General features: G+C 41.1%; 5 protein-coding genes and 1 long non-coding RNA gene across 11 annotated transcripts; 4 read left to right on the forward strand and 2 right to left on the reverse strand.

Annotated features, from left to right (window-relative positions):
* Positions 1 to 5,300: 5,300 nt before the first annotated feature.
* Positions 5,301 to 22,356, forward strand: abcb4 (ATP-binding cassette, sub-family B (MDR/TAP), member 4). 2 transcript variants are annotated; one of them, XM_085292121.1, is made up of 28 exons: positions 5,301 to 5,572; positions 6,492 to 6,559; positions 6,708 to 6,786; positions 7,181 to 7,319; positions 7,417 to 7,453; positions 7,554 to 7,745; positions 7,970 to 8,141; positions 8,231 to 8,355; positions 8,506 to 8,677; positions 8,792 to 8,905; positions 9,996 to 10,106; positions 10,197 to 10,322; positions 10,680 to 10,883; positions 10,966 to 11,136; positions 11,434 to 11,595; positions 11,691 to 11,867; positions 12,370 to 12,516; positions 12,602 to 12,706; positions 13,006 to 13,083; positions 13,236 to 13,319; positions 13,389 to 13,592; positions 13,697 to 13,797; positions 13,882 to 14,022; positions 15,556 to 15,712; positions 15,783 to 15,980; positions 18,577 to 18,783; positions 20,980 to 21,126; positions 21,409 to 22,356. In XM_085292121.1, exons 2-28 carry the CDS (start codon positions 6,501 to 6,503, stop codon positions 21,613 to 21,615), a joined length of 3,816 nt encoding a protein of 1,271 aa, XP_085148247.1. In that variant the 5' UTR covers positions 5,301 to 5,572; positions 6,492 to 6,500; the 3' UTR covers positions 21,616 to 22,356. The 2 variants fall into 2 exon arrangements, with proteins under 2 accessions (XP_085148247.1, XP_085148248.1); XM_085292122.1 differs by having other exon boundaries at positions 5,301 to 5,568.
* A 1,027-nt stretch (positions 22,357 to 23,383) lies between these two features.
* Positions 23,384 to 40,008, reverse strand: crot (carnitine O-octanoyltransferase). Of its 2 annotated transcripts, none has more exons than XM_085292123.1 (17): positions 39,860 to 40,008; positions 38,925 to 39,050; positions 31,561 to 31,685; positions 31,271 to 31,452; positions 31,048 to 31,172; positions 30,826 to 30,934; positions 28,213 to 28,306; positions 27,967 to 28,092; positions 27,752 to 27,853; positions 27,538 to 27,621; positions 27,342 to 27,449; positions 25,800 to 25,930; positions 25,591 to 25,714; positions 25,425 to 25,503; positions 24,268 to 24,361; positions 23,932 to 24,051; positions 23,384 to 23,641 (listed from the first exon to the last, which is right to left on the reverse strand). In XM_085292123.1, the coding sequence occupies exons 2-17, from the start codon at positions 39,037 to 39,039 to the stop codon at positions 23,521 to 23,523; spliced, it is 1,839 nt and encodes a 612-aa protein (XP_085148249.1). In that variant the 5' UTR covers positions 39,040 to 39,050; positions 39,860 to 40,008; the 3' UTR covers positions 23,384 to 23,520. The 2 variants fall into 2 exon arrangements, with proteins under 2 accessions (XP_085148249.1, XP_085148250.1); XM_085292124.1 differs by having other exon boundaries at positions 39,816 to 40,008.
* Positions 40,009 to 41,253: 1,245 nt separating this feature from the next.
* Positions 41,254 to 45,398, reverse strand: acbd7 (acyl-CoA binding domain containing 7). Its single transcript, XM_085292126.1, has 4 exons — positions 45,242 to 45,398; positions 44,344 to 44,461; positions 44,186 to 44,248; positions 41,254 to 41,673 (listed from the first exon to the last, which is right to left on the reverse strand). The coding sequence occupies exons 1-4, from the start codon at positions 45,251 to 45,253 to the stop codon at positions 41,600 to 41,602; spliced, it is 267 nt and encodes an 88-aa protein (XP_085148252.1). The 5' UTR covers positions 45,254 to 45,398; the 3' UTR covers positions 41,254 to 41,599.
* A 728-nt stretch (positions 45,399 to 46,126) lies between these two features.
* LOC146564377 (ribonuclease P protein subunit p38-like) lies at positions 46,127 to 49,827 on the forward strand. 3 transcript variants are annotated; one of them, XM_085292127.1, is made up of 2 exons: positions 46,127 to 46,247; positions 46,988 to 49,825. In XM_085292127.1, exon 2 carries the CDS (start codon positions 47,001 to 47,003, stop codon positions 47,808 to 47,810), a length of 810 nt encoding a protein of 269 aa, XP_085148253.1. In that variant the 5' UTR covers positions 46,127 to 46,247; positions 46,988 to 47,000; the 3' UTR covers positions 47,811 to 49,825. The 3 variants fall into 3 exon arrangements, with proteins under 3 accessions (XP_085148253.1, XP_085148254.1, XP_085148255.1); XM_085292128.1 differs by having other exon boundaries at positions 46,217 to 46,339; positions 46,988 to 49,827; XM_085292129.1 differs by lacking the exon at positions 46,127 to 46,247 and adding an exon at positions 46,542 to 46,910 and having other exon boundaries at positions 46,988 to 49,827.
* Positions 49,828 to 51,671: 1,844 nt separating this feature from the next.
* Positions 51,672 to 55,774, forward strand: LOC146564378 (uncharacterized). Its single transcript, XR_014894426.1, has 4 exons — positions 51,672 to 51,896; positions 52,890 to 53,008; positions 53,091 to 53,272; positions 55,641 to 55,774. It is a non-coding gene; the product is annotated as an uncharacterized LOC146564378 (long non-coding RNA).
* A 375-nt stretch (positions 55,775 to 56,149) lies between these two features.
* On the forward strand, positions 56,150 to 59,234 carry LOC146564379 (uncharacterized). Of its 2 annotated transcripts, XR_014894425.1 has the most exons (4): positions 56,150 to 56,864; positions 58,334 to 58,489; positions 58,896 to 58,991; positions 59,095 to 59,226. XR_014894425.1 is itself a non-coding variant. In XM_085292130.1 (3 exons), the coding sequence occupies exons 1-3, from the start codon at positions 56,349 to 56,351 to the stop codon at positions 58,917 to 58,919; spliced, it is 696 nt and encodes a 231-aa protein (XP_085148256.1). In that variant the 5' UTR covers positions 56,150 to 56,348; the 3' UTR covers positions 58,920 to 59,234. The 2 variants fall into 2 exon arrangements, 1 of the variants encoding a protein (XP_085148256.1); XM_085292130.1 differs by having other exon boundaries at positions 58,896 to 59,234.
* Positions 59,235 to 61,161: the final 1,927 nt, after the last annotated feature.

Genomic DNA, 61,161 nt, shown 5'->3' on the forward strand with positions numbered 1-61,161 from the left:
TGATCTCTTTCACTTGCATCGAAGGGGGGAGGGCGCCCTCTAGTGGTTTTGAATGAAAACAGCAGACTCTTCCTTTTCACCAAAATCCCATCCATGCGCTCTTCTTCGTTTTTCTCCACTTTTTCGTTTTATTCCACTTTCTAAATAGTAGAGTTGAAGAAATGAGTTGTAAAAAGGGTAAATAAAGACCACAGATGCATGATGGGTTAGTCCTTTGGGTCTGGACCTCTCACACTGGACCTCTCAAGACCTGCTTACAATGACACTCTCCATACCAAGGGTTTTTGGATGCGCTTTGTTTAAGGGGGTTTTAGCATTCGCACTTCACAGAGAAACATTTTACATTTCACTTACAACACTAAATGACGGTTCAGATAAAGGACAAAGCCCCTATAATCAGTAAACCAGTTGGTCGGGACCTTTTGGACTGGTCACACAGCTCAGCAGCTGGCTGCCTTTGACATACTTCAAATATCACGGAGTTCTTTCCTTTTAAATCTAAAGTGTGTTCGTGTGTGTTTGTCTACATATTGAGTACTTTAGGGCTCACATACTTGGACAAAACAACCTGCATTCCTGTAAAGTAGTAATATTATTCATTTACATACACAGGAATAGCTGTGATATGATATAATGCTCTATAACAATCAGTCATTGAGCCTTTCTCTGGTGTCTTTATGCACCTTAGTTTGGGGGATCTCTTTTGGTTCTTTTTTTGAGGGACAGATTTTTGTGTGATTTATTTTAAGCTGGTTTTTTTTTTTTTTTGGGGGGGGGGGGGGGGGGTTAAATCACTGGTGTCTTAGTGAATGACAAAACTTATCTGGACAGTAGATGCTGCTGCTTTCTCATAAGCCTACCATAAAGCATGTTTTTAAGAATACTTTTACTTTCCATACTTTTAAGAAAATCCTAAACAGTAAAACTGCCTTTTAAAACACTTTAAAACAACTCAATAGGCTTTCTCATTGATCGTGCTTATTAACATTCTGTTTGATTGTGGAAAAGTTCAGTTTAACTAAGCTTTTTGCTATGTATGACTTGTGAACCATTTATTTTTTAGGATCCCTGAGCTAATTGCCATCATAATATGATGAGTAATTGCAATGAGTAAACATCAGGAACAATATTTCATGGACTTCCAAACAAGTCCACTTATAGGTTGTCAGCTTAATTTGCCTCAGGAAGTAAAGGTGCTGTGGATAAACCAATGTGAACCTTTATTCAGGTTGATGTCACAGTCAAAAGAGCAAGGTCCACGAGAGAACAAAACAAAACACTTAGTGAACTGGACATCTGTGTGCTTAATAAACTGGCAAATTACAGCAGGATTTTCCTATCCTCGGTCAGAAGGCACAGGTGACTTATATGATGAAAGAGAGGGTCCACAGCAATGAGAATTAGGGTTCCTTTAATCCAAAACATCTCCAGAAGTGAATTCGTGTGAGTATATCACAGGGGTTTTATACACTTAGACAAGGAAAACACACAAAAAAACTCAAGACAGGCACTGAGGGATACACAGGAAACACACGAAGATAATCAGGGTAGTTGACACAGCAGGGTAACAAGACACACCTGAAATTAACAAGGTGAGGACACAGGCAAAACTAAGGAGAAAACAGAGGCTAACATAGAAAAATAGACACACACAGAAACAAAGACTGGACTCAGCTGCAGCTTTACAGATTTTATCCTAAAAGTGTAGCGAGTATTGAATGAGTAGATAAGACCTTATTTGTCTGGTCCTCATGCAGGTGATCCAGAGAGGCAGCTGGCAGGCAGACAGGATTCCAGGAAGGAAGTCAAGCTTTTCCACATCTTTACGAACCTTGCTTTGGTCACAGGTTACAGTCATGCTGGAACAGGGAGGGGCCATCCCCAAACTGTTGCCACAAAGTTGGAAGCATGAAATTGTCCAAAATGTGTTGGTATGCTGAAGCATTAAGTTCCTTTCACTGGAACAAAGGGACCAAACAGAACTCATGGAAACTGCCAAACCCATCCATCAGACTGCCAGATGCAGAAGCATGAACACATCTCCACTGCTCTTGAGTCCAGTGGCGGTATGCTCTACTTCACTCAACATTTTGCATTGCGCTTAGTGATGTAAGGGTTGGATGCAGCTCCTCGGCCTTGGAAACCCATTCCTGAAGCTCTCTACACACTGTTCTTGAGTTAACCTGAAAGCCACGTGAGCTTTGGAGGTCTGTAGCAACAGACCTCTGTCCCCTGTGCACCTCAGCATCCTCTGACCCTGCACTGTGATTTTATGTGGTCTACCATTTCCTTAGCTGAGTTGCTGCCATTCCCAATCACTTCCACTTTGTTATAATACCACTAACAGTTGACTGTGGAATATTTAGTAGTGTGGAAATTTCATGCCAGGTCTTGTTGCACAGGTGACATCCTATCACGGCACCATGCTGGAATTCACTGAGCACCTGAAAGCAACCCACTCTTCCACAGATTGTTGTAGAAGTCTGCATGTCTCGGTGCTTGATTTTATACACCTGTGACCTTGGAAGTGAACCGAACGGATTTGCAAGTGAATACTTTTGGCAATATAGTGTAGCATTAGCTGAGGCCTGATAGGACTATGAAAGGGAAATAACTTCTATGACCTCACTCTCTTATTCCACGTGAAATAGAATTTGCCTACCAAGCATCATTTCAGTTCCTCAGTTACACAAGCGATACTTTTTTCTCTGGTTGTGAGATTAAAATGTGAATAAAACTTGGTGAGCAGGGGTTTAACAAATACGTCATCAGTGTCTTTGTGGTTTTAGCTTCAGACCATTAACCTCTGCAAAGCAAGCATCTGCACTTTTTAAACATGTGAACTGAAACTCTGATGAACCACAAACCTGATAATTGTCACGCTATCAAGAAAGAGCAGATTGTGCCTTAAAAGGATACAATGTGACACTGTTGTAAACATGACTCTCATGCCTCATGCCTGCACTGCTGCTAAGATAAATGCATTCTCCATCTCTGATGTAAAATTTTACTGATGCGATTACAAATTAAACATTGGTAAAACCACAAGTTTGAGTTTACCATTGTTTAGTTTATTGTTCACAATAAATTATATTCCTTTGGTATGTTTTGTATTTTCTTGGGGAAGTGTGGGGGAGGAGACACCATGCTGCGAAATCTTTGTCTTTATGGCGCTTTATCTGTGAGTCACACAAAGTCAAAGTTTAACAGGAAATGAAATCATGGATGTGATGTGAGTGTAAACAAATAAACTAACATTTTAGACCTTTTAAGGCTAACGTGGTGAAGATTTTAATCGCTCGCGTGTCTCTTGTGAAATTATACCGTGACTTACCAGTCCTGAATACTGAACTCTGACACATACTGACTTTATATAACCACAATATAAAATGAGAAATGATAAGCTGCACAAATAAAGGCAAAATTCACACATGAAATGATAACTAAGAATTAGACTAGAGTATTATTATCCTGAAATAATTCCATGCCACTGAGAGAGAATTTCTGTGTTTCTGTGTTTTATCAGGAAAATAAATGATCAGAGTCCAAGGAGCATTTTATTACAGTATCTAGTGTAACTTTAACTACTGGGGGGAACTTGTCCTGACTTGTCTCAGGTTCACAAGATAAAGCAGGTGGTTAATCAGAACAGCTTTAATTCTTCATGACAGAGATTCAACGAGGTGCCGGAAACATTCCTCAGAGATTTCAATCCATATCAACATGACAGCATCATACAGCTGCTTCAGATTTGTTGGCTGAGCATTCATCATGAGAATCTGCGGTTTAGTTGCTACTAAGAAGCACAAAGTCACCTAGAAAATACTGCCACACTTTACACCATCACCTCAACCATAACCGTGAACCACTGATATAAGACAGGATGGTTTTATTCTTTCATGTTGTTTACACCAAGTTCACTCCTTTTAAAGAAATACCACATCTTATCGCATCTCATCTTATCGTAACAAGAAACTTTGAATAGAATGGAATAGAATTCAACTTTATTGTCATTGCACATGCACAGGTACAGGGCAACGAAATGCAGTTTGCATCCATCCAGAAGTGCTTTAGTGATATAGATATATTACAATATATATTAGCAATAATATAGATATGTAAGTATATTACAGAAATGGGTCTATTATGGTATGTTATAATGTTCACAGTATGAAGTATGTTGTGAATATTCTATAACTATAAGTATGTACAGGCTGTAGTGAGTACAACCTATGTACAGGATATGAACAGGATATAAATATGAAAAACTATACAGAATATGAAATAAATAACTTTACAGAAATCTGAGATATACAGCTATACAGAAATGGGAACTATGCAAGTTGTAAACAGTTGTAAGGTTAAAAATTATCGTATGTACAGAATGATTATTTACACAGAGCTATACAGTAGTGCAGTTAAGTACGGAAGCGTAGAGCTGCCACCCAGGCAAAAGAAAAATACAAGTGTATCACGTTATAACGTGAAAGGTTTATTGTCCTAACAAGATACTTTTCCTGTTTGTACAATATACTATCATGTTTGTACAATATACTTTTTTTTTTACAATATACATAATTATCACGTTCCTACAATATAATATTTATATTGTAGGAACGTGATATTTATGCATATTGTAATAACGTGATATTATGTTGTTCAAACGTGAAAAGTATATTGTACAAACAGGAAAAGTATCTTGTTAGGACAATAAACCTTTCACGTTATAACGTGATACACTTGTATTTTTCTTTTGCCTGGGTGGCAGCTCTACGCTTCCGTAGTTAAGATAAGTGAGGGTGTGGATAATTTCTACAGAGGCTATATAAAGTGCTAGTGGTTGTGAGTGGTGGTTCAGTCCATGTTATTATTGTGTGTTTGAGGGTACAGTTGTCCATTGTGTGTGTGTGTATGTTCAGTCCATGAGTTTAACGTGGGTCAGATGTCAGGAGGCAGAGTTCAGGAGTCTGACAGCTGTGGGGAAGAAGCTGTTCCGGTACCTGGTGGTCTTAGTCCGGAGGCTCCTGTAGCGCCTCCCAGAGGGCTACTGTCTTTTGGTCTGTCCCAAAAGACAAAATAACGTTAAAATAAAAAATTTTTTAAAAAAGGTCTCAGCAAAGTGGAGAGAAATCACTGCCCTTCTTACAGCCTTCATTGTCAGTTTGTACACTAACTTGGTATAAATAAAAATACAATAAAACAAACTATTTATCACGGTATTTACCACAAACTTCAGCACCTGAAGCCACGCCCCCTAACAGCTGCCGATAGACAGCGGTCAATAATTGGATGTTCTCCAAACATGACACTCTCCGACCGTCCGGTATTCTGACAACCGGCCTTTAAAATGAAACAGCAGGCCGGAAAGATACGTTCATAAGTCATTTCTCTGATCTGGGGATAACGCTTCAGTTCTCCCATCGATTTAGACGTCCTAAAGCCACGTGAGGAGCAGAGAGCGTGAGGCAGGAGGCGGAAGAAGAGGAAAAGTGTGCGCGAGTTTGTGCGCGTGGTCGACACCTCTGTCTGCAGAGGAGAAGCAGGGAAGAACAGCAGCGGGGGAAAACGGTGGGTCTGTACTCTTTTCTACACATTTTATTTAGCTTTTATTTGACTGAGAGCTACGACGATGGTTTTATACTTGAACCACGTCAGAGACAGAGGCGGTGGTGACGGTGCTGGAAATAAAACCGCTTCGGGGGGAAATTCCCCCCCAAAGCTGTGTAAAACTGTCGGTGTCTAAAAACATGTGATTTTTATTTTTTTTAAATGGTAAAATGTTGTTGTTTTTTCAATGTTTTAGCTCTTTACACTGTTGCCATTTTCAAAGCTGCTTGAAAGGAAATGTAAAACAAATTTAAAATTATGGAGCGTGATGTCATAGATAGAGAAAAGTGAATGGTTTATACTTTTACCACAATGCTCTACTTGTACTTTACGCAACTTCCTTAAAGGAAATTATATCATTTCAATATTTAACCTCCTAAGACCCGAACTCTTCCACGCATACATTTTTAATTTCTCTTTGATATTTTGGCTAATTGGGACCAGATGATTGTTAAAACAAACAATTACCAGATTTTTATTTTATTTTTTTTTACCTAAATTTTGTTTTGTTTTTTAAATGAGCGCCACATATGAGGATATTCGTTTAAATTTTTGATAGAACAGTAGCAGTATAATGTCCTCGTAAGTGGATATCAGGCCAAAAATGTGATGTCCACATATGTGGATGCCAGGTCCTAGGAGGTTAAAGAAGACTAACTGTTGTTTGGGGGGGGGCATTTTTGTTCTTCTTCCAAATCCATCCAACAGGCAGAATATCTGCACCCTGGTTTTCACGGACTTACTCTACTTTGACTTTTTCCACCCCTCAAATTCCTCAAATTTCAGTTTTGTAAAGGATTAACTTTGCAGACTGTGTTTTATTGCAGGTTTAACGTATTCCAAAGGGCAAAGGCATGTTTATGGGATGGCTTTTATTTTGACAGGACCCAGCCATGGAGAGGGAGCAGATGGAAATGTCCGCAGCCAAACCCCAACAAAATGGAAATACGGGGTAAAAAAAAAGAAAAAAAGAAGACTCTAAATTCTAAATCGCCTTTCTACTAATTATGTGACTTGAGTCAAACTCCTAAATTTTTTTTTTTTTTTTTTTATCGGTGCTTGGGAAATATTTGACATCATGCCATTTATGAATTCTCCAGGGAGACTGAAAAAGATGACTTGAAGAAGAAGAAAAAGGAGAAGCCTCCTAAGATGCCCATGGTTAGCCCCATCAAAGTGGTAGGTTCATCTTCATACTAATCACCTGCTGCCAGAAAAAAACAGGTTATACACTTATTTCTTTTCAAGGCTCATTTTTATCTTTTTTTATTTTCTGGTGTGCAAATTATTTTTCTTTATTGGAGTGTGCGTGTGTACATGTGAAGACAAAATGGAAGCAGCAGTGTTATAAGTTGGTTTGACTGTTTATAGTTATCCTTGTAAGACTGGAAATTCCTACAAGCATAACAGCAAGGTGTGTGTGCTGAACGGGGAAGTCGGGAGAGGATGGGAGTGAGGCACATCCTCCCGTTGTTTCAGTGAACTCCACCAGACTCCTGCAGCGAGGAGATGAAAGCTGCTTTGAGTTTAACTTTTTCTCACTCAAATTATTATTATTTTTTTCTGTGTGCAGTTTAGGTTTGCAGACCGCTGGGATGTCTTAATGATTATAGCTGGGACAGTGATGTCAATGGCAAACGGCGTAGTGCTTCCACTCATGTGCATTGTCTTCGGCGACATGACGGACAGCTTCATACAGGAGGCTTTCCTCAGTGAGTTTCAGATGCAGGCTAGTGTGCACATGGGTAGCACAGCAATAATCATTAAGGAGTAAAATGACTCTTTTGTTCTTCCTTCCTGTGTCCTCAGATTCCACAAACAGCACCTTAGAAGAGGAAATGACTGGGTAAGACCTCACAGCCTGACACCTCATAGCTGCCTCATCAGGCGGAGAGACTGACTGAAACAGATTTATCAGACCGCATCTGTCACTTGTCCTCTCCCAGCCATGCCATATACTTCTCCATCATGGGAGCTGGGGTCCTGGTTGCAGCCTACCTACAGGTGGCCCTCTGGGCTCTGGCAGCCGGTCGGCAGGTCAAACGCATCCGCATCCTGTTTTTCCACCAAATCATGCGGCAAGACATTGGCTGGTTTGACGTCAATGAGACGGGAGAGCTCAACACGCGTCTCACAGAGTGGGTAACAGATGAGAAGTGTGTGATTTTTAAAGGTCCCACAGTGCTGTGTGTTAATTAAACGTGCTAGAAGTATAATCAGCAGCTATGCAGATCTCTAACTTTCTGAAACTGAAGGACATTTTGAATAAATTGCGTTATGGAGATGAGTGTGTCTGTCACTTGTATTTCAAAGTATCTGACTTTTCAAAACTGGAGCTTGATGTTTATATGTGCATGTGCAGTGATGTCTATAAGATCCAAGAAGGTATCGGAGACAAGGTGGGGATGCTGATCCAGGGTTTCACCAGCTTTGTTGTGTCTTTTATCATCGGCTTGAGCAAAGGCTGGAAGCTCACTCTGGTCATCCTGGCTGTGAGCCCCGTGCTTGGCATTTCTGCTGCTCTTTTCAGTATGGTAAGCTGCTGCAGAAGTTTATCCCTGTGTTTCTGATGCTTAAAACACCCTGGGCTCTGTATGCATCACCACCTTTTGTCTGTGTACAGGTGCTCACATCGTTCACCAGTAAAGAGCAGACTGCATATGCTAAAGCCGGTGCTGTAGCCGAGGAGGTGATCTCTTCAATCAGGACTGTGTTTGCCTTCAGTGGTCAAGAGAAGGAGATTAAGAGGTGTCATGTCTTTAACTGTTATCAACCGCCTCAAATGGCATTATTTGTGCAGATGTGGTCGGTCTTGGCAGAAATCCACTGTTTGTGCAGTTTAAAAATGTATTTTATACTATATTTGCCCCTAACTGTGCTCTTTGTGTTGCACTCTAGATATCATAAGAACCTAGAGGATGCTAAGAGGATGGGAATAAAGAAGGCGATCTCTGCTAACCTTTCCATGGGTGTCACCTTCCTCTTTATTTACCTGTCCTATGCTCTGGCCTTCTGGTATGGCAGTACACTCGTCCTGAGTGAAGAGTACACGATTGGAACCGTACTCACTGTGAGTAGATTTGTCACCTGTTAGTTTGTACAATAAACATGCATGTGACTTGGAGGTTTTTGCTGTGGCTAACACCAGTGCACTTTTTCTTTTTCTTTTTTTTTTTAAAAAAAGGTCTTCTTTTCTGTGCTCATTGGCGCTTTCTCACTGGGACAGACCTCTCCCAACATCCAGACCTTTGCGAGTGCTAGGGGAGCTGCATATAAAGTGTACAACATCATTGATCACGTAAGAAGTGCAATGTTTTCCACTCAACGCTTACTTTTCTTTCTTTTTTTTCCACCCATTCGTGTTGTTGCCCTGTTGTCACTTTGTATTACCAAACATGCTGCTTTACGGTGGCGCTCCGGTGAGCTGCTTTGATGCTGCCAGCAACCTGGAGCTGGATTTTGCTGTAATTGGAGCTCCTGCTGTTTGAAGACACCGCAGGTCATTCAGTTGACGTTGCACAGCTGTGGTTCTTGTAAATTTCTTCCACTCGCTGAATCAGACTCATTTCCAAAAAGTAATTAAAACTTGAGTATGATCATGAGTTTTGCAGACACTGTGAAGATGGTGGATAGTGTTTTGTGAAATCAGCTTTAGTAGAATTTAAAAGGGGCTCCTATGGCCACAGAAGCTTGGAGCATAACCAGTCTGTTTAACTGAGCCACTTGAAGGATGGCTTGCAGGGTCAACTCCTGCCTGTTGCTATTCTGGGATGTGGCTTTGTTTAGCTTGTTGCACGTGTTTGTCTCTGTGTATGACTACAGACTCATGCTAGTTTAGAAATGCAGATAAAGGATGGCCCCATCTGAGAAACTGCAGGCTGAGCAGCACTTTTGTTTGCACAGAAACAGAAATGCACACAACCTCGAGCAAAACAAATGGGATCTTCTCTGAAACATGTTCCTTGCTCCAGACTTGAAGGGGAGGGTATTAAGCCTTTGAAAGTCACTTCTGTTTTACCTGTGTTCACACTGAAATCATTTCTTGTATTGTGGCTACTACTTATTCTTATGTTCAAGGGTGAAGTGTAAAGGATGAGGCTTCCACGTGAGACATAAGTGTCAAATTCTGCCAAAACACAGCTCAGCTTTTGTAAGTTGCAAGGCAAAAGGGAGAATAACAGAGCTGTGCAACAGGAGATGCAGTGAAAACGCAAAGCACTGTGAAAATAAACATTGTGCTTTCTAAATGTGCTCAGCTGAAACTGAAGGGCTAACAGCATTTCCTCCCATTGTTTCTTTGAGGTTATGAAAAGAATAAGCCCTGTTCTGCTGTATTAGTTTGGCCTCTTAGAAGTGAAATCTGCCGTATTTGATTCTCTTCTCGACAGGTCCCCAGTATCGACAGCTATTCAGAGGCTGGCTACAAACCTGAATGCATCAAAGGAGACATCGAGTTCAAGAACGTCCACTTCAGCTACCCCTCCAGGGCTGATATCAAAGTGTGTTCTCATAGCTGCTGTATACTCAAATTTAAAGTGCTAAAATAGCATGCGGACATTTTTATATCCCCAAACTCATGTTGTCTGTAGGTGTTAAATGGCCTGAACTTGACTGTGAAGAGGGGGCAGACCTTTGCCTTGGTGGGAAGCAGTGGCTGTGGTAAAAGTACCACAATCCAGCTGCTGCAGCGGTTCTACGATCCTCAGGAAGGAAACGTAAGTGGGACCTCAAGTACTTTGAAGTACAAGATGTACAAATCAGATCAGTCCTGTGTAGACTTAACCGTTCAGAAATCAGACCTTTTATATTTATTTTTGTCTTTTTTAATTTTAACAACTTAAAGCTGAAAGTAGATGTAAAGTGGATTTCTTTTAAAGAACTTTGTTTATTTTGGACACTCCTTATGAAAATTGAGTCTGTTTACTTAAATACAGTAAACTGATTTGTGTGGAATTTTTTTTATTTATTTTTTTGTTAAATGGCTTCTGTGTATAAAGGGCTCTGCATAAACCAGTAAATGGAAACAGCGAATCTACACAACGGTGTAAACTGAGTGTCGTGTGTCCATGTAGGTGTTTGTTGACGGTCACGATCTTCGTTCTCTTAACGTCCGACACCTGAGGGAGATGATCGGGGTGGTGAGCCAGGAGCCCATCCTCTTCGCCACCACCATCACAGAGAACATCCGATATGGCCGAACCGACGTGACGCAGGAGGAGATTGAACAAGCTGCCAAGGAAGCAAACGCTTATGACTTCATTATGAAGCTACCCGATGTAGGGCAACACTTACAATTCCTCTGTCCCTGTAAATGATTGATCTCCACTTGCTAATCATTGGACTCTCTGTGTTGAGCAGAAGTTTGGGACTCTGGTGGGAGATCGGGGGACTCAGATGAGCGGAGGACAAAAGCAGAGGATCGCCATCGCCCGAGCTTTAGTCCGCAACCCCAAAATCCTCCTGTTGGATGAAGCCACATCTGCGCTCGATGCTGAGAGTGAGACCATTGTGCAGGCGGCGCTTGATAAGGTACGGCTCAACGGTTACTTAATTCTTGTTTCAAGGCTACTGTAAAAAAATAAAAATAAATAGAGACAGAGCAGAAATGTTAACTCATGTCCAGAGGAGCAATCCGTCCGATCTGACTTGATTCATAGTCTTGTATAAATGTCTCCTGCATGGATGGTGGATTTGAGCCACAGTGCACATAAACCTACCCTCCTGCAATAATTTAACAGTTTATGTTAAATGCTTGTGTACCTCACATCATAGCAGCATGCTAGTAACATTTAACTCAGTGTAACACACAAACTCGCCCGTGTGCAGGTCCGGTTGGGTCGAACCACACTAATCGTGGCTCACCGCCTTTCAACAATCAGAAACGCTGATGTTATTGCCGGCTTCAAAGATGGCAAGGTTGTAGAGGTGGGAACTCACAGCGAGCTGATGGAAGGAAAGGGAGTCTACCAAACACTGGTCTCCATGCAGGTAATATTTGCACACAGGCAGTTTTAGCAGATGGGAACTTCCACAGCACCCAGTCTTTATTTGTTTGTTTTGCATTTGTGGTTTTCCTCTTGAAGACGTTTCAGAAAAATGCGGAGGAGGAGCATGAGCCGTCTGCAGATGAGAGAAGCCCAGGAGTCAGGTCGTTGTCGGAGTCTTCTCTCTTCAAGAGGAAGAGCACAAAAGGTGCATCCTTTAAAACTTCAGAAGGGGACAAAGAGGAAAAGAAAAAGTTGACTAGTGATAACTTGGAGGTGAGCAAACACCTAAATCCTTCTATCAATAAAGGAATGTGAAGAAAATATGATTCTTAGTCTAAGATGTTTTAAAAAAAAATAAAAAAATTATTATTGTTATTTTCACTTGGATGAGTGTTCACACCTCTTACTTTTTCTGGAAACTAATAATTGAATTATACAGTACTATTTATTTTAAGACATGGGGCTGCAATTTATTCTCTTAGGCAGTTTCTTTAAGTAGTCTTCAGGAAATGTTCTCCAGGCTTCTTGAAGGACATTCAAAACTCTTCTTTGGATGTTTGCTGCCTTTTGTTCTGTCAAGATGATCCCACATTGATTCGATAATGTTGGTTTGGGCTCCTAGACTGATTATGATCTATTGTATGTTTCTATCAACTATACTTTTACTGCATTAGCAATGTGTTTGGGATCGTTTTCATGCTGAGAATTTACTTATACACACCATTCATTCATCACTTGCATTAGAAGCCTTTTTAATCTTTCCTCCTGTCTGCAGGATGAAGACGTTCCCCCTGTGTCGTTCCTCAAAGTGATGGCTCTGAACACTTCAGAGCTGCCATACATTCTGCTGGGGACCCTTTGTGCCATTATCAATGGTGCAATGCAGCCTGCGTTTGCCGTCGTCTTTTCAAAGATCATCAATGTAGGTTACTCTTGATAACATGTTCATGCTGAATGGAGGTGTTTTCAGCAGCTGTAGAAAGCTTCATCTTTTTATCTCCCCTCAGGTGTTTGCAGAACCGGACCAAGACATTGTCAGACAAAGATCAGTTTTCTTTTCCCTCATGTTTGCTGCTATTGGAGCAGTTTCCTTTGTCACCATGTTTCTACAGGTATGCAAACGCACGTGGTTGATGGAAGAGGGTTTGTGGTAAACCTTGGTAAACTCTGTTATATCCTGCTAGTAAGTAATGTAAATAAAAAGGTTAAAAATGAAAGGGAAATGGTCACACAGGTCCCTGTCAAACTTTAGGAGAGTGCACACAAGTTGAAAGAATGCTGATGTGACAACACATGCGGATGATGTGACACGTGTGCTAATTTTGGGGGGGGGGTTGTGTGGGTTTTTTTTATTTATTTATTTATTTATTTATTTATTTATTTATTTTTTAATTTTATTTTTTTTAAACAGGGTTTCTGTTTTGGTAAATCTGGAGAGGTCCTCACCTTGACACTGAGACTGAGGGCCTTTAAGTCCATGATGAGGCAGGTATGTAAGTGACAAAGTCAAATGAGAGAGCAGGGAGGATGTTGTTGAAAAATACATTTTTCTTGGTGGCTAAAGTGAACCAATTATCTACATGGCAGCCATAATAAAAGCTGGTCAGGTCCTTCAGTGCTTCTTTCAAATCTCCTTTGCAGGATCTGGGCTGGTTTGACCAACCAAAAAACAGTGTTGGTGCGCTCACTACGAGACTGGCCACAGATGCAGCCCAAGTGCAGGGGGTAAGCTTCAACAACAGCTGGCCAAAGGTTACCAAAGGCTCACACTAAAGTGTCAAATCATCCATTTAGGCCGCAGGCGTGCGTATGGCCACGCTCGCTCAGAACTTAGCCAACATGGGCACCGGTTTGATCTTGGGTTTTGTGTACGGCTGGGAGCTGACTCTGCTGCTCCTGTCTCTGGTGCCCATCATTGCAGTGGCTGGAGCCATTGAGATGAAGATGCTCGCCGGACACGCTGCTGAAGACAAGAAGGAGCTGGAGAAGGCTGGAAAGGTGAGGATTGGGTGCGAGATGTGCCAGAGTGAAAGTAAAAATTCCTCACGGCTCAGTCTGTTGAAACTCTGAACTCATGAGATATTTGCATTGCGTCTCTTCAGATTGCCACAGAGGCCATCGAGAACATCCGCACCGTGGTCTGCCTCACAAGAGAGGAAAAGTTTGAAGCTTTGTATCAGGAGAACCTCGATGTGCCCTACAAGTACGATAATTTGTACCACAGGGACCTGATTGCTCAATTATACGCTCTTTAAGTTCTGATGCCACCTTTCTCATGTTTTTACAGAAACTCAAAGAAAATGGCACACATCTACGGCCTCACCTTCTCCTTTTCCCAGGCGATGATCTATTTCGCTTATGCGGCCTGTTTCCGTTTTGGTGCTTGGCTCATTATAGCTGGAAGGATGAGTGTCGAAGGGGTCTTCCTGTGAGTGAACTGAGACATTGGCTTGTATCTTCATGAGGAGATTAACAGGCAGCCTGACAGTTTGCGTGGCGGGTAACATCCAAACAAAGCATTTCTGATGGACAGAACCTTTTCATGTGGCTGTTAATCATTATCTTAGTCAGAAGCAGTTGAAGAGCCTCAGCGTGGGTGGCTTTCAAATGTACACTGTGACAGATACTTGTGGTAATACATCAGACCCTCTTTTGCTGGGAGGAGCCACTGCTTTCATTTATATTGTGTTGCATAAACTGGGAAGTCCAAAGTTCATGGCAAACCGAAGCCTCAGCGTCCATAAAAGAAGAAAATATTAACTCTTTACCTCTTAATGAACACTGTACACCCAACTGAGGCTGATTTAATGTCTCTGAGCTTTTTCCCACTCTCCAGGATGGAATGATTGTACAGCATTACTGTAGTAAAGTGAATTTTGGATCCACACAGGCTCCAATATATACAAACAACCCCACTAATGTTTGGTTAAATGTGCCTTAGAAACGAGCCTCTGGCATCATTTAATCACTCCTTGGCAGGATTGGTAGAGCCCATTTTAGTTTGCCTAAATTCAGGTCTGTGCCAGGAAAGCAAAAATAATCCACAAGTTTTCAATAGGACTGAGGTTTGTGCTTTGGGACAGTCTTGTCATTAATTTAATGTTAGCCTGTTTTATCCATTCTAAACCAGTTTTAATCTGTGTTTGGCATTATTGTCCTGGTCAATCATATAGTTGTTGATTTGAGGTGGAGTTGAAGAAGGTGGAGGTGGTTCTGCTTCTTATTCATTATTCCAGCCAATTTATGCAATATCAATGCTGTCACTGCCAGAACAGCCCTGGAGCATGATGGTACCACCACCACACTGGTTCGGTGCTAATACATTGTTTTTGGGTTTGAAAGCCTCAACTTTACGCTTCCAACGTTTTGAGCCGTTTACCCACCACGACAAATCTTCTCGTCTGACTAGAAAACTTTTCTCCAGGAGACATTTGCTTGTCCACATGGGCGTCTGCCATTTTCAGTCGAGCTCAAAGGATTGACTTTTGAGCACAGGCTTTGGCACCCTCTCAGTCAATAGTGATGTAAAACACATCTAACTGGACAGTGATACTGGTGTTCCAGCAGTTTCCAGTTCATGGCAGGCTTCGGACTTCGTGGTTCCTGGGTTGTTCTTGAACACTTTAACCAGCTCCCTCTCATCTCAGGCTAATGGTTTGGGTCTTCTTCCAGTTCTTGGCGAAGTGGTGACGCAACATTAAAGGCCACAAAATTACCATTAAATTCATGCCCACGATGAGTAAATGCAAACTTCTGACTACAGCTGTTGTAGGCATAAACTCGTCAGTCGGTTCATCATTATCGGCGGGACCGAACAGCGCAAACTCATCTTTAAGATTATCAGTAATTACAAACATGCTGGGCACACAGATGTCGTAGGTTCGTGTTAGCTTAGCCTTATGTAATCCTGTTTCGCACCCCACTGACAGCGAAGCTAATGTGTTTAACTTTCCTCTCCCAGTGTGATTTCAGCCGTTCTGTTTGGTGCCATGGCTGTCGGTCAAGTCAACTCCTTCGCTCCAAACTACGCGAAGGCCAAACTGTCTGCTGCCCACATCATGATGCTGTTAAACAAGGAGCCTGCCATTGATAATCTGTCAAAGGACGGAGACTGTCCGGTACATGACGCAAACACGGCTTTAGAAAAGTGATATTTTACCACATATCTAACTCTTTCTTTTCTTCCAGGACCAGTTTGATGGTAATGTGACCTTTGAGAGGGTCAAGTTTAATTATCCTTCACGTCCTGATGTACCCATCCTGCAAGGGCTGAATCTGAGTGTAAAGAAGGGAGAAACTCTGGCCTTGGTGGGAAGCAGCGGCTGTGGGAAGAGCACCACCGTCCAGCTGCTGGAGAGGTTCTATGACCCGCTGGATGGGAAAGTGGTGAGAAAACAACTGCACGCCCACGCTCTGTGCACTACCTCACACTGATAAGATAAGATAAGATAAGATGACCTTTATTAGTCCCACACGTGGGAAATTTGTTTTGTCACAGCAGGAAGTGGACAGTGCAAAAGTTATGACGCAAAAATTAGAATACAATAAGAATAAATACAGTACACAACTGTACAGAATAGAATAAAATAATATACTATATACAGTAGAATAAAATAGAATAAAAATATACAATAAGATAAAAATAGAATACGAATGCTATATACAACTGAGTAAAAATACAACGATGCCAGAAAGGATTATTGCACTTAGTGTTATTGCACATGTGTGGATGTGTGTGTTTGTTCAGTTAAAGTCTTTACTATGGAGTCTGACAGCAGTGGGGAGGAAAGACCTGCGAAATCTCTCCGTCCCACACCGTGGGTGCCGTAGTCTCCCACTGAAGGAGCTGCTCAGTGCTGTCACAGTCTGCTGCATGGGGTGGGAGATGTTGTCCAACAGGGATGACAGCTTAGCCGCCGTTCTCCTGTCACTCACCACCTCCACTGGGTCCAGAGGGCATCCTAGAACAGAGCTGGCCCTTCGGATCACCCTGTTCAGTCTCTTCCTGTCCCCAGCAGAGATGCTGCCGCCCCAGCAGACCACACCATAAAAGATAGCAGAAGCCACAACAGAGTCATAGAAGGTCTTCAGGAGTGGGCCCTCCACCCCAAACGACCTGAGTCTCCGCAGCAGGTACAGCCTGCTCTGCCCTTTCCTGTAGAGGGCGTCTGAGTTATGAGTCCAGTCCAGTCTGTTGTTCAGATGAACACCAAGGTACCTGTAGCTGTCCACAGCCTCAATGTCCATACCTTGGATGTTCAGTGGTTGCAGTGGAGAATGCTTGTGCCTGCGGAAGTCTACCACCAGCTCCTTGGTTTTACTGGCGTTGATCTGGAGGTAGTTCAGCTGGCACCAGTCCACAAAGTCTTGAGTCAGTCCTCTGTACTCCTTGTCGTCCCCATCAGTGATGAGGCCGACTATTGCAGAGTCATCAGAGAACTTCTGCAGGAAGCACTGGGTGGAATTGTGGGAGAAGTCTGCAGTGTAGATGGTGAAGAGGAACGGAGCCAGAACCGTTCCCTGTGGGGCCCCCGTACTGCAGACGACCCTGTCCGACACACAGCCCTGAGTCCTCACATACTGTGGTCGGTCGGTGAGGTAGTCCAGGATCCAGGTAGTGAGGTGATGGTCCACTCCAGAGTTCACCAGCTTGTCCTTCAGAACCGAGGGAAGAATAGTGTTGAAGGCACTGGAGAAATCAAAGAACATGATTCTCACAGTGCTTCCAGCGGTCTCCAGGTGAGCGAGGGAACGATGTAGGAGGTGAATGACGGCATCATCCGCTCCAATGCCAGGCTGGTAGGCAAACTGAAGTGGGTCCAGTGATGAGCTTGTTAGGCGCCGAAGCTGAGCCAGGACCAACCGCTCCAGGGTCTTCATCAGGTGGGATGTCAGAGCCACCGGCCTGTAGCTGTTGAGGTCCTTGGGGCGTGAAGTCTTTGGCACTGGTACAACACAGGAGGTTTTCCAGAGCTGTGGGACTCTTCCCAACCTCAGGCTCAGGTTGAAGAGGTGCTCCATCACCCCACACAGTTGGTCCGCGCAGGACCTGACGACCCTCGAGCTGATGCCATCTGGGCCCGCTGCCTTCTTGCCATTAATCCTCCTCAGTTCCCTCCTAACCTGGGTGGTTGAGAGAGACAGGCTGGAGCCTTGTGTTGAGTGTGTATTGGATGCTGTTGTTGGGGGTGGGGGGGAGTGAGCAGGGTGAATAGAGGAGGTGTGAAGTGTCTGAGGTGGAACAGCAGCAGTGGGGGTGGGTGAGTCTGCAGCCGATGTTGCAGACTGCCTCATGGCTGAATCAAATCTGTTGAAGAAATGATTCAGTTCATTTGCCCATCTCACATCCCTCCCAGGCAGAGAGTTCTGCTGTTTGTGGCCTGAGATGGTTCTGAGGCCTCTCCAGACTTCACCAACGTTGTTTTGCTGAAGCTGGTTCTCCATCTTCTGCCTGTAGCTCTCCTTCCCATTCCTTATCAGTCCCCTCAACTCTCTCTGCAGTAGGTGATGCCTCATCACCTACTGACAGTTGGGTAATGATTAGCTGGCAGTGCTTTCCAGTGCTGATATGAAGTCCATGTAACAGGAGCTCTTATCTGGATTACTGCATAAACATTTATCTGGTTGGGAGGGAAATGAATAGTGTGCCTGTTGTCTCGTGTCCTGTTGGTGTTTTTGAACATCATGTGCACATTGCAGGTTTTCTGGTACGTTTGTGTTTGTCACTTTAAAAAAACAAAAAAAAGTCTCTGGCAAAATAACTCATTAACTGAATTTCTGCATTGATTCAGAATTAATGTAAAACCAATGTTAACTTTTAAATAAGAAGTGACAAGTTCTTCAGCTAAACAAGCTTTTAGCCATTAACAAATCAGACATTTCCTTCAGGGCTTGGTGATTAAAACGATGTTGCACAATCAAATGAATGATCGTCCAGGTGCCAAAGCATGCAAGCCTATTTGTGCTACTCTTTCTCCTTCAGGTGTTGGACAAATCTGATGCCAAAAACTTGAACATTCACTGGTTGAGGTCCCAGATAGGCATCGTCTCCCAGGAGCCCGTGCTGTTCGACTGCTCTTTGGCTGAAAACATTGCCTATGGAGACAACAGCCGCAAAGTCAGCATGGACGAGATAGAGGCAGCGGCCAAAGCAGCCAACATTCACAACTTCATAGAGGGTTTGCCACTGGTAATGTCATTATACTATTTTATAGAAGATTCCATGTAAAGATAAGGGTCAAATCCAGTGTCAGTAAAACAGACTGGGTGGATAAAGAGGTGGTCAAAAAAAGCAGACTCGGGGTTACAGCAAGAAAGGAGGCTGAAACACTGAATCTAAACAAAGATGGACTCTGATGTCAGCTTTGTTTTTAATGCGTCACAAAGCTGCCTAGAGCTGCCTCTGCCCAGCTACCACAGGGTTTTACTGTGAGGGAAGTTTAGTGCAGCCAGGATGTCTTTGTGTTGCCCTCAAAACCTAAAGCCTTAGAATGAGTCTCAACTTTATGCTGTTTCTGATTCAGGCTGTGCACACCAACACTTGATGGCTGCTATAAAATGATCCCTATGAGTGTCACCTACTCCATAGATTTTTATCACATCGCATGATGATAAAATGATGATAAACATCTAAAGAAGATTAAAAAAAATGTAACCGTAAGAGGCAACACTGCTGCCGATAAGATAATAGATGACTACAAGAAATCATTGATTTATTGCCTGGAGCTAACTATACACTTCAAGTTTGTTTTTTGTTGTTTTATGCTCTCTCAGTACTGCTGGTTTTTGATGTGATGGTTTCACATTAGAAACAAACGAAGATCAATTTAACTTTGAAACTTCCGAAATGTCTTCGATACAGTGTTTAAGACTCGTCGTCCAGATCGCTCAGATGGCATTTCTTTTGCTTTTTACGTCCTTTAAAATGTTGAATTTGCTGCTTGTATTTGACAAGCAGTTAACTGGTCAGTGCTGAGACTTTAAAGTGCTCTGATCAGGAGGCAGACTGAAACCTGATAGTAATGTGGTGGTTTCAAAGCATTTTGCTGATGAACTGTAGACTAGATGCTGGTCTGTGGTTTTTGAGAGATCTGGGATCTTGCCACTAATTTAAAATCTTCAAACATTAGTTTAAAAGTATAAAGCACTAATCAAAAAGCACTATACAAACTGTTGTGGTTGCTGTCACTATCGAGTCATCTTTGAGTAATTCTTTCTGCCCTGTATTGTATTATTGTAGGGTCTTTACCTTACAATATAAAGTGCTTTGAGGCAACTGTTGTTATTTGGCATTGAATAGAGCTCCATCCTTTTGTAAAGGTCTCGTGCCTTTCTGTTTCTGCTCAACTACATTAACCCCAAGATGGACGAGGTTGGGTTTAGTAACATTTATTCCACTCTCATGGACCTGAAATATTTTGTCATGATAAAGCTGTAGATGAAAGGTTGGTGTGATTGCCCCCAGGTTTCTTTAAGATGATGTAAAGATAAGGCTTCATAGGTCAGATGGAGATGCTGTAAAGGGGACCATAAGTCAGCTAAAATTAAAAATTGTGAAATGGTGTACAAAGGTAATTACAGCAACAATGCAAGTCTCCTAAAGAGGCCTTTGTGAAAAACCTTTGTTGAAAAACCTTTGATCAGTGTTTTTACTGCTGTGATAAACAAACTTGGTGGTGCTTTATTTTTCAACCTGCAGGTTGAAAAGCATAACTGGGATGGAAATGGCAGCTCAGACAGAACACAATTGGTGTAGTAAGGTGGATCCTGTGGAGGTCGGGTGTAAAGGGTTTATTGCTAAAGCTACAACTAAGCTCCTACAGAGAGTGGGGGTGTGAGGGCAGGCCTTTCAACGAGCAGTCAAGTCACTCTGAGAGTGCTGAACGAAGCAGCAGCTGGTTGCGGACAGGAGTACAGCTAGGCTGGGACATTAAGGGGTGATAGCAGAAGGGGGCACATTACGTGTCATGGGCATAAAATCAATGTAACACTGAGGACAGTGACCACCTGACAATCCCAGTGAAGTGGTTTACCTCCTCTCCCATTCAAGACACCAGAGGAATCTGTACTGATTACTGGAGGGCTTGTATCATTAAGCCTTATGAGTCAACAAATGTGAATGGTAATCATGCAGGAGGCCAGCTGAAGATGAATGTGTTATTGTACATGTGAAAATGATTTCCTGCCAGCATTTTATTAACTTGGCAATAAATGTAGCTATTATTATTATTATTATTATTATTATTAAACCTCAAAGTATACTTTTTAAGAAATTTGTCAGCTGTGAGGAGTGCTTGGATCCATACTTTGTATAGTTTTGACCATCTATAGTAACACAACTATGCCCTCTCATTGTTTTGTTTGTGTTTGTTTTTTCCATGAGCAGAAATATGACACGCAGGCAGGTGATAAGGGGACACAGCTGTCAGGTGGTCAGAAGCAGCGAATAGCCATAGCCCGAGCCATCCTCCGCAACCCCAAACTGCTGCTGCTGGATGAGGCCACTTCTGCGCTGGACACTGAGAGCGAGAAGGTGAGCACATCTTTCCATTTTCACCTGTAATGCTTGTCAGGGAGATTAAGTAAATGGTGAGTAAAGTCACCAGCTCATACAAACGACTGCTGCAGCTAAAATCCACACACAAGAAAATGGGAAATGTTGGGCTGAGAGAGTTCACATTAAACTTGAGGATGGGAGGAATACAGGAAAGTAGCCATGTTGATAAAGATGACAGCTCTGGTTTAAACTGAAACCATCTTTAGTGCTGAAAACATTCATAGTAGGAGCTCTTATAAGACCATGCTCTCTCTGTAGGTGGTGCAGGAAGCTCTGGACCAGGCCAGCAAGGGCAGGACGTGCATCGTCGTGGCCCACCGTCTGTCCACCATCCAGAACGCAGACCGCATTGCTGTATTCCAGGGAGGAGTCGTGGTGGAGCAGGGGACACATCAGCAGCTGCTGGCAAAGAAGGGGGTCTACCACATGCTTGTCAACAGACAGATGGGACACAGTGACAAATAACCCATAGTCCATAATCTTGAGTTCTGGATTAAACACTGGTGCCTTAGATCATCACTCCTCCCATGCAGATTCAGACAGTGGCTCCTGTGGCTTAAACCTAAATGTATAAAGTCTGAATTCTGATTGGCTGTCACTTGTGACTGTCCTTCCCACAAGAGATTTTTGACATTTGTGGGGTGCAGATGTAAACGGTAAAATTGATATTATTTTTCTTTTTTGGCTTACTCACTGTTGGTGGATACAAGTTGATTAATGTGTACTTTTCCTGCTTAGCTAAGTGGCAGATTTGGCTTCTAAAGAGCCTTTTTGTGCAAGTAGAAAAAGTGACCTTTGAGATAGATATTTTTACTTGTAAGGAGAACACTGGAATTAAAAATGGCTGCATTCTTTTTTTTTTTTTTTTAAACAGGCTAAAGTAAATTCAATGACCAGTCCTCTTTGTTCGTTTGTCTATGCACTGGTTTTATGCCTCTGACGATGGGATCATCACTGTCTGGAATAGTTTTGGGTAAAATCTTTAATATTTATACTGTTATGACTCAGTTCAGCATCTTGGATTGAGTTGGAGGACCAAAGTACCTGAGCAGTTAAAGCCTGGGAAATGCTGCGCAAATGTTAATTTTCATTTGCAAAGTTTCTGTGGAATTCACTTAAAATGTAATTTTGTTTCTATTTTTTTTAGAGGAATTGCTGCTTTGTAACTGTTAATGTTTTATATTCAAATAAAGGTTAAGAAAGCAAGTGTGGACATCTTCGAACTTTATTCTCAGAAAATTTGACTAAAAAAATTGACTACAGCTTCCCTCAAAGTGGTACAATCACAGTGAAATTTCACCTTATCAAAGCAATAATCACGTTGGTGTGAGGCTCCAAATGTAGAAAGTGTTTCAACAGATTTTTACGTCAGCCACTCTTTGAAACCCAAAGTAAACACCATCACCAACATTTGGACATGAAATTAAAAACAAAGTTGCATAGTGTGTAGATGGTATTGGTACCTGGAGAAACTGGAAGTCAAACCTTGGCTTTAACAAACTTACACGAGTCATGCCTACTTCTCTCTTTTAATGAGTTTAAATTAGCTCAGTGTGTGCACTTCATGCGATGGGGTACATTCACGTCCTCTTGTGGTATTCAAGTGCATTTCCTTTATCTGTAGGCACTGTTTTGACAAGACAATCAAATATTTGTCCAAATAGTCAGAAGCTTGTTTCTGCCATCCATTAGTACAAATTTCAGGTTCTTTTAGTGAAGTAGAAATGTTGAATTAACTCTGCAAAAGCTTTAGAAACGAGCTTCCCTACAGTGTTACGATTCAGTTCAAGCCTAACAGCTCTTTTCTACGGTTACTGGAAAAGAGCTTTTTCACAGTGAAAACTAAGGCGAGTCATTAGCCACTTAGCGGTTAACATTTTATCTTAAAATGTCGAATAATACTGTCAGGATTTCAAACTATACAGTCAAAAAAAAAAAAAAAAACGAGCGTTGAATCAGGAAGAAAGAAAAAAGTACAGTTTACGCTATGTTAATAACTACATAATCTTGAGTAATTTACGTTTACATTAAAAAAATACGAGGTACAGATTCTGCACCTTTGCATTGATTCGTGCTGATCTAGCTGTCACCATTTAGTACAACTACAAGTGCATTGATATTTAAAACAGGCTCTCTGTGGTACAACATGGACATTAAAACAAACTGAAAACTTAGACATTTTTGATTAAGGATTTTCACCAGCATTAATCTGCAAGTGTTGCATCTTACTGTATTTTTTTTTTTTTTTTTACCCTTTTATTACCATCCTTTGATAATGCATCTATTGAAGCGGGCGGTTCTCAAAGGGATCATTTTGTGTGGGTTGAAACAGGAGTCATTAAATTATCCCGTTTCCCCGCTTAAGTAGGTTTATAGCTGAGAAGTGGTGGCTAAGTGGAGCATCTCATGCAGGCAGCTACTGAAGCTACTGAACAGTGATGGAGCATCAGTCTCATGGCAGGATTTCCACGCTGACATGGAGATCACAATCCTAGAAAAAAGAGGAGCGGAGATCTGAATACAGCTACTGAAAATCTCAGAGGAATGTTTCCAGAACCTTGTTGAGTCTGTCATGAAGAATTAAGACAGTTGTGCAGGTAAACCTGGGTGCAACACAGTATTTGCAAGGTGTACCTAATAAAGTGTCCAGTAAGTGTATACATCCTTAGCTTGCTTTTAATAAATTCTACAGAACTGGCAAATCTCACATATGCAGCACAGGTTCACCAAAAACCCACACACAGGTTTTCAGGTCAGTGAAAGCCCGTTTCATGTGCTCACCTGTCATCCCTGATGCGGTAAAAGAAGCCGTAGCCATGGTGCACCATGGGAGCCACAGCCCCGAGAACTGTAGTGTAGCCCACCAGACTGGATGACAGCACGAAGTTACCCCCACCGCCACTGCAGACACAAACAACAGTCACAGACAGAAACCTAATGCACTGCCTTTGCTCTGCAGCAGCTACTCTGGAGAAGCAGATTTCTGGATACTGCACTGTAACATTCTAGGATTTAATATTTAATTAAATTATTTCCAATAGATCATACATTATAAACTAGTAGAGCAGAAATTTAATTTACTGCTTTCATGCGATAAATCAGCTCTGGGTGGCGTACCTCTTTGTGTAAAGGGGATCCATAAATAATTCTGGGGTTGGACGTCCCTCCTCCTTGGCAATAAGATACAGCCCCAGAAGATGCCTGTCAAAACCTGGCAACAATATCACACGACCGCATGAAGTAGGGCATAAAAACTCAAAGAGACTACAAATATGGTTCTTTGTGATGTCAGAAGCCTTGGTTCAGCCCGCAATTATCCGTGCTCTGAACGGATAATTGGAGGTGAGCTTCCCTCCCTCCAAGACATCTACAGGAAGCGGTGCCTGAGGAAAGCAGGGAGGATCATCAAGGACTCCAGTCACCCCAGCCATAAACTGTTCAGACTACTTCCATCAGGAAGGAGGTTCTGCAGCATCCGGTCCCGTACCAGCAGACTGAGAGACAGCTTTTTCCATCAGGCCATCAGACTGCTGAACACTTCATAGACACCTCAGCTTCACTACTGGAACTTTAACATTATGCACTCCATACTGTACAGTAACGCCACTGTTTTGCACATGTCTCACTCTGTATATTTTATTTTATATATTTTATTTATTGTTTACTCTATTTAATTTGTAAAATATGTGTACACACACACACACACACACGTAGAAAAATATTTAGTATACACATCCAGAAATGCATATACTATTATATATTGTACATATATTTATTAGTTTCAGATGTAGCCATTCTTGTATTTTGCTTGTTTACATTATTGTATTTTGCACAACTCTGTTGCTTGTGAAGCTCGCACACAAGAATTTCACTCACATGTGCTGTACCAATGTACCTGCACATGTGATGTGACAATAAAAAAAAAAAAAAAAAAAGTCCTACATAGGGAAGCTGACGGGCTAAACGATTTTGTACAACAGATGAATGTAGATGTTGAACTAAAGCAGATTTTTACTGGCTCAGAAGAGTCCAGTGGGGGGTGTAGCAGCTCCGTTTTGCTCAATCAGGCGAACAAAAATTAAGCCAACAAGTTTAATATCAGAAACAAAACTACCAGTGATCAAAGTCATTGTTTTATTGATGATACTTTGGCCCTACATCTCTATTCTGCACACTGCTTGTAGCTGCACCTCATATCTGAGACTAAAACGGGACAGCCAGGGCCAAGTGTAGTCAGGAAAAAGCACGAAGCAGGAATCACAAAGTGAACTAACCTTGTCCTTCCTGTGCTTCAGCCATCAGGTTGTTGTGTCTACTGAAGGCTTGCAGCATGGCCTTCCTCCTGACACCATCCTGAGAGGAAAACATTTAAGTCAAATATGAGATTGCTTCTTCTCTCCTGCTCTTCTGTGATTTTCCCAAATACTGTCACACACTCACATTGCATGTGGGGTCCATCATGGTTTTACACCAATTCACAGCCTCCTGGGTGCAGGGGCGCATCGTCTCAGTCCTGCCGTGATAAAATTTGCGCGTCATTGCCGTCTCATAACAACTTCCTGGCCTGTAAGAGGAAAGAGGACACCTTCAGGGCCACGAATGTCACTGACAATAATGATAATAAAAGTGTGTGCTTAACCACAGCTTACTTCTTGTGCAGTCTGTAGTAGGCCAGCTGCATCGCCAGCTGAACAAAAGTGTCTGGATGGAGCTTCTTCTGTTTGATGGTAGATTTACCAAATGCTGTGAAAGCATAGCACACAACCTGGAGGTCTTGTGCCTGGAAAACCAAGAGAGAACGAATGGTTAAATGCTCTGGACCACACAGCAAACGTCAGCATGACTGATGACGCCTGCAAATAATCAATTTCCCATCTTATGTTTCCGCTGCTGTGCTTCTAATATGTTTTCGTTGTTCAGCCACATGGAGTTTAACTCAATCAGATTTTCTTCTGCAGGAAAATAAAATCAGTGAAAAAAAGGCTGCACACCATTTCAAATGTGACTTTTTTCAAATTTCAATCCTAACCTTGCATCACAGATTCAGTGTTTGCAGTTAATCTATGGAGGATTTTAGTTTCACCACAGCAGGAACAGCTCAACAACATCCACTCTCGTACTATTAGGTTGTTCAGAGGAGTGTCCTGTGTGCGTGTGTTTTCTCAGGTTTTTATATGTGCAGCTTGTTAAACTGTACCATAATAACATCAAGAATTACACCCCGCTTTAAAGACACAGCAGTTCAAACTGTGCATCACACTGTCGCTGAAACCTGACTTTAAGACAATCACTGAAATGTATAAAGGTTATCACACTTGACTCTAATCTGCGGCTAAGAACAGAGGACACACAACATGAAAAGCTGTTCAATCAATAAAATTCATTTCACTTTGATCTACACCAAACTGAAGTGATTTCCACGTCTCTAATCAAGTTTCATATCTGTAATCTGTAGCTGTCATGTCACAAATAAACAGCAGCACCAGGAGCATTAAAACAAACTGAAACATTTTTTCATTGAGGATTTTCACCAGCATTAATCTGCAAGTGTTGCATCTTACTGTATTTTTTTACCCTTTTATTACCATCCTCTGATAATGTATCTGATCGAAGCGGGCGGTTCTCAAAGGGATCATTTTGTGTGGGTTGAAAGAGGAGTCACATGACGTGTGAAAAGCCCCTTTTTTTATGTGAGTGCACTCAGAGCAGAAAGCCTAGCTTAAAAGAGAAAGTTACTGATGACTGTTGTTATAACCGTCATCTCCGTGTGGGGTTTTAGGTGTTGAACTTCCTTCATAGTACACTAGTACCTAATAATATTTTATCCATATATAAAGATAAAACATTTTATTATATTCTTACATGACTATATTCTAGATCCTTTTTTTATATTTCATATCTTTAGATTTTTATTTATTTATTTTATGTTAGACTCATGTTGTGCAGTCTGATGACGAGTAAAAGCACTGAATTTTTGCTCTGATATAACTTCTGAATGACCTTAAAGTGGCTTTTCTATGCTATTCTATTCTACGAGGTTTCTGTAAATGTGTTTTCACGTCTTTCCTTGACAGAATTATGTGTTTTCCAGCAAGTTCATGGAAACGTGCCTATTTTGCCTATTTCAAGACAGCCTATTCAGTGTCATCAGGGGTTTTCTGAGGTTTCATTTGGGATTAACGATAGCTCACCGACTCGATGTATTGCTTTTTGGCATGACTGATATCGCCAATGACTTTTTCATCCATAGTGAACACCAGCTCCTCGGGGAAGGACACCAGTCTGACTGCATCTGAGCCCTGAAAATCCCAGACATGCATGTGTGTCAGAAAAATGAAAAGAATAGTCAGGAAATGTTTGACACGATGTGCACCGTCAAGTGTTTACCTTCCATTTGCCCTCTGTAGCTTTGAGCTGCTGGTCCAAATACCAGCACATAGACACCAGCACCATAGCATCATACGGCGCATGCTGCGAAACAAGTCGAGTTTTTAAGGTATTAAAACAGCTGATTTTGGTTGGACTGCATGTTTCACTGGCAAATCAATGAGTACAATCATCTTGAACCTCAGCGCAGCTTTGTACGAACAAGCACACTCACATCACAATTGGATCCGAACGTGCCATCTGAGAACACGACTGAGTTGTACGATTTGTCACCCCAGCGGATGGTGGGGTTGCCGGTGAGAGCTTCTGCAGTCATCTGAACTCAAAAGTACAAAATTTGGAAAGAAAATAAATAAACAAGTAAATCAGACACAACTCTTTCTCATGATTTAAATAGCGAGTCATATTTTAGATCTGCGCAGTCCGTACATTTGAGTAGTTCTCTGGGGTAGAGTAGGGTTTCACTTCATCCAGAGAAATGACGAACAAGCTGCTCTGGATGGTCTCTAGGATGGTGTTATTGTGTGGATCGATGCTTATAAGATGCTCTCTGGCCTGCAGTGAAAGTAAACAAAGCGCTAATCATGAGATACGCCACAGTAACATGATACCTTCTTCACAAACTATATTCACTATTTTTTTTTTTTTAAATCCTCCAAACATGAGCGCCCCTACCTTCGCCCAGCGAGTCCTCTCCTCTGAGGTGAGCACAGCCACGCCGTCTCCCTCAGGCTCTGAGTCACAGCGCTCCTTCACATAGCTCAGCTGCCTGAAAAGGTAAACAAACACATGCTGCATCAGCCTTGTTTGCTCTTCACTCTGCAGCTTTAACCAAATTATACAGGACATCTGGAGGAAAATGAATGGATGATTAGGCGATGAGTGTGGACTGCTTCCCATAATGATGTACAAAAATAAAACACTTTAATATGTAAAACAGACAAAATAAATATTTTAGACTTCTGTATGTTTTATGTAACCTGAAAAAAGCCAAACAACACTAAACATAAACAGACTTCAGCCTAAATGAAATGAAATGAACCTCCTGCATACGGGGGATCTTCTTGAAACTGAAGCAGAAAGGAAATGGTATACACCCCTAACTTATCTCAGCAGCGTGTTGCGCTGACCAACGCATCAAGAAAGCTGATTGGTTCATCCAAACAAGCACTAGTCTGCTGCGTGTGACTAAAGGGGCTACGTTTTTCAGCTCGCCTGGTTCTGCTGGAGGTCACAACTGTTGCCAAGTGCTTCCTCAAAGGGCATCAACTGATAGTTGAGACTTATTTCAATATAAAAGCACCTTAAGTCAAACGTTGGTGTGGATTGGTGCTATATAATCAAATGGAAAAAAATTATTATTTTCTTTTTTTGGAACATTTTAAATAGATTCTCTAACTAATATTACTGCTCGCTGTGTGATACTGATCATCCAAGAAGTCTGTGCCTCAGTTTGGGTAAGTCCGATACTAGCCCTTAGCATCCGTACTATAACCTCTGACTCGAAAAACCAAACCAGTGCTAAATTCCAAACCCAGTGGGTGACATCACAATGGTTCTGTCCATGTTTTATATGTTATGCATGTGAAACAGCCCCCTGGTGGACACACTGTACAAGTACACTATGCTGTAAATCTGTAGCATATGAAGAAGGCAAATTGGTAGCATAATTTCAGGTTTCGTGTGCTTTTTCTTTTCCCCCTTACTGCACCTTAAAGCCTTTTCTTACAGTGGTAAAAATAAATAAATAAATAAATAACCTCCAAAAGTTGATTCTGTTCATCTGGACGTAGTGTTTTGTGGGAGAAACATTTTGTCACTCATCCAAGTCACTTCTGGTTTCCCCAATCTTATAAACAGTACATTGGCATAATGACTGAAACCAGTCCACTGAGGGACAATGGGCTGGGAGGTCAGTTCCTTAATCTTAGGTAGCTCAGAGCTACCTCGTCAGGCCAGGACTCGGCAGTCTATTTACACCTACAGGCCAGTGGATACTCTTTCAAGGATGAGGATGTACACATCCTGGACAGGGAGGAACGCTGGTTTTTTGCGCGGAGTCAAGGAGGCCATTTACGTGTAAAGGGAAAGACCATCTCTGAATCGAGGAGGGGACCTAATGGTACATCTTTCGCCATCTTACAATGCTGTGATTGCAGCCATTCCCCAACTCTCTATGAATGGTACTCATGGCCATTGATCAGTGGTCTTTGATCAGTGGTTGTTGATCAATGGTCATGAGAATTTGCATAATTAAGATTAAGGAACTGACCTCACAGCCCATTGTTCCTCAGTGGTGCTGGTTTCAGTCATTATGCAAATGTACTGTTTATAAGATTTGGGGAAACCTGCAGTCAGCTGAGACTGAAGAAGTCACTTGGATGAGTGACGAAATGTTTCTCCCACAAAACGCTACGTCCAGAAGAACAGAATCAACTTTTGGAGATTTACTTTCCTGGATGATTGAGAATGCATCAAGACGATAAATAAAAAACAGTAGAAATTTTCTGATGATGAGGTGCTTTTCTTTAATAGTTCTACTTGTTTACTTCTACATAAATACAGAGTGTCATAAATACTTCTACTAAAATATTTCATGCATCTTTGCAACTCTCTGTTCCCTCTCTGTAGGAGGGATGCAAAGACAGAAGCAAGCTGATGTGTTATCCAAATGTGACCACAGCCTCCCTGCTCCTCAGCTGAGGCAGAAGAGCTCTTTGGGCTACGTAGTGGAATACTGGTCAACAAGGTTTATAATATTGTTATTATTTTTTATTTTTTAACTCTTTCCTAAAGAAAGAGTTATGTCCTCTTTCTTTTGCTACTGGTTCTGTTGAGGCTTACAAATGCTGGATATGTAAAATATGAGCAAATATTTTGTGCATAAAAATTATTTTTTGGATTCACTAATTCTTAATATGACTTTTCATTTTGAACCAAACTTGATTTTTCAGATGTTTTACATGTGAATACATAGATCTGACCAATCAGAACACTGTGCTCACAGTTCAAAGCTGAAAGTACACATAGTGCAATAATACTATTTTATCTCAGACACACAGCTAAATGCTGCTCTGGCTCTGAGATAAAATTGCCCCCCTGACATCCTGAAACATCTAAAAACTCAACACTTCTGTTTGTATATACGCTACACAACAAGTATGAATCTGAGACATTCAGAATTGTGTCGCTTTTTGGCTGCACTAACTGTGTAAAGGCCTTCAGTCTGTTTAGTCTGGATACAAGGTTTCTAATTGGGTTTTACTCTCAAGTGCGTTTAATCTTTACCTGAGAATTTCTGGAGGAGTGAGGATTTCTCCATCACAAAGTGCATCAAATGTGAATATCCTCCCCCGGCACATCACTACCAAATGGGAGGGGCACGGACCCTCACGCTCTGTGACACAGCAGAGCATGCATGTTACACAAGGGTGACAGGCAAGCAGAGGAAAAAGGGTCAAAGTGCCGCAGGTAAGTTTGCGGCAAAGATAAGAGCAGAATTTATTCTACCTGTCTTGAAGTAGTTTCGGATGGTGTCTTTCTTCACTCCGGGTACTTTACAGGTGCAGAAGAGCATTCTGAACTGGTCCATGTCCAACGGCGTTTTCCCTGCTTTCTGAGGAGCCAGCCTCTCTCTAAAATAAGCAGTGACGGAAAGATATTTAAATGCAAAAAAGACAGAGCAACACATCCTAAAACACAGCTTTCATACATGCGAGTGTGCTCGTCTTACGTGCGAAGTAGGTTCCAGTACTGCAGTGTGTGCCATGTGATAATACTGGCCCTCTGCAGGTAAGTTCCCTCAGCAGGTGGCCAGCAGTGCTCCAGGTAGGGTGCTGGGCCACCAAAGTTCACATTGAGCTGAGAGGGGATGCGCAACTCCAGATACGCCGTGTCCAACCACCATTCTTCCAGCTGGAGGACAAAGCAAACAAAAACATCAAACAGTCAACTGCATCACACTTGTAACTAAAGAGGAGACGCTAAAGACAAAAACAAGGCTTTTATATCTCAAACACACACCCAGTTCTTCTTTGTCTTGGCTCTCTGGAGGAGTTTCTTGTGCAGCTCCTGGCCAACACCCGCTTGGAATTTCCTCACAGTCTCCTTCGTAGCTTTAAAGTCTTTCTCAGAGGCGAATGGACGAACTGAAGCACAATAAAGTGAAAACATGGAAGATTAGTCCCTCTGTTAAACAAGTGCGCCAGCTTCTGGTCATTTTGTTTTGATGTAGTAACTGCTTTCAAAAACAACAAGTCTGATCGCACCTGTTTATGCAAAGGATTCTTTGTTTTGTTTTGTTTTACTTTACAGCAGAACGAGCAGAAAATATACAAATGAAACAAATGAAATGATGCAGAGACAGAAATGTGCCAACAAAGCTAGAGTGCTTTGTTTTTCATTCACACTTCCGGCACACTAATAATCTTACTGAATGATTTCTTTAGCCTTTGGTACAAAGAAAAAGTCCTATTCAATTTAATTCAACTTTATTTATATAGCGCTAAATCACAACAATCAAATCACTTGGTGACAGCGGGGAGGGAAAAAGAAACAATCATGCTACTCTTTCAATCAATGTTATTAGACAAACTGGTCATGAAAGAGAAACTGAAGACTCATTGTTACTTTCAGACAGTCAGTCTGAAACATTTTAACATTGTTTAAAGCAGGGGTGTCAAACATAAGGCCCGGGGGCCAGAACTGGATGGCTTAGGAAAATGTCAAGGACATAAAACAGAACACACAAAGAACATAAAAGTTTGGACCTTCAACTATATTTTTACAAGTTTTACAGCTTTTCTTACTGATAACGAAATACCCCATGGGCGTTCATGCTATACCAAAGTAATTAAATATTACATTTACAACTTAAATTTAAGCCCAGTCCTGCTGACAGATTTTATTCATTTACTACAGCAGCATTTCTACATAATGTAGAAAAACTAACAGATACTATTGAAATTGCTCTTCTTTGTCTTATATTAAAACATCTCAGCAATTAAATGTGTAGTTAAACTTCTTTACACTGACAGGTCTGACCCACATAAGATCAAAGTGAGCTGTATGTGGCTCGTGATGTAAAATGGTTTGAAGTGTCCATAAACTTTAGGCAGGACCACCCTGAGAAAATAAGGTGAAAAATCATGGTTAGAGTTATCGGCAGAAATGTGAAATTCTGACTGATGTTAAAGGTAAAAGCAGGGCAATAGATTAGATTAGATAGAACTTTATAAACCCCAAAACAAACCCAACCTAAATCCAGCTGTTTGACTGAGTTGTATACGTGCTGACTGCTGGAAAAGCTCAGGCTGATCACATTAAACAGCTGGTTGAGAGAGTAACGAAAACAAAATGTGGCCGCTTTGTAGAATTTCCACTTCTATTAGTGGAAGTCCTTCTAATCCTCCTCACAACCAGTGTAGAGATGGAAACCAAAGACAGCAAAGCGAGCTCTGTGTAGTGATCGAAAGAATGAGATTGCACATACAAGAGGTGGAAATGAGCTTTTTCTGAAGGGTGGCTTGCCTCTAACTTTGAGTCAGCGTGAGGAGTTCAGTCATGAGGAGCTCAGAGTACTAGTGTAATTTTAGTATCGATTCAATATCAAGTGATCCATAATTAATAAGCTATAATTATCCCACAAAGGCAGCTTATTTTGTGGAGTGCAGCATGTCATGATTCATGAGATGAATCAACATCAATTTGCAATTCTGGACACATTTTAATAACCAGTAAATCAGTGATTTTTACTTTCCACAACAACATGGTAATGCACAACAATCATGCCATCATCGACCTGTTACCAGTACCAGCGTTGGTATCGATACTATCAATATTTGGATCGACGCAGGACAACAGAATTATCTCCACTGAACACACCAACATAATCATTACTTTGCTGGATAGAAAAAGAAGGAGAAATCTCCAAAACAGCAAGTCAGTGGGTGACATTTTTCTTTTAGGTGTGGGTGAAAGTGGCCAATCATTAGAAACTGCAAAAAGAGATCAAATTATTAAGGTGGCCTGCCTATAATCCTGTTTTTAAGCCACCATTACAAGACATAAGATGCAGACAGTGGGTTTACTGCAGTATTACATCTATATCTTGAATTGCCAAGGGGTGGCATTTGTGTGGTTTTAAGGAGATGTGTCAGAAACATAAGTAGGCTAAACATGATTTTTTACAGATATTTGAAGCTTTGTGATTTACTTTTCCAAAAAAAATAAAGGTCTGTGTCCAAATGAAGTCCCTAATGTTATCCAGATATTCATGGATGCTTATAACTTAGGGAATAGAAATGGTCTAGTAAGTCGGCTGTACCGTAGTACTGTAACAATGAATAAGGACGAAACAAACTATGCTAAACAGCGCAGAGTAAAGGGACTGAACATTGTTATTACTGAAGAGGAATGGCTCCACACTTGGAAAACATCTTCTTCCACCAGCTCTCACATCTGGAGGGACTTTTGTTGGAAAAACCAGACCCACTTCTTTATCACTCCCAAGCAGAAGTCAAAAGAGATAGGGACTCGACTGCTGCTCCAGTCAACTGAGGTATCTGACCAGCATACCTCCTGCGACTCCTTGGTGAAGTGTTTTGTAAATGTCCCACTAAAAGGGAGACCCAAGGGCCGATCCAGGACATGCTGGACAGATTATGTATCTGAGTTGGCTTGGGAACATCCAAATGAGCTGGAGAAGGTGTCAGGGGAGAGGGGAGGTCTGTCTGCCTCTCTGCTTAGATTGCGCCCCCCGTAACCCAGATACAGAACATGGAAAATGGTTGGGTGGATGGATGGATACAGAAAATACTCATATATATATATATATATATATATATATATATAAAAAAACACCCAGCACGCCCCTGCGGGCGGTTTATCCTTCAAGCTCAGGTCCTCTACCAGAGGCCTGGGAGCTTGAGGGTCCTGCGCAGTATCTTAGCTGTTACCAGGACTGCGCTCTTCTGGACAGAGATCTCCGATGTTATTCCTGGGATCTGCTGGAGCCACTCGCCTAGCTTGGGAGTCACCGCACCTAGTGCTCCGATTACCACGGGGACCACCATTACCTTCACCCTCCACATCCTCTCGAGCTCTTCTCTGAGCCCTTGGTATTTCTCCAGCTTCTCGTGTTCCTTCTTCCTGATATTGCTGTCATTCGGAACCGCTACATCGATCACTACGGCCGTCTTCTTCTGTTTGTCTACCACCACTATGTCCGGTTGGTTAGCCACCACCATTTTGTCCGTCTGTATCTGGAAGTCCCACAGGATCTTAGCTCGGTCATTCTCCACCACCCTTGGGGGCATCTCCCATTTTGACCTCGGGACTTCCAGGTTATACTCGGCACAGATGTTCCTGTACACTATGCCGGCCACTTGGTTATGGCGTTCCATGTATGCCTTGCCTGCTAGCATCTTGCACCCTGCTGTTATGTGCTGGATTGTCTCTGGGGCATCTTTACACAGCCTGCACCTGGGGTCTTGCCTGGTGTGATAGACCCCAGCCTCTATGGATCTTGTACTCAGAGCTTGTACTTGTGCTGCCATGATTAGTGCCTCTGTGCTGTCTTTCAGTCCAGCTTTGTCCAGCCACTGGTAGGATTTCTGGATATCAGCCACCTCCTCTATCTGCCGGTGGTACATACCGTGCAGGGGCCTGTCCTTCCATGATGGTTCCTCGTCTCCCTCCTCTTTCTTGGGTTTCTGCTGCCTGAGGTATTCACTGAGCACTCGGTCAGTTGGGGCCATCTTCCCAATGTATTCTTGGATGTTCGTTGTCTCATCCTGGACTGTGGTGCTGACACTCACCAGTCCCCGGCCCCCTTCCTTCCGCTTAGCGTACAGCCTCAGGGTGCTGGACTTGGGGTGAAACCCTCCATGCATGGTAAGGAGCTTTCTTGTCTTTATGTCAGTGGCTTCTATCTCCTCCTTTGGCCAGCCTATTACCCCAGCAGGGTACCTGATCACGGGCAGGGCGTACGTGTTGATGGCCCGGATCTTGTTCTTACCATTCAGCTGACTCCTCAGGACTTGCCTGACCCTCTGCAGGTACTTGGTGGTTGCAGCCTTTCTAGCGGCCTCTTCATGGTTCCCATTTGCCTGCGGGATCCCCAGGTACTTGTAACTGTCCTCTATGTCTGCAATGTTGCCTTCTGGTAGTTCAATCCCCTCAGTTCTGACTACCTTCCCTCTCTTTGTTACCATCCGACTACACTTCTCCAGTCCGAACGACATTCCAATGTCATTGCTGTATAGCCTGGTAGTGTGGATCAGTGAATCGATGTCTCGTTCACTCTTGGCATACAGCTTGATGTCATCCATGTACAGGAGGTGGCTGACAACTGCTCCGTTCCGTAGTCGGTATCCGTAGCCAGCCTTGTTAATGATCTCACTGAGGGGGTTCAGGCCTATGCAGAACAGCAGTGGGGACAGAGCATCTCCTTGGTAGATCCCGCACTTGATGGTGACTTGTGCTATGGGCTTGGAGTTGGCCTCTAGTGTTGTACGCCACATCCCCATTGAGTTCCTGATGAAGGCTCTTAGGGTCCCATTGATCTTGTACAATTCTAGGCATTCCAGTATCCAGCTGTGGGGCATTGAGTCATAGGCCTTCTTGTAATCAATCCAGGCAGTGCACAGGTTGGTCAGTCTGGTCTTGCAGTCTCGGCTGACTGTTCTGTCTACCAGTAGCTGGTGTTTTGCGCCTCTGGTATTCTTGCCAATTCCTTTCTGTGTCCCACTCATGTATTGACCCATGTGCCTGTTCATCTTAGCCGATATGATGCCTGACAGGAGCTTCCATGTAGTACTGAGGCAGGTTATTGGTCGGTAGTTGGAGGGGACCGGTCCCTTCTTGGGGTCCTTGGGGATCAGGACCGTCCGACCTTCGGTTAGCCATTCCGGGTGTCTCTCGTTAACTAGCAGCTGGTTCATTTGTGCTGCCAGACGCTCGTGGAGTGCAGTCAGCTTCTTTAGCCAGTAGGCGTGAACCATGTCGGGCCCTGGTGCTGTCCAACTCTTCATACTGGAGACCCTTTCTTGGATATCTGCCACTGTGATGGTTACTGGACCCTGTTCAGGGAGGTCGCTGTGGTCTGCCCTCAGATCCACTAGCCACTGAGCATTGCCGTTATGGGTTGCGTCCTTCTCCCATATGCTCTTCCAGTATTGCTCCGTCTCCAGCCTTGGTGGTGCTGTTCTCTTATTATTGTTCCCTTGCCACTGAGAGTACACCGTTGCTGGTTCTGTGGAGAACAGCTGGTTTATTCTCCTGCCTTCTATCTCTCTGGTGTACCTCCTCAAGCGGCTGGCCAAGGCTGTGAGTCTTTGCTTGGCAGTTTCCAAGGCCTCAGGTATGGACAGCTTGCTGTATTTCTTATGCACCTTCTTTGTCGCACCTTTCTGCAACTGGTTCCTCAACACCTGACGCGGACCTTGTTGATCCGGGCGACGTCCGAGCCGGCATGCCTTCATATTTATCTGTCTCGCTCATGTCTGCGGTAGGCTCGCTTAGCATAGGGGGTCTAGCCTTAGGACCCTTACTGGATACAGACGCCCCAGGCAGGAATCGAACTTGCGATCCTGGGTTCCAAAGGCGTGTAGTCTAACCACTACCCGTGTAGTCTAACCATCTATCTATAGATATATATATATATATATATATAGATAGATAGATATATATATATATATATAGATAGATAGATATATATATATATATATAGATAGATATATAGATAGATATATATATATAGAGATAGATATATAGATAGATATATATATATAGAGATAGATATATAGATAGATAGATATATAGATATATATATATATATATATATATAGATAGATAGATATATAGATATATATATATATATATATATATATATATATATATATATATATATATGTGTGTGTGTGTGTGTGTGTGTGTGTGTGTGTGTGTGTGTGTGTGTGTTTATAGGTGTTTCTAATGGTTTGACTGAGTGCATATAAACTTGTTCTAAAACATTCACACATATATCTGATAACACCTGCATGATTCCTGCTACAGTTAAATCCTTAAGCTTTTAGAAAATGACACAATTCTGCACACCACAAGAGTGGATTTCAAATTAAACAATGAAGATGTAACAGCTTCAGCTTTGATTCAGCAGGTTTCACAGACATTTTGCCATAACTGTTTAGCATTTACAGCCATTGTCAGAGGCTCAGGGGTGCACAAATTAAAAGTTTAATTTAAGTTTAATGAGTGTATGAAACCAACAGTTTGACTATAAATTATGCTGGAATTCTCACATAAATGAGCTAAAAACAAACTATTGCAAAAATGTATAAAACAAGACATTTTAAATAAGAAAATTAACACACATGCTATATTGATCCTAATAGGTATCAGAATCAGAATCAGAATACTTTATTGATCCCTGGAGGAAATTATTTTTTGTTACAGTGCTCCATTATAAACCAACATTAAGACAAGACAGACAATACGCTAACTAAGAATAGTACAATATATACATATATATATATACATACATACATAAGTCACTCATAAATAAATAGCTGGAAAAGAAACATGTGTAGTTGTAGCAGTAACCAGTGTGTTAAGTGGATGCATTGTACAGGGAGATGGCCACAGGCAGGAAAGATTTCCTGTGTCGTTCAGTGGTGCTATATAAATATATGATCTACTGTGTGGAGGTTTGCACAAACGTATACACAACCAACGCTAATCCAGTTTACATACTATAGAAGAGTTATAAATTGATTATTAAGAAGAAACCAGCAGAATATTCATAAAACTCGATGCCTTAAAATTAGTAAGTGGATCTCAGCACTGCAACAACATGCTTTACAAACTTTATTTACATGTTTGTTTGTTTTTAATTGGGGCAGGAAAAAAATGAGAAAAGTAACTTCAAAAAAGATTTTTCACTATGTAAATAAAAAATGCTCAAAAATCAGGCAGTAAACAAATATAAAACTGGGGTACAGTATGACTGTTTTTGTTCTAGTTCAGTCCTAATATTGCATCATCTTTGGTGTTTGTTTTGGTGAAACGAAATGTAAAAAGCATAGGTGTAATTAAGCTTCAGCCTACACCTTTTGGTTAATAATTTGTGTTCTTCCCATTGAATTAAATTCAATTGTGAGCATTTATTTATTTATTTAACATCTTATTTTATGTTGTTTTAAAAAAGAAACCGTGTGTCTAGAATCACAGACCAGAATCACTAACGCTGGTTAATAGAAAACCACAGACTGCACCAATGACACAGACAAGTTTCAAACAGATACGACATATGGACAACTGAAAGGTCACATGACAAATATTTACAAAAGCCTGGAAACTGACTAACTTGATGACAGCAGACATCCTACCTGCATCCAGGTACTTAGAAAGGCTGCTCTGCAGTGAGGGTACAGGCAGGGGCGGCAGACTGTTTTGGTACTGAAAGGTTTGCTCCGGCAGAGACTGAGACAGCTGATTTGCCATTTCCTTTCCCCCTGTCACAAAAGAAACATTACAGTGATATGAAGCAGAGCCTTTCCACGCTTTATATCACTGATATACCAGGGTGGGGGTACTTATATAATAGACAAACCTTGATAACACTAATTATTCTTTGTTTTTTGCGGATACATTTAAAAGCAGTTATATATTTGTTTTAATACTGAAAAATAACAGCACTATAAACCATTTGAAGACCCTGTGATTATGACTGGTTTTGCTTTGAACACATGAAGCTTTTGTGGTTTATGACATTTAAAAAAAAAATCATTGTAAAACATTTAAACTGTGCATTTCATAGCATTTTACCTTCAACAACCACCTTATCTAGTACTTAAAGCAGCAACACCTGGATAATAAGCTGACAATGCTGAAAGCGCATTCATCATTACTTCCAGTTAAAACACTCATATTATTTATTGCCTTGGGTAACAGATTTAAAACAACAGTAAGGCTTGCACTGTGTAAGTCTCAAACATGAGCAGTTGCATACTGTGTCACAGTGACAGCTTTGACATGTTTCTGAACAAAACTCGGCAAATCCTGAGCTCAGCTATCAGCACCACATTAAAACTATTAAACTCCTACCTCTCCGTGCTCGGGCAGAGACCTGTTAGTGCAAACGACCAAACTGTTTACAATAAACACTTATTAACCGGGTAACACTGAGCTGATAAGGTGCACTCGCTCGTCTCGCCCCTGTCGGCGTTAATGTCGAGTGCAAACGCAAACAATAGTTGAGGAGCAGCTCGTTAGCTTACTTTAACTGCACTGTAAAGCTGGACTGTTAGCTCCCGTTGCTCACCTTCCGCGGGCTCTGGAGGCTTTCAGCGCAAATGTTGTGAACGTGCGGGTTTGGTTTCTTATATAAGCCGGTGTAGCAGCCGTTCAGTTGTTGTGCTGGACTGCAGCTGTAGCCCTTCACCTTTACCCCACTAAACCATAGACTCAAGCCAGCCCGGAACAGCTCACTGCGCATGCGCGGGCAATTGCCCTGGCTTGAATTACTTATGAGTGAAATAATAAAGAGGCTTTGAAGGGTGAGGTCAGGCAGGCAGTGTGTGGCAACAACCTAAAACTTTGGAAAGATTAGGCCTGAAAAATACATGAAACCACACCTTTCAGCGGATACTTTATTAGATACACCTGTTTATCTAATCAGCCAATCACACTGCACCTCAAAGCATTTAAGGGACGTTGACGTGAACAAAAGGAGCTGCTGGAGTTCAAAGCGAGCATCAGAATGAGGGGGAAAGGTGATTTAAGCGATTTTGAATGTGGTGTGGTTGTTGATCCCAGATGGGCTGGTCTCAGTGTTTCAGGAAATGCAGATCTACTGGGATTTTCCGACACAGCCATCTCTACTGTAACTGCAATAACAACTGTATGCAGAAGAGCATCTCCAAATGCAGATGAGCTTCAGCTGCAGAACACCAAACGAGATGCCGCTCCTGTCAGCTATAAACAAGAAACTGAGGAAACTATAGTTTATAGTCTGCACAGGCTCTCCAAAATTAGACAACAGATGATTGGAAAAACATTGGCTGGTCTAATGAAACAACATGAAAGCATGGATCAACAGGATAATGGACTGTGTCACAAAACTAAAATAATCTTAAGCTGGTTTCTTGAACGTGACAATGAGTTCACTGTACTCAAACGGCCTCCACAGTCAGCAGGTCTTAACACAAGAGAGCACCTTTGGGATGTGGTACAGTGGGAGATTTGCATCATGGAAATCTGCAGCAACTGTGTGATGTTGACTTATTTTAAAACATTTCCAGAAAATTGTTGAATCTATGCCATGAAGATGCCGGCAGCTGTCAGGACACCAGCAAAACAAAAACTAGAAAGAAACCAGTAAGGAGGATGAGGAGAGAGCAACCGTCTGTGTCCACCAGCTTGAACTTTGAGGGTTGTGGTGTTGCCTCTCCAGTGCACCTGTTGTCCACTTAGGTTGGCACCAAAGCAGGTGTTGCAGGTGTAGTCCCAGCTAAGACAACTCTTTTAAGTATGAATAACTGTATGTCAATCAAAACTTCCCGTAATCGTTTGCACAGACCATAGTCGGGCCTCTTCATGAATAAAACCTAAAATCCTTTCTCTGTGTAAAGATTTTATGCAGGTTGTTTTAAACTGAAACTGAAGGCAAAAAAAAATCAACCTCTCAATAAAAACAAGCACAAATGAAAGAAAGGAAACAGTGCAGAAAAAGGTTTAATCTTCAAAACGTGTTTGTTCACATTTGCCAACATTTAAATTGTCCTGTTCTGATTCAAGCTGCAAATCTAAGTCCAGTATGCAGTACATATAGAAAGATTAATATGTTAAAGACTGCATAGATATCGTTAAAATGCATAAATCAATTGAGCTATGTAATTCAAAAAATCAAGGATAGAAAGACATTTTTTTAAAATCACATTATTTTGCAGAATTATGGCCTCTGGAAGCAAAGCTGCTCTTTTAAGTAAAGAGCAGCTTTGTTTTAGTAGTCTGAATTAGTAGTCTGTTTTCATCGCTGCTGCCTCTTCACTTCATGGACGTCTCACAGCCCGTACTTGCTGATGACTTCTTTAGCCTTTGTGACATAGGCCGACATGGCGTCATCCTTGGACATTCCTGAAAGAGTTCAAATTACGAGTGATTTGGACTTAAATAATAATAATGTCTTAAAGGAGTTTTCTCCTATTTGTATACATGCTTACATAGCCTTTCTCCCATATAGCACTGAAAAGTTGGTTAAACTATGGGAGAGATTCTCATGATGAAGATGCTTAGATAAGATCAGGTCTGTTTATTGGTAATAAATCTAAAAAAACCCTAAAAAGCTTCCTTTTATGAGCTCAACAGGTTCTGATGGCGACCGTGGCTCAGGGGGTTGGGAAGCGTATCTGTAACCGGAAGGTCGCCGGTTCGATCCCCGGGCTCTGTCCTGGTCGTTGTGTCCTTGGGCAAGACACTTTACCCTACTGGTGTTGGCCAGAGGGGCTGATGGCGCGATATGGCAGCCTCGCTTCTGTCAGTCTGCCCCAGGGCAGCTGTGGCTACACCTGTAGCTGCCTCCACCAGTGTGTGAATGTGAGAGTGAATGAATAGTGGCATTGTAAAGCGCTTTGGGTGCCTTGAAAAGCGCTATATAAATCCAATCCATTATTATGATAAATCACCACCATGGAAGCTGGCATCTGGGTTGTGTTTTTGTTACGGTAATGTGTAAGTAAAGATATAAAACTTTAAAAAACTGGATTTTTAAAAATCTGTGTGTATATGCGTGCAGTGTTTTTGGGATCATTATCATGCTGCCAGATTATAAACTGTGTCATGAATACTTCTGTTAAAAAACTGTGTTATCTTTGGCTTTTTTCATAGCTTCAGCAAAAGACATGTGAACAAATGATGCGTTTGTGCAACAGGCTGCTAGTAACAAAGGGCCTAAAGATAAAGATTAAAAATGGTACTTTGATCAGTTGTCTCTCGATCGTTTCTCGAGTTAGGTAACTTTTTATTCCTTGAATGATTCAGTGCTAAATTGCTTAACAAATAAAACAGTTCCTCTGAAAATGGTCAGGTACAAGGACTGGACTGAAAATGAGTTAAAGGAGCAAACAATGTCCAAAGGCAAACTTTGAAAGACCTTCAGAAAGCCTGGAGAGCTATTGCTCAAGATCATTTACATGGTCTGAGTCATTGGAAGAAAAATACAAAGAAATGACTTGCAGAAACAGCTCGTGTGCAGCTAAATCATGTTAACCTGCAAATGCCTTAACTCAACATTTTTTTAGGCAAGGCAAGGCAAGGCAAGTTTATTTGTATAGCACAATTCAACAACAAGGTGATTCAAAGTGCTTTACAGAGACATTAGAAACAAGAACAAATAAAAAGCATGATTTAAAATTGATTAAAACAAGCAAATAAACTAACTAACTAATTAACAAACAAACAAACAAACAAACAAAACAGTATATAAAATCAAAACAGATAAAATCAGAACAGTAGATAAAATCAGTAGTTAAATGTAAGTTTTGAAATTTAAGCTTAAAGTGTGGATTTGGTGCTTTATTCAAATGCAGCTGAGAACAGGTGAGTCTTCAACCTGGATTTAAATAAACTGAGTGTTTCAGCTGATCTGAGGCTTTCTGGGAGTTTGTTCCAGATATAAGGAGCATAAAAGCTGAATGCAGCTTCTCCGTGTCTGGTTCTGACTCTGGGAACTGATAAAAGACCGGATCCAGATGACCTGAGGGATCTGGAAGGTTCATACTGGGTCAGGAGGTCATTGATGTATTTTGGTCCTAAACCATTCAGAGCTTTATAGGCCAGCATCAGAACTTTAAAGTCTATCCTCTGACGGACAGGCAGCCAGTGTAAGGACCTCAGAGCTGGACTGATGTGGTCCACTTTTTTGGTCTTAGTGAGGACTCGAGCAGCAGAGTTCTGAATGAGCTGTAGTTGTCTGACTGATTTTTTAGGTAGACCTGTAAAGATGCTGTTACAGTAATCAAGCCTACTAAAGATGAATGCATGGACTAGGGTAATTTTACTTTAAAAAATACATTTTTAAAAAATCAATGAATAAGTGAGTAAAATTAAAACGTTCGTGTGATGTTGGATGAAACTAAGTGGTGAAAATATTTGGATGTTTTGACAATGACTAACTTCTAATTTCCTAAAAGTTACCTCCTGTGAGTCTTAGTTGACACTGAACACACCTCATTTGGAGCAGATTCCTCCATGTTTGCAGAGGAGCAAAACTCAGTTGAACTCATGCTCTATAAACATGTTTTACAAAATTCATTCTCATGACTTACACGTGTGGACTCAGCAGGTTTTGAGTACTAAATAGACAGGCAACAAGGAGGTGGAGCCCCTCCAGTCTGCATGCGTCCTTGCATCCAGTGGAGTGTAAATGTGTGTGTGTGGCTCGTAGTGTAAAAGAACCAATTCCTTTACCTTATTTTGTACAGACAAATACCAAAAACTGTTCCAGCTGCAAACTTGGCAAAAAATATCTGTCTCATATATCCTTGTATGATCTATAACCTGCTAATGAATCACTTTCCCAGCACCTTCAGTTAAAGTGTTTAGTTCTCGTGGACAAATGTAACAATCACAAGCTTTCCTAACTCGTTACCTTTCCTCGACTCCCAGGCGTCCCACTTGGCCTTTCCTTTTAGGTCCAGCATTCCCGGTCTCTCTACAGTTGTGAAAGCACACAGAGAGAAGGAAAAAAAATCTGAACTTAATGAACTCTTTATGGGAGTGATTCAGTTTCTCTGTAGCGGTTCCTACCAGTGTTAATGTCTCCAACAACCGCCTGTTTATAAAGGCCATACAGGAACAGCAGCTCCTCGTCTGTGGGCTTGGCCTTCACCTTCTTGACATCCTCTGCTGCCTTGTCAAATTCTGCCTGCAGGTGACATGAACACTCTTTATGTTTGCCATTAATTATTCAGAAAACATAAGCAGTGTGTCTGCGATGGGAAAACACTGGACTGGAGGCTTTCTTCTCTTTGCAATAAAGTCCAGCAGGAATGTAAAGTAATTACATCGAATACGAGAGTGTGCATATTAATGAGTTACAAGCACTGAATAAGAAATGTGAGTGTGGTATTCTAGGCACGGGGCAGTCCTGGGAAACTGATTGTTGCACAAGCTGGAGATAAACAATGGGCTTTTATATGAGACCAGAGCCTGTGTGCCTACTCAAATAATCTGCTTTTCAAAGGATCTGGGACACAGCAGAACTGATAATTATAGACCACAGGAACCATTTTTAATATGCGCAAAGACCTAAATACCTTTTAACTCTTTACTGAGGTGCGGCTGAAATATATAATGATCCAGCTCTGAATGCTGACCATTGGTCAAAAAGCGGATGTTTGCATATAGATCCAGTTTACCTCCGCATGTTCTCATAGAGACAAACTCTGAATCTAGTGAATTTTCATCATGTTTTCATATTTTCTGCTTCTAAGCAGCACATCTTTAAATTCTAAGAGCAGCATCAGGACCACTGAGCCGAGAGCATTAACGCGTTTAGGCACGACTTTCCTTCATCCACGCCGTCAAAGATGGATGACTTCATACGGCCAGAAGATGGCATGCGCTGTTCGGTTCATCGCGATAATGTAGCATCTAATAAATAATAATAACAATAATAAAAGAGCAAAGAAACGCAGGATTTTACCTGGAGGGTCATCTTGGTAAAGGTAAAGGTTGGGAGCGCAGATGAATGTCCTGCTCTGAAGGGTTTTAAGCAGCAGTAATTGCAGCACAGCTGATCGATGCACTATTGAGAGCCAAGCAGAGGCTTGCAGGGGGAGGGAGCAGACAGCTGCGGAGGTGCTGATTGGCTGCCTGTCACCCTCACTCACAGCGACACGCACACGCACACAGACTTTAATAAAGTGGGGCGATATGGTGGACTATGGCACCTAGTCCACTGACTACGTCGATTTTATGACGTGTCATTTGCAACAGTGTAATAAATTTAGGGAGATATAATCATATCAGTTCAGCAGGATTAATACAACCTCTACCACAATATGCTTCCTACACAGAACTCCATGTAAAAATATTTTTTTTAAAAATCTGCCCAAAATTTCATTACATGTGAATGTGTATTATTATTATTTGAATTTGATTTTTTTGTTCCACAAGTACAATGTGAAATGTTTCAATTATTGGAGTCTGCTCAAATGAAATTTACTTGGTTCGTGCACATTCAGTTTATACGAAACACATTTCCCTTAACGATGAAGTATTTGAATAAATAAACCTTTTATTTTATATGTTTCATTTTATTCATATTATTGCTTGGTGTAAAAAATCACTTTTGAGTGCATTTAAACCAATTGATTAATTGGTTTAGAAAAGCCTACTTTCTATTTCCTGTGCTCGTGCACTTTTACTCCAGCGGATTCATGAAGGAGACTTCATGCACTTTTCCCTACATCAGACACTACAGTGTCAGATAACTGTTCGCCGCCTCAAACTCCACCTTCACTGCCTTCGCTGACTCTTTGATGATTTGACTGTCGTGTCGCCCTTTCGCCGCTGTTCGGCGCTGTGGGGCATTTTAAATAAAGTTATTTAAATTGAAACAAAATGGCAGCGCCCTGTGTGTCTCTCATGCAGCTGTGCTGAAGCTGTAAAGAAGACGAGGAGAAATGCGTTACCTGCTTTAACTACAGGTAACGGCGGCTGTGTTTGTTTTTAACACTCGCAGAAGCGAAAAGTTTTTTATTAGAGCCGAAGAAGATCCGAAATTTAACGACATTTCCATGTGGGTTAAAGAAATGCGAAATAAAAACGTTACTAACCGTATTAGTGTATAATGGCGTTGTTTGTTTGTTTAGTCTGACTTATGGATAAAAAAAATTAACAAATGTGCTCTTGTTTTTTCTATTTTATTCACTCATCTTAAAATGTACTTTATTCCTCTTAGTCGTGTTTACTCTTTACTGCTTTTACTTTTTTACCTTTTAAACAAACAAGAAAATAAAAAAGATTTCGGTATGCGTTTTTTATATGTGAGTAAGCTGTTTAACTCATCTTTGGCATTTCTGTGCTTTAATTTAACATCAATAATTATTTACATTTACTGGCCAGTTCATACATCTTCCTTGTGCTGGGTTGGACCCCCATTTGCCTTAAGAACTGCTTTATTTCTTCATGAAAGATTCTTGGGGGATCAACATGTGACCCATGTTGACATGACAGCATTACATTTGTGGCTGCACATACACGATGTGACTCTCCTGTTCCACCAGATCATAAAGGTGCTCTCTCTGAGATCTGGTGATTGTGGAGGTTAAGTACAGGGAACTCATCTGATTGCCTTCATTACCAGTCAGGTGAACGGGTGTACTTAATAAAGTATCCAGTGATTGGTTGCCAGACTCTAAAGCAGTTTTTCTCTCTTTTGTTACAGTGTCGGTTGTTTTATGCTCCAAACAGTCATGGCAGCTCCCGGAAAGCCGACTAAAAAGGAAATCAAAAAGCAGACTCCAGCCAAGACCTCCTTCACTTCACCCTTTGCCTCAAAATGGAGCCCGCTCCCCCAAGAGGACATGCACTTCATCCTGAAAACTCTGAAGGATAAATTGATCTCAATGGGTCTGGAGAAAAAAGAAGTGAAAGTGTTTCGCCCATGGAGGAAAAAGAAAGGCAAAAAACCTGATGTCGCACCACAACCTGTTCCCCAGGTGAGCGATTCCTCCAAAAACGGCTGGACAGATGTGGCAGCCAGACGGCAGCTGGCCATCGGCATCAACGAGGTGACCAAGGCTCTGGAGAGAAACGAACTCAGACTGCTGCTCGTGTGCAAGTCTGTCAAACCGAAACACATGACTAATCACCTGATCGCTCTGAGCACCACCAGAGGAGTGCCGGCCTGCCAGGTGCCTCGCCTGAGCCAGAGTGTGTCGGAGCCGCTGGGGCTGAAAAGCGTGCTCGCCCTGGGGTTCAGACGGTGCTCCTCCAGTGACGATGGGGTGTTTACCGACACTGTCGATGCCATTAAGCCCAGAGTGCCTACATTGGACATGGCATGGCTGCAAGGTGCTAAGCCTGAAGAACCTGTTGCCATGGAGGAGGAGGAAGGTGGTGAAAGAAGGGGACAAAAAAGGAAACTGGAAAGTGAATCTGAGGAGGTGTCAGAGTCTCCCTCCTGCACTCTGCAGCCGCTCCAGGTGAAGAGAATCGTTGCTAACCCTGCAAAGAAAAAGAGAGGGAAGCCGAAGAAAAAGCTGTAAAGTGAAAGAGAAACTTTAAAGACTGTTTAGCTCAGGAGTTTCCAGTGTTGTTTATTTTTTGGTTTTTGAACAGTGCTTGCAGCCTCAGTCTGGACATTACTTATGTGAATAGTTTATATAAAGAATTTCTGGAAGCGTAAAGAGAAAAAAAAGGTTTATGGGAACAAGGTTTAGACTTTTCTGCCAAGTATTTTTTATCTGGGGAACCCTCAGACCTTCAGGTTTGCATTCATTGTTTCAGCAGATTAGTAGCATTGCATTTGGTTTCATGCATATTTATACAATTGAATATGGTCTGACTGAAGTTTGAATTTCAATTTGTCCACAATTAAAGCTGGTCTGCACACATTGTTTTTTATAAAGGCAATTACGTTTTTCCTGGTATTTTGATAGTGCTGTTTGTTTTAAATGGAGCTTGTAATATTTGACCCTCAAATGAAATATATTTCCTCTATATCATAGAGAGGGCTGCCTTTACACCACCACCATCTTGGAGCTGTTCTGCTGGATTACTCGGGTACTAAGTAGAAAGTAGTAGTACATTCATGTTGAAATGTAAGCAGAAGTTTTAGACCTCATAGGCAAAAATGAGCCAACTTAACTTCCACACAAGGTGCACCTTATCTGATAGAATAGGAAGCATCAATTACATAGTAGCTATTCCCATAATTAAGACATCAACTATGAGTGTTCACAAAATGTCCTTACCCATTTTTCATGCGTGCCATGTTGTCTGCACAGCTGACAGTTCAATAAACCCTGTGTTGATTACAGATTGTGGTTATGTCCTGAAACAAATGGCAGTTGCATTAGATAACTACAGAGCACTTTATGAGCCAACCTGCTTCTTTAATGAGAATTATGGCTCATTAAAGAAGCAGAAGCTCATCAGTGTTCACTGACAGTATTCTCATTAAAGGTATTGCATGACTCAGTGTCTTTCGAACCTCTATGTCCTGTGGATGTCAAATGATATAAATGGTCTAAACATACAACGTATGTTGGCGGCGACGTGGATGATGTGGATGTGCCCGCCCACTGCTGCGGCGGCTAAAGAGACACGACATACAAAAGCAACATGGACACATGGGAGACGAGAAACAGAACCATGAATACTATTAAATCAAAGGACACAAATTAAACCAGATTCACACAGTCCAAAAGATAAACCCTGGATCACTTGACCAAGGGCCATGACACTATCACACAAAATTTAAAGCTGTTCTTTTAAGTAAATAAACGAAGCAGTAGGGAAATTTAATATTTGTTTTTTTTTTATTTTTGATTTGCAGCTAAATACACCTTTTTTTTAAAAATAATTTATTTGCAGCTTTTTGTGCTCCCTATCAAGTGAACCCCTCACCTGAAATAATTTAAATAAAATGACATTTTAAAGAATAAACCCCAACAATCAAATGATCCCCTATGAACAAGCACTGGGCAACGGTGGCCAGGAAAAACTCCCTTTCACAGGAAGAAACCTGAGGCAGAACCAGGTTCAAGAAGGGGCAGTCATCTGCCGCGACTGGTTGGGGGGTGAGGGGCAAAATAAAACTTAAAGGAGAGCACTGCATAGTTATCGGAGGTTGGTGTAGTTGGTGGACCGTGGTTGGAAAGCAGGGGAGGTGGACGCACCTGAGCGCCAATCTGCAATCATGCCTTGCTGGTTTAAAGGCTGAACTAGGTCCTGCTGTGTTGTTGTTGTTACTGTGTGTGGCTGTGAGCTGCAAAGCTGCAGCCATCTGTAGTGGTAAACCTGTAGTAATAAAAGTAGATGATGAAAAACACGAGTATATGGTCAGGTCTGTCGTGCGTCTTTCACAAGATTATAAACAGGGGTGCACATAAGTGGTCCGCAGGTGCGCATCAGTTATAAACACAATGCCACAGGGAGCAGCTGGGTCATTCACGTCAGGTGGACATCTTTGAGAAGACCCAGAAAGCTGCAGGAACAATAAGGGCCGCTGTGGCAAGACCTAAACCTACTTTAAGTAGGCATTTGGCACCACGATGCCACATACCAGTACCCTGAACCTCATCCTGAGGTGGTTGAGCAACAGGAGTCTCAAGTCCCTCAGGTTCAGCAGCATTTTTGGTTTTTGAAAACTGTAATTCTTCCACTTGACACTGAATAGTTTTCAAAGCTTTCTCGAGATCTGCATTCCGTTTCTTTAGTTCATTTCTCTCGCTTTCAGCCTTGGACAGCTGAACAACAATGGTGTTGTTCTGTTCAAGGAGAAACTCTTGCGTTTCCTCAAGTTCATGCACATTTTGCTCAAGTGCTCCAATCTGCAGTGTTATCTTTACGGGCACCCCCTCTATCTCGCTTATGCGAATTTTCTTTTTGGGCTCCATGCCCTGGACTATTCCTCTCTCCCCTGAGTTGGACGGTCCTTCCTCTCTCGTTTCTCTGTGAGACACTGAATTGCTGGACGGTTCCTGTGACATTTCTATAAAAGTTTCGCAAAAAACAAAACAAAACCGCTAACTGAATAATTTCAGTGTTAAACTGTTCTCTTTCCCAAGGATTCCTGGCTTGCGAAAACAACAAGGTGTTTCTTGAAATGCCGAGTTAAAGAAACTGGGGTCTATTTATAGATTTTTCTGGCAGCGACCGTGACGTCAGCCATGACGTCAGCTCTCTTCGATCCTTTGATTCGATCAAAGGAGGACTAAGCCAACTAACCAACCGTCCTCGGTTTTACTATATTCCGACAGAGGATCCATGTGTGTGACGTCATTCATCCCCGAACTGCTTTGCACTGTAAAAAATCAAACTTGCAATTGTTGAGCTTACAGTCATTTCTTTCACAATTCAACAATAAAAGTTGAGTTGCCCCATAAACTCAAATACATTAAGGGTTTCAACTAATCCTTTAACGTTTTAGAGCAAAAGTTGGTCCCAGATGAAATTTATTGCTGGCAAAATGAATGAATTCAAGTTTTACATGATTTGAAGCATTTGGCGCCTTTCTGTACCTGAGCACGCATGCGCATCTCATATTTTTGGATACTACGGGGTCTACTTTGCGCTTTTGCAAGGACTGAAAGCCACCTGGCCGTCTGCCTTAATGAGAACGTGAGGCTTTTTATACCAGGAGCTGGATAGATCGTTCATCTCAACTTTCTAAAGGCAATTAATGTTTCTTTTATTATATCAGACAGTATATGTTTGAACAGTCTCAATTTGTATTTTAGAAATATCACAACTGAAGTGCTTTGTATTTTTCTGAAACATAGCATAGCATTACTTTCTAGGCTAAGAAGCCTTGTGGCTCATGGGTATGTGTTTACTATATCATTTAAGATTCCATGTCACAAACTACATGCCATGTCACAAAACAATGAAAATCCGACGCTACTAAAGAGGCGAGCTCATATCTGACAAGCCTCCGCGACACCCCCTATGTGTATTTCATGAAGTGCAGTCTGTGGCCGCCATACCACCTAACGAAACAAAATAGGCTGTCTCGCTCATGACCAACGGCTGCAACCCCCCCGCTGCTATTTAAAAATAAAATTCGGGGGCGCCCGCTGCCATGTCGTCTAATTTGTTCGAATCGCTGTTAGCCAATAAAATGTATGCTTTAGTTTCTGTGTGAACGGGGCGGTGGAGTCCTCACGGCCAGCGAGCTCCACCAAACACACAAACAGGAGGGAGAGGGAGATCAGAGAAGCAGCTACAGAGCAGTAAATATTAAATACGAACTACTAGAGTCTGCAAGAGTCATATCAAACAGGCTTTAAATAACTTAAAAAAAACACAGATGCATTAGAACTATGCATCCAGTAATGAAGCTGGAACAAAACAGATGAACAAGTGATTAGGATTGGGCGACATGTAGAGTTTCTAAATATATTTTTATACGAGATATGAGATGTAACAATATCGTTTATATCGATGTAGTCTATGTTACATTATAATTATACTTGTGGAGCCGCAAGTTTGCCTCTCTTTCGTCCACTTTTGTCTCTACGCAACGTTACTCCACCTCGGCTCTCTCCTTCACTGAACACAACTCCCCCTCCCCCATCGCTTCATCTGCAGGCAACAAGATGGACACGGCAGCTATCAAAGAGGATCTGGTCGGTAAAAAGAAAACATTTGAAGATTACTATTTTAGTGCTGTCAGCGTAAAGTTAATGCCGTAACTGCATTAATGGGGCAAATCTCCGTTAACTAGTTACCGCGGATCACTGCGTGCGTGGAGCTGGGCGGCTCTAACGAGCTAACCGGGCTAACGCCTTGACGCACGGCCTAAAATCCTTTCGTTTCCTCAAAAATAGACAGTGCGCCTTATGTATGAATTCTGGTTGTGCTTACTGACCGCGAACCAATTTTATGTGGTACACAGCTTTAAAAAATCTGTCAAAAATGTTTTGGTACGACTTTGCTAAGCTATGAAGCTGCACTGCTTGATTGATTGTTGGATTATTACAGCTACCGAGGAGCCTCGCAGAGTGATACTCTGCTTCAACGTAATATTACCATATTATGTGTATAAGGACCATAAATGGCACCTGTAAGAGACATGGTTACAAAGAGGATTTCAAACTCCAGGCTGTCAGTCACGCAGTAGAACTTGGAAACAGAGCAGCTGCGAAATCTGTCTTTGTTATTATGCTCAGCATCTTTTAGTTTACATTTTGATCGCACAATTGTGAGCTTTTTGTTATGCACAAAACATTGTTTTGGTTTATTTATGGAGCATCATTAATAAATGCACTGATAATTTAAACAGATGCTTCAGGAGTTTTATCCCACTCATACTTTCAATTCAATGTTTGTCATTCTAAGTTGTAAAACCAATCACACACAATTATCCTTGGCATACATAATACATCCCAGTACACTGTTGGTGCATTCCATGTAGAATACAATCTGTTAATAATAAATTAAACATTTGATGTAATGTATATCTTGTAAATTATTTGTTTTACACTGTTTTACATGGCATTTTACAAGGCAGAATCAGCTCACTTTAGTCAAAACAATTAGGACAGGAGAAAAAAATTCTTAAGTAATGTCAGGAAGCTGGTATTTTATTTTAAAACTAATTGCTATTTTTATTTATTTAGAGAATTAAAAGCCAACTCCAGACCACTACTTGTCCTGATTTGTGAGGGACTGACGAAGAGTTGGTAAGGAGAGGAATCAGAACAGGGGTGCCTCCCCCCGCCCCCAAACAGATAATCAGGTAATGTAACTTTGGTAATTTGAGATTAATTTAGGTTTCTTTTGAATTGTTGACACTGTCCTCTCCTCTCTTCTCATTATAGTTTTTGTATGCAGTGCCAGTTCTGCTCTTTTGTCTGTTCAAGCCAAGAAGTACTCATCACCAGCTACGACATAGAAGAGGATTTCATTTGCCCTGTGTTTACAGTGACTGAGTCTGTTCGTTTAGGACACGAAGGGCATTGAAGTCTCACCTCAGCAGATCACACAACAGGGCTAAGAAAAGGCAGGCGATCTCAACATTTTTTTTTTGTGTGTGTTTTTTGTGAATTTAAGGAAAACTGTTCACAGCATACATTTATTTCACATATTTTAAGGCACTTAAAAACCCATCAGACTGTATCCTGTCCTTTCCAAAAATGTGACTATGTTACCAACAATTTATCAACCTTTACGTCACACACAAGCAGAAAGCACAAAAAACTCAAAAGATATAAAAAACTGTATTAGACTGATTTCTCATGCAAATGCATGTCCTAGTGAAAGTAGCTCCCCTGATAAATCCTTAAATACCTCTCAGGAGTCAGAGACATTATCAAGTGGTTCAGGTGTAGCATCAAGTGATAAAGAGGACAATGAGTTTGTAGATTACCAATGTCTTGAACATAAAATAGCTAGACTTTTTCTATGCATGCAAATAGGGCTGGGCCATATCATCCCGTTCACGGTAATACCGGTGTAATGTTGGGCAACGATAAGAAAATGAAATATCACGATAGAATATGGGTAAAACGCGCATGCGCAGTGCCTTTGTTTTCATACGCACATGGTGAAAAAGGCGACGGGGAATGAGAAGAGTGAAAGTGGATCGTTGAATGAAACGATGAACCAGAACTGGTTTGTAAAAATGCTGCAGCTTCAGTGGTGTGGAACTGGTTTAGCTTTCGTCCGTCAGATACACAACAAAGCACTACTTTTGGTAGAGCATGCTAGCGGGCCGTCGTTATTACCATGTTGTTTGGAAAATACGGCACACTTAAAATCAATCCTTTGATTTTTCTGAAAATCAACAGAGCCCCTTATAATCCCGTGTGCCTTATGTATGAATTCTGGTTGTTTACTGACCTCGAGACGAGTTTATGTACACGGCGCTCGAAAATCTGTCAAATGTTTTAGTACGACTTTGCTAAGCTACGAAGCCGCACCGCTTGATGGATTGTCGGAGCAGTACGGCTGTCATCCGCAGGGGATGATCTGATATCCTCGTGTCTGTGTGTTATTCCCACATCATCATAATAAATGTTGTTCCAGGGTCAACATTGCAAGTGACCAATGACATTGTTGTGATGTCCCCCTTTTGTGTCTTTGAAAAATACTGCCTTAAAAAATCTACTTCACTTGCGAGAAGAGAAACCGCTTCTGTCCGCCCATTCAGGAACTTGAATTCTTTGCATTTCAGGATACTTTAATAAACGGTAAGCATTATACATATTGTCCTTACAGAGGCGGTTTCTCCTCTCGCAAGTGAAGTAGATTTTTTTGAAGGCGTTTGCTTTTTTTTTCGAGGTCGCGGATGACGTCAGGAGAAGGTGATTGGTCACTTGCAATGTTGAACCTGGAACAGCATTATTTATGATGACGAGGGAGGAGCCCGGCGGAGTGATACGTACGGTGCTTCAACATAATATTACCGTATTGTGTGTGTGTGTATATAACCTCTTTTTAAGTTTCGTGGCTGTTATACATGGTTAAGCTGAGGATATGTCGGCCAGTTTCCACTGAAAATGCCTTTTGGTTAAACTGTCAGCAAGGAATTTGCATTTGCACTGTTAAATTTTTATATATATATTAATGCAGATTAAAAAAAAAAAACAGCTGCTTGTTTAAGTGAAAATACATTGATGTGTTTTTTTGCACTAATAAAGTTGTGGAGTTGTAAAGTATTTTGTCTAGTGTCAATTATATCGTTATCGCAAATTTTCAAATCTATATCACGATAAATATTTTGGTCATATTGCCCTGCTCTACATGCAAACATTATTACATGTTTCTAAAAGGGCTTTGCAGGAAATTATTGAGGAAATTAGTGACATTTTAAAATTTTCTCAGGTTCATTCATTTCAAAGAATCAAAGAGGTTCTTGCTGAACAGAACATTGAGGCAGATGATGATGTAATTAAAATTTTAAATGATGCACTTTTCAAAACCAACCCATTATTTATCCCAACAGAACCAAAAGGTGCATTATCTACCGATTACAAGAGAAATAATTATTTCAAGAATAATTTTCATGTATGTGAGCCTAAAGAGTACACCTACAAAGCGAGAACTAGAAATACATTTGTTTATGTCTCAGTAAACCAGGTGTTGGAGAACTTATTGAAAGAGAAAAGTTTCTTTGAAAAGTTAGCATTTGATAAAGAAATTAGTGAAGGTTACAGATCATTTAGAGATGGGCAGTATTTTTAAACAACAAGCTTTTAGGATTGCAAGATACTTGCATTAGTTTAGCTTTGTATATTGACGACTTTGAAATATGCAACCCTTTAGGAACATCTCGAAAAATTCATAAAATAACTGCAATAAATAACTGACTCTGGGAAAGTGTCATTTGTTGCTACAAAGCTCTCCTCTTGGTTTATGGAACATTACAGATCGGCTTGACAGCAGCTACAAAGATCTGGAAATACTTGACCCAGAAGATTTGAATGATTACCACCCTTTAGCTGAATACTGCGTAGCTGGACAACTGATGGTGACACCTGTTACGTGCCTCCTGCATTGAAAGTGATGGTATGTATTATTCTTAAATAGTTTTCAGTTGATTACTTTGAATTCGTTAATTATTTAGAATTGTGCCCTTTTTTTGGTTTGTCTTCACAGGCCCTGTTATTGCGAGTCCACGTCAGTCCAAAACTTATCAGAAAAATCCAACTGTCCACTGTTCCAGAATCTGTGAAGCAGCTTCAAGATGAACTACAAGCAAAGCTTGGACTTGAAGGTGACTTTGCAATACAATATGAAGACCCAGATTTTGGGAACGCACTTTGCAACCTGATGGATATTAATGAGCTACCTGCTGGACGGGCAGTGTTGCACCTCATTTGGGAGGAAAATGCATCAGCCTCGCCACCAGACTCCATCTGATCATAGCGCCATCTCATCTATTGATACAGCCAGTGTGAGTTCAGCATCTTCTTTCAGCCCATCCTCATCCACCCAGACCTACATGCGTAGCACTTCAGTGGCCAAATCCATTTCCTAGCCCAACCTTTTCCTATGATGTAGAGTTAAAACTTTGCAAGGGCAACGAGGTATATGAGAAAGCAGGGGCAAATTTAAGTGTAACAAGAGACATCAAGATGGAAGTTCTAGACAAGCTGGCACAAGAAATGTTTGCAATCAAAGCCTACCCTGACAAGAATGAAATAACGTCTGTTGCCCAGGAGCTAGTTTCAAAACATCCCTGCCTCAAAGAGCCCGGCAATGGCACAGGATATGATGGTTGGGCAACAAGCATTAAGTTCAAGCTTGCCAACTACCGTTCCAAGCTAAGTCAAGCTGAATGTAGTGAAGTTGCAGACAATCGAAAAAAAAGAGGGGAAGAAGATGACAGTGGCACAAATAGATTTTCCTTAAAGAAACCAAAGCGAGGTGAAGTCAACTTTATCCCTGATGCCCCAGAAAACTACAATAATGAGTCTCTTGAAAATGAAAGATGCATTTTGGAAGATGAAATGAAGAGGGATAAGAACATGGCACTCATCACCCAAAAGATGGACATCACATTCTCTCTCAGGAGGAAAGAAGTTGTGGAGATGCAGCCCTTGGTCAAGGAAATGCAGCTCAGATGGCCAGCTCTCTTCTTGAAAGAACAGGTTAGATAATCTCTTAAATATTTAAAGGAAAACTTCCATTTTTTTTCAGTGTGGTCTTATTTCTAGAATGGAAAACGTTCATTTACTCACCCAGACAAATTTCAAGGTATTTGGAGTTGTTAGAAAGAAATTTTAATCCCAATGTTACGAGTCAGTCGTTTTGCAGGAGAGAGCTGAGCCACGGTTATGGGGAAAGGATTCACTGAGACAACTAAGAAATGCCTGAATTAAGCCAAAAACCACTGTGGAGGGTTTTTAATCTAAGGAAATAACATTAAAATGTGTTTAAAAGCTCCAAAAAGTTGATTTTATATGATATAAAAAAAATTTTGAACAACTCCAAATGCCTCGAAACTTGTCTGGGTGAGTAAATGAACGTGAGCGCCATTTCTTGTGCCCTTGAGAAATATCTGTTTGTATCACTCCAATATCTTGTAGAAAAGGTTGAAGGCTACCGTTGAGCTAACAATGCTAATGGTAAAATATAAAAAAAATAGTTGGCTCTAAAAAATATGAAGCTAATTTTGGTATTACCAACAACTCGATTGAAATGAAATCTATTTACTTGTCAACTTACCGTGTATAATAATGGATTGCATTTATTTCGCTCTTTGCTGGGCACCCAAAGCGCTTTACAATTCCACTACTTACTCACTCTCACATTCACACATCGGTGCAGGGAAACCACAGTTATAGCCACAGCTGCCCTGGGGTAGACTGACAGAAGCGACGCTGCCATATCGCACATTGGCCCCTCTGGCCAACACCAGTAGGTGGTAGCGTAAAGGGTCTTGCCCAAGGATACAACGACCAGGACAGAGAGAGCTGGGGGACAGAACCAGCATCCTTCTGGTTATAGATGAGCTTCCCAACCCCCTGAACCACGGTTTTTGCAATGACTTGTCTTCACTGGGCATCTAGAATCTTTTGGTGCTGACCCTTAGCAGGCAACAGCCATGAAACTCACAGAACAGGATTGAGAAAGTCACTTGCGTGTTATGAAAGTATCCAAATTTGACCACAGGATGTTATTCTTACTTCATTCTTACATAACTACAAAATTAATGAAATTTTTGCAATGAATTTAAAATACAATTTACTGATTTATTTCTTTTCTTCAATGCATCCTGTAACAGTTGAAACCATTATTTTGTCTAATCAGAATTTGATTAGGTATTCTATATACTTAATGTAAAATCTGCCGATCAGATTTTTCTTTTTTTTTTTTTTTTAATGCGTCAGTTATAATTTGTACCACCACTACCACTAAAAGGGAAAAAAAAAAAAAATCCAATCAAGACCTGACAAATAGATCAGCCGAGACTAACTAAATGTTTTGAAATTAAGCTGTTTTAACCAAATTTGAAAACAATGTCATTTTTATATAATGTACCTTTAAAAGTTTTCTATTTTTTTTTTTTAAATTTATTTATTTTTTAATATTTTTTTTATTTTTTGTTGCTTTGTAGATTTGTGCGGAATTCTCACGCATTACCAAGGATCTCATGGGGACCTTCATGACTGCCCTCGACACTTACTCACTTTGGCTGATTACGCTGTATCGAATTAAAAAAGCTGCTTTCTGCAATGACATGGATTCCCTGTTGCGGAAGTTTGATGAACAGGTAATATATATAAAAATGTATTGGTGTCTGGTTTATGAGGAACCTGAAGTTCCCACTGTAAAGAAAGATATTTTAACAATTTTTACATCAATTTAGTAAATATTCAATAGTTTTCAGAAAGTGTCCTGAATGGGATTATAAGCTAACAAGCAGCGCTGTGTGTTTGGCAGATGGCAGGTCATGGCACTTTTTGTTATACATGTTGTAATAAGTGTGCTACATTTCTTGCACATCAAAATTACTTTAAAAAAACAACTGACAAAACCATGAGCAATTATCTGCAATAACTAATTTCAACATCTTATTTCTTAAGACTGTATTTTTAGCAACAAAACTTAATGTGTTTTAAAAACAAAATGGTAGGTTTATAAATGAGACTGAGTCTTATTTGATTTCCTTGTTTTAGGTCTCAAACATAGTCGAGCATTGATGAACCATCAGTTTGGAAGGGTTACCGATATTTGTTCGCGACAACGAGACCAAACTCTTCTTAACATGTCTGGTGAGCATGCAGATCTACTCAATCTTCGGATTTGGTTTTCAGAGACTTATATGTACTGGGGGGTTTTTTTTGTTTTGTTTTTGTTTTTGTTTTTTTTGCATAGGATACAGATCCAGTTGAGAGGGCAACCCGAGGTGTTACGGTGGGCATCCTCACTGTTCTGGAGGACTACGTGGGACCCAACTCGCAGTCCACAGTGGTCAACACTGCCATTGTTTTGGAAGAGGACATTATTCTTGATGATCTGCCAGACCTTCCCACTGCCTTTGCCTACCTGTTTGGCCTACTTTATGGGCTCAACATGGATTTTCCCAAAGAACTCAAGTACACATTTAAAGCTGTGCAACACATTTTTATGGAGTTGACATCTACCTGTTCCCAGAGGATAAGAAGCTTCAAAACAAAGCTCTTAACCAAAGTCTAACCTATTTGACAACATGTTCAACTCAAATGCAACTTGTGGAAAACAGAATCAGCAATTTGCTTTGATTTACAGTTTTTGGGTTTCGTGGTAAGTTGCTCCGAAAAAAGTTGATTTCTGGCTTTAAGAAAATGGTAAGGTTCACCTCGTCCTGAGGTGGTTGAGCAACAGGAGTCTCAAGTCCCTCAGGTTCAGCAGCATTTTTGGTTTTTGAAAACTGTAATTCTTCCACTTGACACTGAATAGTTTTCAAAGCTTTCTCGAGATCTGCATTCCGTTTCTTTAGTTCATTTCTCTCGCTTTCAGCCTTGGACAGCTGAACAACAATGGTGTTGTTCTGTTCAAGGAGAAACTCTTGCGTTTCCTCAAGTTCATGCACATTTTGCTCAAGTGCTCCAATCTGCAGTGTTATCTTTAAGGGCACCCCCTCTATCTCGCTTATGCGAATTTTCTTTTTGGGCTCCATGCCCTGGACTATTCCTCTCTCCCCTGAGTTGGACGGTCCTTCCTCTCTCGTTTCTCTGTGAGACACTGAATTGCTGGACGGTTCCTGTGACATTTCTATAAAAGTTTCGCAAAAAACAAAACAAAACCGCTAACTGAATAATTTCTTTTTTTTATTGACATTTTAGAATCACTATACAATACCATCAACTTCAGCTATCTTTCAGTACATATATTTTTTCTTTTTTTCTATATTTAAACAACTAAAATATCCATACAATAAGAACGAAAGAAGAAGCAAAGAAAAAGAAGCAAAACAACATAAATAAAAAATACATAAGGAAAAAGGAAAGATAAATAAATATAGGGAGTGTTTTTGTTTCCATTAATGTAACTAATATTTCCTCTAGTCTTCTAGTAGTTAACAAAGTCAAAATCTTTTTTCTTTTTTTTTTCTGTGATGGCTTTTTTCCTGCTGCCAGTAAAATATTAAACAAGTATTTATCGTTCTTTGTCCATCCTTCTGGAATAAGTCCAAATAATAGACTTTTACTTTCCAAAGGTAAATATCTTCCAAATGTCTCTTGTATTGCTGCATGTATTCCCTTCCACTAAGTTTTAATAACATAACAGTCCCAGAAAATGTGATGGTGATTAGCATTTGTATTTCCACAATTTCTCCAGCAAGTGGGAGGGTTACCTTCATAGTGAGATTTTTGGTGAGGTGTAATAAAATATCTTATCAGGCATTTCCACCCAAATTCCCTCCAGCTCTGTGAGCTGCTACGTTTCCATTGATATGCCCATATTGTTGTCCACTCATCCTCCTTTTATCTCTATTCCTCCCTCAATTTCCCATTTTGTTTTGATATACAAGGTTGAGTGTAATTTCATATTTGTTAATCCTTTATAGAGGTCACCTAAAATACCTCTATTTTTATTTGAACTATATGCCCTTTTAAATACGTCTAGCAGCTGTTTACTCAATTCAGCCTTAGCTTTTATCGTTTTATTGACAAAATGCCTCATCTGTAGATATCTATAAAAATCCTGTGTTTCTAATGAATATTTATCTTTCATTTTATCAAAACTAATTAGTCTCCCATCCTCCATTACCATACATAAAGCTGTTAATCCTTTATATGTCCAATCTTTGAATCTGGTGTCCAATTTATTTGGAGCAAAATGTGTGTCATATGCACACCACTTAAGAACTGCTATATCCTCTTCTAGTTTATATTCTTTTATTACTGTTTCCCAAATTTTAAAAGTCAACTTGATCCATGGATTTTCAATAGTTTTTAT

Source organism: Mchenga conophoros, linkage group LG11 (assembly GCF_057382185.1).
Source record: "Mchenga conophoros isolate Kocher_MC1m ecotype Shallow Benthic linkage group LG11, M_conophoros_male_GT1.1, whole genome shotgun sequence".
Lineage (NCBI taxonomy): Eukaryota > Metazoa > Chordata > Actinopteri > Cichliformes > Cichlidae > Mchenga > Mchenga conophoros.

Bases quoted from the DNA above. Each gene is read 5' to 3' on its own strand.
- abcb4 (XM_085292121.1), top strand. From the start codon at position 6,501: ATGGAGAGGGAGCAGATGGAAATGTCCGCAGCCAAACCCCAACAAAAT. The intron at 7,454-7,553 runs GTAAGACCTCAC...GTCCTCTCCCAG, and splicing joins TTAGAAGAGGAAATGACTGG to CCATGCCATATACTTCTCCA. The intron at 12,707-13,005 runs GTATGCAAACGC...TTTTTTAAACAG, and splicing joins TTGTCACCATGTTTCTACAG to GGTTTCTGTTTTGGTAAATC.
- crot (XM_085292123.1), bottom strand. From the start codon at position 39,039: ATGGCAAATCAGCTGTCTCAGTCTCTGCCGGAGCAAACCTTTCAGTAC. The intron at 31,686-38,924 runs GTAGGATGTCTG...ATTGTGCTTCAG, and splicing joins TTCTAAGTACCTGGATGCAG to TTCGTCCATTCGCCTCTGAG. The intron at 25,715-25,799 runs GTAAGCTGTGGT...TTCCTCTTACAG, and splicing joins TACTACAGACTGCACAAGAA to GCCAGGAAGTTGTTATGAGA.
- acbd7 (XM_085292126.1), bottom strand. The intron at 44,249-44,343 runs GTAGGAACCGCT...TCACAACTGTAG, and splicing joins TGTTGGAGACATTAACACTG to AGAGACCGGGAATGCTGGAC. The intron at 41,674-44,185 runs GTAACGAGTTAG...GAACTCTTTCAG, and splicing joins CGCCTGGGAGTCGAGGAAAG to GAATGTCCAAGGATGACGCC.
- LOC146564377 (XM_085292127.1), top strand. From the start codon at position 47,001: ATGCTCCAAACAGTCATGGCAGCTCCCGGAAAGCCGACTAAAAAGGAA.
- LOC146564379 (XM_085292130.1), top strand. From the start codon at position 56,349: ATGGAAGTTCTAGACAAGCTGGCACAAGAAATGTTTGCAATCAAAGCC. The intron at 56,865-58,333 runs GTTAGATAATCT...GTTGCTTTGTAG, and splicing joins CTCTCTTCTTGAAAGAACAG to ATTTGTGCGGAATTCTCACG. The intron at 58,490-58,895 runs GTAATATATATA...TCCTTGTTTTAG, and splicing joins TGCGGAAGTTTGATGAACAG to GTCTCAAACATAGTCGAGCA.